Here is a 55,104-nt window from a genome sequence, read left to right as displayed (position 1 = left end):
GCCCTGCTCCCTGTCAACCGTCGGTGGCCACTGCCCTGGCCCGGATGTCTCCCGTATGACTGGCTGCGAACTAATTGTATGGCTTCTTTGTTGCATACTTTTGGACCAGCGTTACTACTACATGGTGTATGAAACACATATTGGACACCTGCAACAGTATCTTTTCCGAACTATCTTCCCTCACACCACACCGTCGCAGAAAAATAGCCTCCGGGAAGCTGTCTGGCTTAGGAATGAATTGGCCCAGCGGACACTTCATTGCCCATCATGCAACGTATACGACTTGTTGTGCTTTTGTATGTACGCAGGGGCGTAGCCAGAGCCTTGCCAAGGGGGAAAACAAGGTTGACGAAAGTCCATCTTATGGTGATCCCCCCAAATCCCTGGTCATAGCTTGCTTGTTAACAAGTGACACAGTTTTCTTCGCTTTAGTGCTATTTTGCCTTGTAACCAGAACAGAAACCAGGAGCTACCGTGAGCTCAATTCTGTTTGTATTTGAGGCCAATAATCTGCATAATTGAGGCGTTGAACGACTGCATGAAATAAATCACCGGCGACCTTAATTTACAATGGTTAGTTGACTTTCTAAACCGATAGAATTCAGAACCTTTGTCAAAATTTGTATCTGGGTTCTACAGACATTGAGGACATCGCGAAGGGAGATTTACACCGATATGTTTGATCCAAATTTGAAGATGTTGAAGATGTTGTTGATGATGTTGAAGATGTTGTTGTTGAAGATGTTGAAAAAGTTGACTGCAGATCGAGTGGTCAACAATGTGTATTAACATGGCCAGGCCTTGTTTGCCTGAAAATGTTCACCATCCAGTCAGAATCGATTAGTGATACAATTTCTGTAACGTGTTTTTTTACATGCGCGCTCGCAAATCTTAGCAACAAAAACCTCAACACCAGGCGTTGCAGTCTCCAAATCCGCGGAGCGTTAGCCCGTAGCTAATATTTAGCCGTGTTCCACCGGTGGACGAAAATGATGACCCTTCTGAAGTGATCACCTTTAAACGCTTTAACCGATTAGTAAGACAAGTTATGTGGCGTAATTTTGAGCGTGCGCACTCGAAAATTTTTGAAACACAAAGCCTCGACCCCAGGCGTTGCAGTCTCCGTAGGCCGCGCAGCGTCGGCCTAGTAGCTAATATTAAGTTGTGGCCAAAGGGTGGACAAAAATGACCACGCTTCTGAAAAAGTATCCTTGGACGCTTCATGACATTAGATCTTACATTTAGAAGGCAGTCTGAGCGCATATTTCACTAGTGCAATTTTTAGACGGATTAAAGAACAGATTGGCCCTTAAAACACCGCGAAGTGGGGCTGAAATCTGGTGGTTGAACTGGAAGAGTGAAGGCAAAATATCCATTTTTCGTGTTTTCGCAGCTATTTATATATCCAGAAGACAGATTAATACGGCGCCAGCCGTCTGGTGGCACTTGCAGTGGCTGAAGCGGTTCGGTTTCACGGAAGCTGTAGCCCAAGCCATCATTGTCCTTGCCCTCGAGGTTCCGGGCGGGCATGTTTAAACCTTTTAATGTAATTTGTTTCACTAATCCATTCTGAAAAAAATGAACGTTCTCAGGCAAACATGGCATGACCTTGCTGATTTATTAAATTCATTTCGACCCAACCTATTCAACAATAATGAGACCCCCACTCTACACTCAACAATAATAAGACCCCTATTTCCTTCCGGGCAAGGGGCCGTTTGAGTAGAACGCCAAGGGTACATTACCGATCCCGGTCAAGGGCCGAAAGGCCATTTCGTCCCATCGTGAAGTGTCTTCTGGCTATCATTCTGGTGGCACGGGGCGGGATCTCCTGGTCGATCCGGAGGCCATTAGCAGGGTATATCACATATCACATATCACATATCATATCACATTATTCCCATCCCTGACACAGGAGGTTTTCTGACCCGCGCAGTAAGCCCCGGATCAGCACAGGAATCCTCACTGACGCGACAACATCCCTGATCACCGCAGGTTGTCCGATAGTTGTCACATGGGTTCCAGTTCCGTGTTCTTCTGTGTTCTTCAGAGGCATTGAGTTCTCCCTGACAGTAGATTGGAGATTGAATGGGGTTCCTTGTGTTAACATGGCTAACCTATGCTCGTCTTAAAATGCCCAAGATCCTGTCAGCGCTGATTACTGATAAGAAAACTACGTAATATGGTGCTGAACATGCGTGCTCGCAAGTCATAGCAATAACAGCCTCGACGCCCGGCGTTGCAGTCTCCAGGCCGTGCGGTTGTAATACTAAGCAATGGCCAATGAACAAATGAAAAAGATAAAGCATCTTAAGAGAGATGGCTGGTGAACTATGTAATTGGCATGCAGTTTAATGCAGTGCAAAAGCAAGCCAAATGCAACCTTAATCTGAAAAGTGTGTGTGTGTGTGGGGGGCGGCAGTTAACATTGCTGCCCCCCCCCCCCCCACCTTGAAAAGTGGGGGGGCATGCCCCTCCCCCCCCCCTGTTCCTACGCCCATGCGGCACGCGGCTGAAAGAACTGTTTGAGGCACCAGGACATACCAATATTGGTAGCTCATTGATGCGCTAGGTACTGTGCCTATTAGCGGTTGTGGGGTTTGTTAGTTCACATTGCATAAATGTGTTTGTCAATGGGGCTGGGACTCGCTCGTGCAAATTTGCCCTCCCCCCGTCGCAAACCCTGGCTACGCTTCTGTCATTCATCCCCTTCGCCCGAGTGGCATAGATGCTGTGCCATTTGTGTGGTAGTCAGGCCCTACTTTATAAACAAGATTATTGTGGAAAGTCTCGTTTGAATCTCGTATTGGTAGTCTACAAACTGCACAGAGGGCCTAAGATTGGTGCATGCATTGGACTGTGAATCGGGATGAAAGATTTCGCATAAAATAGATCGTAATTTTCCTTTTAAGCGCACGCATAACTTACCTCGGCGTGTCTGCGATGTCCAGTTGCACGGAAGGAACTGTACCTGGTCGAAGGCATGGTTTAACATTGGGTGTGGGACTAGTCTTATTCAGATGGCCAGGATCAGACCTGATCTTGAAAATGATCAGATCAGATTACCGCATCCTCCACATTTATAGTTAGTCCAAGAGCAACGGTGTACTCATGTTTTCGGGACAGTTGGATCGTGTTTTTTTAGAAATGTAAAAAACTGACGTGCCTCCATTGCGCTGTTTAGCATTCTTACAAGAGGCCGCCTCACAGGATGGCATCTTGCTGCCAAAAAACCGCCTTTGATGCTCACTCTTGCCCAATGCTCTCACACCACTTTTAATTTCTCCAGCCCGCGATATAATAGCGCGCACCGAGGCCACATAGCGTTGCAAACTTGATGCCACGCTGCACGATAATAGAAAAGACCCAGCGCAGCATTTCTGTGTGACTACTGCTTTCCAAGCGAGGCAGTCGACGTTGCCATGCAACGCCGCCGCTCAAGCCAGTGAGACTTTGTGACGTCACCGCCCAACGTTCGGGACTCGCCCGCCCGACCAATCTCTCAAGCTGTAATGATGGCCCCCTGATTTGGAGCAAGGCCATGTAATAAGGTATGATCATCCGGGGATTTGGAGTATGCATACTCGGAGCATGGCAGCGGGCGGAGCCGATTGTGGTACGGTAAGTTCCTGTATGTTGAATGTCCCACATACCAGGAGTGACACATAACACAAATTTTCGTCAGCTGAGTGTATGCTGACGTTGATCAGCGGAAAATCCACCAAGTGAATTGGTCTATGCAGGTAGGTATTATTCAAAAGCAGCGTCAGGGCTCGTGGTTCGGGCCCGCGACAGGTCCATACCCTTGATGATATTGGGCCCATGACAGGTCGATACCCTTGATGATATCGGGCCCATGACCTGCTCAGCGCTCTTGACTATGTTGATATTCTTGCGGACGTCGATGACCATATTTAACACTTAGTGATATCTGGATATATGATAATATGAGGCCGATGGCTTTGCTGTATTCCTCATTGTGTCGTAGACCCTGATAACGCATGTATCGTAATTATTATGTCCCTGGCCGTGTCGAAGGCCCCTAAGCGTGACACGTCTTGTCGTTGGAGTCGCCGATCGCAGCAAATTCATGGCCTTGGCGATTGTCGCTTGTTGCGGCTTTTGACCGTGTCTGGGCCCCGTCCATATTGATGCCCCTGACACTGCTGATGCTGTGGCCATGAGGGTCCATGCTGGGCCATTGGCCATGTTGGGCCATTGGCAATGATTTCGAGCCTCTGACCGCGTCAGGCGAACCAGTGACACTGATGGCCAGTATCGGTATCGGAGCCTGGGTCGTTTTGGGCCGCTGAACAGGTCTTCCCGGTTGAGTCGGACCCTTCGACGTGTCGAAGCCCTGATTATGTTGGGGTTCTGTGGCTGTGACAGGGTCTTTGACTGTGCTGGGTCCTGACCGTCATGGGGCATAACTGTGTCGGAACGCCTGGCATTGCTGACCTCTCAACGTGACGGGCTGTTGGTCTTTAATGATTTAACTGTTTTCAGAGCCCCTGGCCACGTTGAATACGTGGATGTATCAGGCCTCCTGACTGTATAGAGCCCCTGAACGTGTCCTAGGCTTCTGCCTGTGCCATGGCACTGACAACGGTGGTCTGAGCCGAACCCTATAGCGTTGTCGAGGCTCCTGATCATGTTGGGCCGATGGTTGTTCCAGTCCCTGATCGTGTTGAAAGGTAGGCAATTTCGGGCCCTTGGCCATGTCTGTTTTTTTTTAGGCCACGAGGCATTTGCCATGTCGGGTGTGTTTCGTTCTCCTGTGCCACAACAGTCACTGCCCACACCTGCCATTCTCGACTCGCGGGAAAGTTTCCGGTTGTGGCGCGGAAGTACGAAGGTGCCCCACAATAACGGTCTGCTGCATCAGAGCGCGAGACAGCGTTAAATGGCGGGAAGGCAACAATAGGCCAATCGCGCAGGTGTCTTTAAACCCATATCGAGGTCGATCAGTCTACAAGATGTCAACGCGTCGGACAACCGCATTTTCGGGACAGCACGGTTGCTTTTGAAGGCAGCGCTGCTTATGTTAGTGTGACAGTGATCGTGCAACTTAACAGTAGCAGGGAGGGAAGCACACACATCAAGCGTTCTAGAAATCATACAGACGAAGACTAGAAATCGTTTGCTTTGCGATGCGCTTGGAGTCCGTGGGGAATTCCATGGGACGAGCATCACTTACTGCAGTTGTTCATCCAGTCCGAAATCAGATTTTGGCGCATAGACCATGACCTTATCTGGATACAAACATGTGCTTAAAGTTACTTGCAAAACGATGGCATTTCAGAAAGTTAGCATTTTTGCGTTATTTGTTGCCTGATAAGAATGCAGCGCTGTTCCGTCCTTGAAGGAAACACCTAAACTGTTAAGCTGACGAGCCATTGATTGTCTGTACGAAGCTACCTACTTCACTGTTAATTCCAAGATAAACATCTTATGTAAATATTACACCGCTGTACTTCTAAAGTTCATGTGGCCTTACGCAGCTAGGGTATGAGAACGCCTTTGGCAATTACTTTTTATAACTACGCAATCATTTTTATAAATGAGCGGTCTGGTGGGGTTCTTGCCTAAAATGTTTTGGGGGGCGCACACACACAGTGCGATATCTGGTAAATTCTAATAAAATTGTCATTTACGTAAGCGTCGCAGCTCTTCCACAACATATTTCGGAATTTAACTGCCGCACCAAACTCTCAAGCCCGGTGCAAAGAAACCGCGAACAGGCAACACGTCACGGAGTTCAGTGCGCGCAAAGTGTTATGCGCGTGCCGCTTTGTCAGGGTCTTCCAGGTAGAAGATTATTTCCCAACGGAAATTCTCCAGTGGGCCTTCAATGTGAAACTGTCCATACATGAGCCCCCAAGGAAAATTTCTCTCCAAACTCGAAACCCGCTGCACTGCTTCTGACAGACATAGGATCTGTCATGATAGTCTCCTTTCAGGTAAAAGTTGTAGAGATGTATCAGCGTTTGCTTGCCGCCAATGACCATTTCTGAAAATTGCAACATGCCTCACTACCAGCTCAGCTCGATTCCATCCTCAGAACGCGAGCACTCCGTCTTTGCAGTATATCGGAAACAAGGCCTAAAAGCAGCATCCTTCGGGTCATACCGGTCTATGTGCTCTCGTCTATCACGTTTCAAAGTTAGCACCGCTCCACTGAACAGCTCAAGTGCCGCCCCCCAAAACAGCTTGGGTACGGCCCCCAGGACAGCTTGAGCGCCTCACCCCGGACAGCTTGAGCACCGCTCCGCCGGACAGCTTACACACCGCTCCCCCGAACAGCTTGAGCAGCGCCTCGCCGGACAGCTTAAAAACCGCTCCCCGGACAGCTTGAGCACCCCTCCGCCGGACAGCTTGAGCACCGCTCCGCCGGACAGCTTAAGCACCGCTCCCCGGACAGCTTGAGCACCGCTCCGCCGGACAGCTTGAGCACCGCTCCGCCGGACAGCTTGAGCAACACTCCGCCGGACAGCTCGGGTGGCGGTTGCTGCTTTTTGTCGGCGGCCAGCTCAGCTGCTGCGCACGGAACGGTCCGAAACGGCGGCGGCTGCGGCGGCGGCGGCGGCGGTGGAGGTGTAGGTGGAGCGGGCGACGCGACGCGTGCTCCGGCTGCGCCACGCGTCCCAGTCTCCGGCCGGTGCTAGTCGCCGCTACGCGTCGAGCTTTCCTGGACCGCGATCGCTCGGTGTGGCGCCGAGTTGCTTGGGCTGGGAGGAGCGCGGCGGGGGACGTCGAACAGTTTGAAGTGCGTGCTGCGATGCTGCTTGCCTCGAACTGAATTGCCTTGCTCACGATGGCGAACATATCGGGAAAGGTAAGCCTATCATCAGTTGGAGTGCACATAAATGTTTGCATGACAGTCTTACCTCTTAAAGTTCTTTATCTATCATGTCTATATTTGCATGCCTTCACTCAAAATCCATACGCCCTATGCCAGCTAGCTATGAGATTCAAGGTGGCTTATTTGTATATTGGGAACTGTTTTTGGAGTTGTGTGGGCTGGTGGTTAAGCTGTTGAGTTTCATCCTTTGCACACAGATGTACAGCAATAAGTACAGATGCGTTGAGAAGAGCATCATTCCGGATCACACGGCATGCTTCACGTGTTATGAGATGTGACAATCGTACTAACCTTATTCTCCAGAGAAGGACCAGAAGAATGGAGATATAGATGCGTTGATGTTTCAACAACATGTCCTTATCAAAACGATTAACACAATTTGCTATTCGCTTCGATAAAGGCATGCCACCAAAACATCGACGCATCTATATCTCCATTCTCCTCGTTTTTCTACGAGGAACAAGACTATTACTACTGTCTTATTTATGACCGGAATGTGTCTCGCAAATGTACTTAACAATTATGTTATGCGATGTGTTGAAAATAATGCATCTTCACTAAATGAGGAGATACTCGTGATCACTAGCACCGCCTTGAAGCATAAAGCTGTGCAATGTTATATATATATATATATATATATATATATATATATATATATATATATATATACCCACAAGACAACTTCACATAATAAAAACGTATACTCTTAATGACACTCTTTAAATAGCATTTCCTGGCATAATGATGTCCTGCCATTTTGAACATGCGAATTCATGATGCAGGGGTTCAGGAGTTTAATTAAGGCTCTTCTCACCTACGTCAATCGCATTCTTTACGTTTGCAATTTACTCCTATTACCACAGACTTTGCGCACACAATCGCTGGCCCCAATTGTTTCCTCTATATCTCCTGGGGCTCCACTCGCTCATCTTTGGGTCGCGCTTACGTCTTTTCGGCCACTAAGACATAAAACGTTTTTGACCAGATGTAAAAACAGCATGTAATAACGGCCTGTGTTATTAGTTTCAGAGAATGTTCATTTGAGAGATGGGGATGGTAACACTAACCGCACAACACGAGCAAAACAAAAACGGTAGCTTGTACAAGTGTCCTTGCTATAATTTTCGCTAGTTTGGAGGCCACAGAGCGTTAGGTTTCAACAGTGTAGTTCGACACAGGCCTTAAAATTGCAGGCACTTAGTTCATACGACCGTAGTTAACAATGGTGTGCGAAATGCAGTGTGTTCGAGACAGGCAACCTTCCTAGGGAGTAGCCTGGTCAGCTATGCAGAAATCAACGTTGGCTGATCGTCGCTGGCGATATCACCTGCCCTGGCAGAAACATTTTCGTCCAGCCGGTCTTGTCTGGTCATTGGTCAATGATGGGACGGAGGATGACGTGAACCCTGAATGATATAATTCATGTGACACGGTAAGCGTCACCATACCACGACCTGCACGGAAGCGTCACCATACCACGGCCTGCACGGAAGCGTCACCATACCACGACCTGCACGGAGGCGTCACCCCACCACGACCTGCACGGAAGCGTCACCACACCATGACCTGCACGGAAGCGTCACCACACCGCGGCCTGCACGGAAGCATCACCCCACCACGACCTGCACGGAAGCGTCACCACACCATGACCTGCACGGAAGCGTCACCACACCGCGACCTGCACGAAAGCGTCACAACACCACGACCTGCACGGAAGCGTCACCATACCACGGCCTGCACGGAAGCGTCACCAAACAACCACCTGCGCGGAGGCGTCACCCCACCACGACCTGCACGGAAGCGTCACCACACCATGACCTGCACGGAAGCGTCACCACACCGCGGCCTGCACGGAAGCATCACCCCACCACGACCTGCACGGAAGCGTCACCACACCATGACCTGCACGGAAGCGTCACCACACCACGACCTGCACGGAAGCGTCACCACACCACGACCTGCACGGAAGCGTCACCACACCACGACCTGCACGGAAGCGTCACCACACCACGACCTGCACGGAAGCGTCACAACACCACGACCTGCGCGGAAGCGTCACCACACCATGACCTGCACGAAAGCGTCACCACACCACGAACCTGCGCGGAAGCTTCACCACACCACGACCTGCTCGGAAGCGTCACCACACCACGACCTGCACGGAAGCTCATTGCAGGCAGCGAACCGCTAGCGTTGGCGCAGCCTGCTATTCACGTGTTGATTGATTTGAGAGAATCGTGTCGGCCCGTGAAGCTGCATTAGGAAATTGCATGCAGTACCGTCATGTGGAAAACAGAGCCGGGGGGTTGAAAAACTTCTGATTTACCGGATATGATCGATGACAAAATCTGACGGTTTTGCGAACCACTTGGTGAAAAATTGCAAAACTGCAAACACATTTCAAGAGACAAGACCATATTACAACACATAATCCCAGATTGACGAAACTCAAAGCTCATGTCGTGAGAAGCTGACTGGCTAGAAGGACGTAACCAAACGGCAGTTTTAAAGTAATAGCGTTAAAAGGCCCTGCCAATCTAGCATTGTTGTTTGTGGACACCTGAGCTGTAGCTTCAAGGGAAACGGGGTCATTGGAGCGACACTTATCATAGATTCATCCTGGGTTTTCTGCTACTGAATGGTACAGCGGCTTTGATGTAAGAGGCCGAGTATCGCTGGTGTAGGACTCTCACATTGAGCTCTGCATCTCAGACTTAGCACACTGATCGGCGGACAGGCGTGAAATAAAACGCTTTTAGTTGTCACCATATTGCATGTAAAGCTAAATGAAGGTGCTAGAGGTGTTCAAAAATATCGTTTGCATCTGTTGATACCAATTTTGTATGGGGTTTGCTCTAAATAATTGGGATCATGTTAGGAAGTACGAGTTCTGCACTGGCAGTGATCATGCCAAGATAATGAAGGTCGCTGAAGCTCTCAACGGTTTGTACGATGACACCACGAAAACAAAAGTGATGTTGTTTCAGGTGCTTGTAGAACCATATTATCTGCAAATGTAGGGCCACAGGGAGGCAGTTTTGCAAAATGCGTAGGATTTAGGAATGAAAGGAGAAGGGGAAGGGTGAAGGAAAAAATTACTGGGCCTGCCTCCGAAATTTAAAAGTTTTTCTCCAGATCTGACGCAACTTTTCGCATCTGGCAGGAGGGGTGCAGTTCCTCAGAATTAGCTTTTGGGGCTGAACCCCCAAATTATAATAAATAGAAAACATGGATTAACGTTATAACGTAAATAGAAAACTGCATCCCCACGGTTGGGAGGCACAATCCTGTCCCCTCCTTCCAAATAAATAGGAAACTACACACTTTTAGGCTGGTTCACGGGTGTCGCTTTGCATCCTTTTGAGTAAGCCGCTGTCCCACCCCCCCCCCCCCCCCCCACATGCAATCTAGCCCCCTACGGCGAGTATGGCCCCCTCAGCCTTCTGGGGCTCAAGTTCATGTAGGACATTACGCAAAGGAGCTCGAAATTATCTAAAATTTTACAGGTAAAAAGAACCAAAGAAGATGAAATCTACGATATCACGTCCAGTTTAGTGCACCTGGCAAAGTAAGCCACACTTTAAAGCTTCGCGGTCGTTCCGTGTTTACTTAGGTTTTTCTCGTTTTTTTCCTGTATACTGCATGCTTTTATCTACACAATTTATATATATATATATATATATATATATATATATATATATATATATATATATATATGGTCGACTATGGCCTAGTTTTCTGTTATTGTGGGAGTGCTTTATTTAGCGATGTTAAAGTTATACAGTCCGTAACAAATTGCATTGTTTTGCTACGACGCGTTATTGGAAAATGAAAACAAAACGTTCTAAAATTATTAGCAGTCTTCGTTCATAGGAAACCTTTAAAGGCGTCGACCACCAGCTCAGCATAAATATCTCATGAAGCAATTGGAAATACCTGACGACAGACACCACTAAATCGCTAGCAGCAATCGTCCGACCATGACCTGCAACACAAGCCGTGTCAAACATGCCTAATGGGAGTGATGCACCTGCACCTTGCTTTGTGGCAATCAGCCGGGATTTCCGTGACAGACATTATAAGTCACACAAATCAACTTACACTCTTTGTTCCCGAAGCCGTACACGTCCTACAACGCCCGAAGCCTTGTAACATCGACTATGCGTCGATAACCGAAACCTGGTTTCAACGATCGACGCCAAACAATATTAAAATGATTTCCAACAACATCTTTCGCCGGGACATAGCAAGAAAACGTATTAAAGGGAATGTTCCACATTGGAAGATGTTGAGGTAGGCATCAGATGTGATCGGAAAAGTTTACTTGTAACTATTGGTGAGCTTCCAAGGCTCAAAACGATGCTAGGTAGCAAAATTTCAAAGTTTGTAAAAATGCGCCCCATTACGTCATTGCTTGATGGCGTCATGGAATGGTTTTGTGACGACAGCAACACCTGGCAGTATCAGACAGCCAAATCTAAAGAATACCTCAAAACACACGAAAGCTGACGCCAACCGACCATTCTCGTCGCGGTGTCTGTGTCGGCTGGGGGATTAGTGGGTGGTTTGTTAGTGGATTTTTTTGTCTTGGTGCTGGCCGTGAGAAAAGCTTTGGTAGACTGTTGGACATACGCAACATAGTGATCGCCAGCTTTTATGGTAGATTATTAATATCAAAACACGATATGCTGTGCTGCTGCTGTTGCTGCAATTGCTGTTGATTCTGTCAATGCTTTATCGTTGACCCATCGTTGCCTGCACTGCTGTAGTCGTGACACTGATATCATGTGCTTTGCACAGAAGTTACTTTCGTTATTATTTCTGACTGGAAATGCGGTGTCGCGCGAAAATTAATAGATTTGTAACGTTACTATGAATTGATTGCCAAAAAACGGCTCTTGCTATGGTAAATGTTGTAAGGTTGGGCTACCACTGTTTAGGATTATTTATGCAATTAATAGTTAACCCTGATATAAACATTGTGGTACAATAACATTCTTGCTGTTGATAGTCATTTGGCATTGTTAAATCAGTTGTTACCAGTCATTCATAAGTTATAAGCTGCTGTCTCATAGGCTTCAAACAGAGAAGTCAACCAACGTGGTGCACTGTGTATGGTACGGCTTAACAGTTTCATTGTGGCACTACTTCAGTGCTGTACTGCGGCACGACATAATGAAGAACGATATGGTTTTTGTACTGCAATCCGTGCTGTTTTCATAATAAATTGCATTATGAAAAGATGGGTCAAATGTGTTCTCTTGTATTAACTCCCCATCTGGGATATGACCGACCAAAAACACATTATACAATACACAAATCGCTTTCAGCAAAGCAACCAATAAGTGGCATCACTTGCTCAACCTGCTTCGGGATTCCAGAAAGCGCAGGTGAGAAAGATGCAACCACATCTTTCACTTCCACAGTCATGCAACATGGTGCAGCCATCAGGCTGATTTACAAAAAAATAACAGGAAAATTTTACATGTGGTGAAATGACACTGCCAACACGCTTACCTTGCACAAGGCTGGAGATATGACAAGTGCGTGTGGTTATGGTTGGATGGGCAAAATACAAGAAAGTGATAAAACTGCCAATGCACACAAGGCTCATGATAAAAATATTATTAAGTGCTACCCAAGACACCAACAGCAACAATTTTCCACCTCTCCTAGCACCCAGCATCTCACGCAAGTTGCAACGACTATGGCATTGATGACTCACGAGGAATGCTAGCCTGCATACCAAATTTATGAAGACAGCACAATGTGCGTTAGTAATAATACAGCTCTGTATTTTCAGAATTCTTTAGGGAAAGACAATTTTGTAAAGCCGTATGATGTAAGCCTGTACCGACCATGTCCATAAATCAGATGCAAGTACCAGCCCCTACTGCCAAAATGAATTGTTGATATAATGACAAGCAATGGATCAATGACGTGCTGTAATACCTCAATAGGTTTAAAATGCTCGCAATATCATAGTGAAGTACCAGCTTGCCTTTTACACCCTTCCAACATAAGCGCTAGCGCTCCTTTAGTTTGCCAGTATTTCTTTGTCATGGTCAAACACAAACATGAAGGTAGAGGCAGGTATCGATATATCACATTTATTGGGAGTCAGTAGACTTAAAGAACACAAAAACAATGTTCTCTCTCAGAAGTACAAGCCTCGCACGCACACTCCCCATCTCATCAAGATCAATACAAATCACTGGCAAACACCACCAGCGATCACACACATTTCAGGCCCACTATTTATACTCTTGTCAAATAAGCGTGATCTCACACTTGCACAGATCGCGGGACTATCAAATTGCAGGTTTTCTCGCAATTTCCGCGCAGATGTTCAGTCATAACATCGCATTTCACCGCGACCTCCCTTCAAAACAAAGTCCCAACGGGGGTTCATGGTAATGCGGCTCAAGAGGTTGTACTTGTGGAACACAATGTTTTGTTCAAGATTTTAATTTGTCCCACGATATGTTTGAAATATTTAGCGAATATTTATGTGTGAAATATTTAGTCTTCTTTTTTATAACTTTCGTAAGAGTGCCCGTATTTTTTTGGGTGCCGCACGTTTTTGCACACAGTGACGTTCTCGTTTTATAACACGGACCTGTGGCCTAAAAATAAGGAAAAATGTCTCGTTGACGAGTGCCGCACAACCCGAAAGCGCTCACGCTTTCGTTCGCGACAAGCATTCAGCAGCGAAATTTTCCTAACGGCCAATCGTCTTCCGCTCATTGTATCATACGTACCACATCATCGGTTTTGCGAATGTACCGGTGGCCATGCCGTTTTGACCATAATCAGAAAACAGCCTGTAGTATGGCCGTGATCGCATGACATTTCTATGACGTCGTTAATGCCGAGGCAACTTTGAAATAGGTTCCCAATAAACCTTTCGCACCTTGGCGGGCGTGTCACCCAGGAACCAGAGCGTTTTGTGTCTTCAAAGGGACATGACCGTGAATTGCATCAAAAGGTCCTCAAGATGGCTATTTCAGTTCAAAACCTCATACAAATGTGGAACATTTCCTTAAACCTAGGTCTTCATCTTTCGTTTCTGTTTGGGGAGGACTCTAACTCCATAACGTCACTGAGAGGACATTGGGTCAGATCCGGGAGGTAGCCTATTTTTCAGTGTATTTGGCACTATTTTTTCCCCGATCGTCCCACCGATGCTATTTTGCGAAACTCGCTACTATGGCAGTGTCTTAACGCCCCTGACACGCGAAAGATTCGTCACAGGATTATACTTCGGGGTCAGGTCTGGGACTCAAGGCCCATTTCTCAAGCAAAGACAGGGTCGAGATCCACGATTTGCATTGGTCGGTGCCTTTAAGCCAATGTGACTCCTGCGTCAGTCAGGGGACCACGGTGCTTGCAAATGGTCCGGTATTAACAAGGAGCTCAGAGTCGGCCTTGGACAGTGTTCGTGGGGCCCGCAGAGGAGCCGAAGGGTCCCTCGGTACCGATGATCAGGTGCCCGGTTGGAGGGACGAAGGTGGGGCCGGGCCATCAAATGTCAGTCAGAAGGCATCTCGCACCGATTGGGGATACCCTGGGATAATGCGGGTCCCTATTACGGTCATAGACCACAACACCGAACAGTCGGCCCCGTGTCGCTCTGAGCACAGGGGGGAGGGGGCATTTCCTAAGCAGGGACATGATGGAAACCCGCTATTTGCATTGCTCGGGACGCTTGAAGCAATGAGGACTTCTTTGTTAGTCAGAGACGCACAGTGCCTAAAAGAGGGCCCAATGTTTCCAAGGGGGTCTCGAGTGGCCTGGGCAACATCTGTTGGGCGAGACAGGCACGGGACCCGGAAAGTCAGGGGCTCCTTTCGTTGGTCGAAACCCCCTGCCAATGAAATTGGGTATAAAGGTTAACGATGTGAGTCCACAACGTGATAACGGAGGGCCCTTTGTTAGGCGGGGCCCCGGCACCGAATGGAGGGCTCTCCGCCCCACTTCACCCAGTAGCCCGTTACGCCGAGCTGTAGTCTCCATGCCAATTACTTGACATCTGCGACGATAAACGATCTTTTGCCGTCAATGAGGGCCCTGTGTCTATTTGGGAACAAATGGCCGGATCAGGGCCCCCGGCGTCAAGGAAGCGACCAATGTATGATATATCCCTCTAAAGGTTTCCGTATCGACTAGGGGATCCCGCCCCTCTGTCACCGGCACGACAGCCGGTAGGCACCCCACGATGTGACCGAATGGCCTGAAGCCACTGACCGGGAAATATAATGTGTCCCCTATTGGTCCACCCACTGGTTCTCCTGCCAATCAAAGGAAAGGGGCTTCCTTAGTGTTCAACAGGACGAATCACAATGAGGTCAAAATGAAAAGGCAAACACGAACGAGGCGTCCATCCTTGTTCACGATCATCATCTGAAGCGAATTGCATGAAACATTTTTGGGCCTGCGTGCTCAGAATCTTAGGAGCAAGAACACAAATGGTTAGGGTTGCAGTCCCATGAAACCGAGCGGCGTTGTTTACTGCAGCTAACACGTAGTGGTTGGTGCCTGACGCCAGAGAACAACCATGGTGAAAAAAATGCTGCCAAAAGTCTTTTCAAATAAACTTGCACCGCTCAGAAACTGGAATCCCGCGTATATTCAAGTTGGAAAATTTTGGGCTTATCCTCTGAAGAGATTAACAGCGACAGCAACGCGACAATGTAGATTCTACCTTTACTTGTCTGGTTCTATCATCAAATTCTTGCAGGGGTTCGCGGTGCTATGAATGCTAATGCTTTTATAATATAAATCTAGAAATTGCTCAAGTGAAGCGCACTTTCGGAACACATTCCAAGCGCTCATATTGACATCCTAAGGCGCTCAAAAGTACTTCCTTTAGAAACTTTGTCGTTTTCGTCCGCCCGTTCACCACCATTTGGTGTAAAATGCGGAACTGAAGCCGCCCGGCCTCCAGAGACTGCAACGCCGGCCGTCGGTTTCTTTGGTTGGACTAGCGAACGCGCATGGACAGAACTGGGTTACGTCATTCTTCCCCTACTCGATTCTGGACAAAGTCGAGTATTCTGAGACAAAAACATATCGCTGTACATGCAAATTTACGATCTTATTTCGATATCAGATTTACGTTCGTGATAATATATATATATATATATATATATATATATATATATATATATATATATATGTGTGTGTGTGTGTGTGTGTGTGTGTGTGTGTGTGTGTGTGTGTGTGTGTGTGTGTGTGTGTGTGTGTGTGTGTGTGTGTGTGTGTGTGTGTGTGTGTGTGTGTGTGTGTGTGTGTGTGTGTGTGTGTGTGTGTGTGTGTGCGTGGACGTGCGTGTGTGCGTTTGCGTGCGAGATAACCAGAACAGTAGGCACAAAGTCCGAAAAGGCCCTGTCCCTTTCTGACGACTTCCACGGATCTGCCCACCCCCCCCCACAACCCTTGTCAGAAATCGGCATCCAGGGGCTGGTTATGTTAAGTGTACCTTTTTCTGATAATTCTGTTAGGAAGGTCTCAACCTTCATTCAGTGGTTGATGGCCAGTCAATGAAACTTTAGTGCAAATGGACCCCCGGAACACATATATTTCATGGTTATGCCGCGTTGCATTTAATTTTTCTTTGCTTTTTATGGTTTATCGCATTTGAAGATATATTTCAACGGCTTCTGAAAGATTTGACCGCCGGTGAAAATTCATGACGGTTCTAAATTTCATCGATGACAGAAAATGCACTTTTTCACCGCTGGACAGCCCCACAGCCTCTAACAACGTTGAGAGGCCATTCGAGACCAGATGCGCGGCGACGCGTCTGGGCAGCAGCTGCCAGCGTCAACTGGCCCGGTAGTGTGCCGTAGCCGCCGCTCCGTGTCACGCTGCTGGGCACCGTCACCGAAGCGGGGCGTCTTCTACGTGCCGGGCCGCTCACAGACCCAGACCGCGCGAGTGACGGCTTCGGGCCACCCCTGCTGTCGGCCCTACCGCTGAACAAACCGGTCTGAGCACACACACGGCTCGAGCACACAGCGCGCCCCCGCATGTCAGTGACCTGATGCAAACTGAGGCAGTGACGGCGGCGCCGGCGTTGTGCGCCGCGTACTGCGCAGCCCCCCCCCCCCCCCCTCCCCCCATTGCCAAATAGGCTGCGGCCTAGCCATTTGGAACTAGAGTGAAAACGCATCTAGTGGCCTCGGCCGTTTTGATTTCACCATCAAGTAATGCCTGTGACGTTTGTGGTCGAGCCGTACAATCTGTATTGCAGTCGTTTCCAGGACAGATAGCCTAACACAACTTGTTGTTTCAAACTAGTCTTTCCTTTTGGTTTCACGGAAGCGATTCCTTCGAGTTGCATTGCGCTGGGTTGGTTTCGACTCTTGCTCCAAGCAGCACAACGCAGGCTCTGGCCAACTGTGATTCCCACTCACGGAAGTGTAATCGCCGGAATTGTTAAACTATTTTCGGGTTCTCACTAGCGGCATTCTCACGAAAACTACTTCCACATTGCGGACTGATATATTACATCCACATATACCCACCTGAACCACTACACTCCTCTTCCATCCACAACATACATGCTACTAGTCTACTTTGCTGCTACTCAGCTGATTATCTTTCGTAATGCATCATACAAAATATCTCGTGTCCTCACACTCATCCACACAAATCTTCACGCTCCCTATCTTCTAACGTATAGTTTGAACGTCACAGGGGGAGCATCATCAGATCAACACGTGTTCCACTTTGCATTATATCTTTCCAGAGAACCGTTCCTTATTCTCAAGTTGTGCTTTTGACAGGTGACAGGTATACACGAAATGATTATACGAGATATAAAACTGCCAAATAGAACTGCTGGGAGGGTTGTCTTTCCGCCCATCACAGAACTTTTCGATACCATTAAGTGAACTTTCCCGATAGCTTTTGCACCTCTTACACAGTTCTGGTTTCGCAAATCCCCACCATCTGCAAACTTAAGTTTGGGAGGTAACTTTGGGTGTTTGTTTATAATACACCATGTGGAGCTCTTCAGACAGTGTAGCTTTTTCCAGCGTTGCGTACACGGTATGCAAAAATAAAATCACAACATCCTGTTTCCCAATCATATTCCCGCGGATTTCTACTATCTCTGTGTTTAAAGTAAAGTATGCAATCGTAAAAGCACTAAGCTCCATAGTCTTTTTTAGAGTGTATGCTACATATCGCTGAATGATGAGTTATGTCCTACCCTGTATACCGGACGTTTCGAGTGAGGTATCAAGTTTAAAAAGGCTGTGTTATGTATTAAAAATAGCTGTCAGCACATTCCTTTACATTACATATTTCAATGATTGGACACCCTTGCTTTTGTAGTTGCCGCTGAATTGCCCAGCAACGCCTTCCACAACAGCTCTCTGAACAGGACGCATTTCGCCAAATTTCGTGATGACCAGCGCCTGCCGGTGCCTTGTGACTGACTTGTTGACCCGCTGACGGCGCGGAGGCACGGAGACGCGCATCTTCAGCTCCCATAAGATTAAACCGTTATTCAGCATTGCAAAGAACGCTACGAACTTCCGCTTCCTTCAGAACCTTTCGCATAATACGACAAGAAGGCTGCTCGTTTTGAGGCGTGGTCGGCAATGACGTTGTGAAGCAGTGGTCGGTGGATTGATGAAAACCTCCTGAACGCCCCTGCAAAGCATATCAGCTTCTAAAATTCAAAGAAGTCTCCCATTAAACAATCGCGAAACCCAAGGGCATCGAACCCAGTCATGCTAGACCAATGAGCCGCACAGCTCTTGCAGCTAGTCTTCTCTGGAGAGGCTGCGCGCAGCGCTGCTCGGGCTGTTCGGCCGCCGCCAGCACTCTCCGGGATTCTCCATCATGAATGGGTCACTCACTCGGCGCCAGCCCAGGGAAGCGGACGCGGCGGCGGCGGTCGACCGACCGCTCGCTCGCGCCTATGCAGATGGGCCTCCGAGACGCCGCCTGACCCAGGTGTAAACGACCTCTACTGGCCTTGAATTCTCCGAACGCTGTTTGCACCGCCGACTGGAGACAGGTTTACGGAAAAACGGCCGGGTCTGTGTACACGCCGCTGGCTGGCGAAACGGTCGAGAAGCTCCTGCATACATGCGGAGGCGGTGCCTCACTGGGGGCGGACATGACTGGCCATCTTGTCGCTTGCCCCTCCCCCCCCCCCCCCCACTCCGCATCCAGACCTACCTAATTATTCGAAGTGGTCGAATCGCGGTATTCTATCAATCCCGAAAATCACAGTGGCCTTAATCCACGTATAGCCCCATAGTGCGAGCACGCCCCATGCAACCCACGCCAAACGGTTGCGGCCGTTTGGTTGGCCTGTCTTGCCGTGTCCAGCGCTCCCGCGCCGTTGTGACGTCGGGCCTCGATCCTGCCGTGTCCAGCGCTCCCGCGCCGCTGTGACGTCGGGCCCCGACTCTGCCGTGCCCAGCGCCCCCGCGCCGCTGTGACGTCGGGCTTCGACCTTACCGTGTCCAGCGCTCCCGCGTCGCTGTGACGTCGGGCCTTGACCCTGCCGCGTCCAGCGCTCCGGCGTCGCTGTGACGTCGGGCCTCGACCCTACCGTGTCCAGCGCTCCCGCGCCTCTGTGACGTCGGACCCGGCGCACAGCTTCGAGCGCCTCGATGCCGACCAAGCGGATGCCGCGTGGGCGCACCGTTACCGGCGGCGCGCGCCGCAGACGAGGGGCGAGCGCCGCGATCGGCCGCGACGCGCCGCAATCAGCGCCCATTGTGCGCGGCTGACCGGCGGCGCCGGCGGCGCGGTGCCGCTGCGGACGGCCGCCTGTGGGCCACGGCCCCCGCGTGCGGACGCGCTGGTGAGCCGCGCCGCGTCTGCTGCCGAATTACGGAGCGGACGCATGGTCGCCAGGTGTGGTGTGGCAGGCTGAGTTCGCTCGGTTATCACGCTGCGCACCGTGCCTGTTCTCCGTCCTTTGTGTGTGTTACGCGGCGCTCCGCGGAGGCGGGACGGACACGCTCCGATTATGGCCCCAACTTGTCATGCCATCATTTTAAGACATGTCTGATCCAAGCACTGCACACTAAATTGATGACTTGCTTCGCATAGCGAGGTGCAAGTCCGAGCCCACCATTATCCTTTAACCTAGTCACGTGACTTCGCCCCAGTCACGCAGCAGATGGGTCACATCACACCTTGCTGTCGTCACTGAGATTATCACACCGACACCCCGTCTCCGAGCTGTGGACAATCTGGCTGGCTGCCCACATGCCTAGGTCAGTGACCCCACCCATACCCATGTCATCCCACGCCTAAGTGCCCAGGCTGATCACTGCACGCCTTATCCACCTGCATGAGGCGGTCGCATTCACGCACGGAGGATGATCAGAAAAGTTGGTGTGGCTAGGCGCCCGGGGCGAGTATCCTTCAGCGCATAAATATGAATTAATATAATATAAATATAAATATGAATTTTATGGTGATATGGTCCTATGGCCATTTTATTGAAAGCTGAAGCTGATGTGACACCCACAACATCATAGTTACCTCACCAATAACCACGTGGCTCCATAAGTACGTCCCTGCAGGCTGATCACATGATTCCTCGGCCATGTCCCTGCGTCCGTCACGCTCCCCTCTTCTGACGTACCTTGGTCGGTCTGCTACACTCTGTACCGTCCAATTATTTGAGTTGCTCGTAGCTCAATCATATGGCGCCTTAACCTCCGCCTACGCCCCGGGGAAGGTCACGGTGACCTATGCCCGGGCCTCTGAGCTTGTCACAAGGCCCTCTTGCACCGTCCTTTAAGTCTGAGCTCGTCGCATTTCATCTTGTTTCCAAGCCTCTGAGCAGGTCGCGGCACGCTCTGTCTGTGTTTCTGAGATGGTCGCTGTATCCTCATCACGAAAGCAGGCAGCTGGGGCTGGCGACACGCTCGCTCGAGGCGTAAAAACCCATGATTGCCGGCACGACGGCACCTTCTGCGGTGGCGTGACACGTATTTGCCAGGCATGCGGTGTAGCCACTTAAAGGTGCTGAAAATATTGTCATTGTGCTGTTCATGTGCAGCCCCAGCGACAAGGCGAATAATCCGTCTTATTTTTACATGCTGCGAAAGCAAAGTGAAGCATTGCTGCACTCACGTTAACATAATTGGGTCGCGTCGTAGGACACCTGGAGGAAAAATGCGGATATATTTTGCCAGCTGTCGTATTCACTCGCACAATTACATATATGTACATTCTAAGCATATTATATTCATGTATGGGGCAATTCGCCTGGCTGTAAGGAATGAAGTACAGCGATGTGGCATCCCGAAGATCCCGGTCAGGTGATCCAGCGAATGTGTCACAGTTCATCAGTCACGATCACAGAATTCATCTCATACGAGCCAGTGCTGCAGTCTGCCTTGTTCCTATTCGCCGTCGAAATCTAGGAAATACCTGAGCAAAGCGTGTGAGGCCCAGAACGCGTGAGGCCCGGAGCGTGTGAGGTCCGGAGCGTGTGAGGTCCGGGGTGTGTGGGCCCCGGAGCGTGTAAGGCCCCGAGCGCGTAAGGCCCGGATCGTGTGAGGCCCAGAGCGTGTGAGGCCCCGAGCGCGTAAGGCCCGGATCGTGTGAGGCCCAGAGCGTGTGAGGCCCAGAGCGTGTGAGGCCCGGAGCGTGTGAGGCCCAGAGCGTGTGAGGTCCAGAGCGTGTGAGGCCCAGAGCGTGTGAGGCCCGGAGCGTGTGAGGCCCAGAGCGTGTGAGGCCCAGAGCGTGTGAGGCCCGGAACGTGTGAGGCCCAGGGCGTGTGAGGCCCAGAGCATGTGAGGCCCGGATCGCATGAGGCACGCAGCGCGCGTCGACCAATGCAATGCACAATGCAATGCAATGCAACGCTGGACGCGACCGCGGAGCTATTGACGCACCACCGCGGAGCTATCGACGCACCACCGCGGAGCTATCGACGCATCACCGCGGGGCTATCGACGCACCACCGCGGAGCTATCGACGCACCACCGCGGAGCTATCGACGCACCACCGCGGAGCTACCGGTCAGCCGGGAGCCCTGCGCCGCCGCCGGCGCGCCAGCCGGCGCCGACCCTGGCCGCCAGCTCTCCGACAAACGGACCGGACCACGCTCGGCCGGCGCCGTTTAAACAATAGTTTATTTCACTTGCGGTCCGGGCCTGACACAATGGCCGGTCGGAGCGGACCGCCGCCGCCGCTATTATGTCGTGACACGGGTGGCCGGGGCGCCGCCTGTCTCGCGCCCAGGCGGCCGCCGGACGCACCGCGCTCCGCGGCCCCGTAGCCGCCGCCGGCGCATTGTGCCACTCGCGACACGGCTGAAGACTCTGGGGCGGACAATACGCGTGAGATGGACCGACCGGCGGCACGGCGATGGCGTTGTGTAACGTGTCGTAACGTGTCGCTCACCTAAACTGAGGCGTCAGTTCACCCGTGTGAAGGTGATTGATGGTGTCAAAACACGCCACAGAGCGTGCGGTCTCGACTGCTTGGTGTTGCCTGCTTCATAACGCTGTGTGCAGAATATCAATTTGACAGGTGATGGGGGATTATCCTTTTTTACTTGCATGCGGTGTTGTGAAGAACATGTTTGGTACTAGACCTCTTCCAGTGTATTTGTGCTCAAAATGAATGACGAGTGAGGGCCACGCGTGCAGAGTGGCAGCCTCATCTTTACTTTAGGCAAGCTAGTAGCTTGAATAGACATGATGAGGCTCTTAAGGTTGTGCAGTATTACCGCGCACTGATAATATATAACTACTTTCATCCGAAATCTGGAACGCCGTTATTGCTAAGGCATATTAGAGATAGATGTATTTTCTACCATGCGTCCATCTCTCAATTCTCCAGGTTATCCTACGAGGAAGAATCCTATAAGTACTGTCTTATTTAGTTGTATGATGTTTCTCACGAACGCACTCATCAACTAACGTAACTCTGTTATTGCAAGAAAACCAGCAAAGCCTGCTAATGTAAGATTAAACGAGAATATATTTATTAGATTTGATCAAGTTTTAAGAAATTCTAAATTTTAAATTTTAATTAGATTTAAAGAATTTGACCAATCGAAAACAGATTATCGGTGCGTCACGTTAAGAGTTATGGGATCTCCTCCTGATTCTTTAAGTCTTTTTCTTCTTACTAACCACTCGATCATTACGCTGCAATTGCTTTTTGGTACGTTATGTCCGAAATGTATTTACGTTGCCTTTGGCGACGCGGTATTAATACTGGGGCTTAGACATACAGTGGGCCCACACTGCATGGAGAACAACGCGTTACCTGTCTGCAGTCTTCACTGGATGAAGTTGGAAAGCCGATATATTTAACAGGACATATTTTGGTTGCTCATGGAATCATCCAATTTGAAAATGCTGCTAGGCACAATTTGACGGAGAAAACTCGGATGTAAGCCAACCATCTCAGGTACATTCCATTCGTAAATGTTTCGTCAGAAGTTCCACGGAGGTCGACTCGGAAAAAGGAGCTGGGGGGGGGGGGGGGCATCGTTGTTCTTCCTGTAATTAACACTTGACGCATGATGTATGGGATGTCGTCTTGAGGAGGACATAACCTAACATCTTGTAAAAACCATAAAACAAGCTCGATCTTAATACATATTGTAGAAAACCAGGATCCCTTGATCCGGCTCTGTGCTGCCCCCCCCCCCCCCCCCCCCTCCCCTGAGGCTTGCGGGAGGGATGACAGGCATCGCCCGGCAAGTTGACTAGACATGTGCGCTTTGGAACCGAGGAACGAAATAAGAGATTTCACGTAATGATCGTGGAAGTCCCTCTCGCTTAACTCTGGCCATCATTCATAGCGTTTCCACTTACCAGTAATATATAACACTGATCATCCTTTTCCAAGCATTAGGGATGTTCTCAAAATCTGCAAAGACATCGAGGTCAACAGACATGTCACAACAGAAACAGAGCTTTCTTCCGCGAGCCGCCAGCATGCGTTCTTGCATTGAATCTTGGTTCCATAAATGTTTATTAGGTTGTGAGTCAACTTTTTCCGCCGCTTTGCTTCGCCGCGAGACTCGCATACCCTAAAATTCGCGCATGCTGAGACCCGTTTTGGCGCAAATGGCTTCCATTGTCCCATAAAATGAATATATCTGCAGACATAAGTATGATTGTTTAGATATCATGGATAAGGGCAAATGAAACGGGGTCCTTAGTATGCTGCGTTGAGAGTTACGGAATGTTCTCCTGGATCTTCCCTGCCTCGCCTCGCTTTGTTAGGACCGAAAACAAAGTGCAAAAGTGCCCTTGTGGTGTGTTTTGGGCCTGATTGCGGATAATAAGATGCGTTCTGGACTAGAGATTTCCTGTTCGTCCTGGTATAAGCAAAATTAGATAACAACTGTCAGGTCTTCCAAGATACCATGTAATGGGCGCTGCATGACCTTTAGCAGTCGATGCGCCCTAAAACCCCAAATCATCACCATCATCATCAAGATACCATGTAAAGGAGCAATAAGTATAGGCAGATATTTCACGATTCATCCGTCCACCTTGATCGATGATTTTGTGCGAGGAAGGTTCTCCTCCCTTCTGATGGCCGGCACCGTTCCGAACACGGTTTATCATCGGAGGCGACCTTACAAGAACGAACAGTATGTGCCCTTCACTAGCAGAACCTTCTGAAAAAGGTTAAAGCTTTTGATGATTCACAATGAACGTCACGCGCCTTTTCAGTGCTCGCGCAGAAATATAGCTATTTGTCCCCGTGAAGTGCCCACAATAGTGAAGAGCTCTTTCAAACAATTCTCAGCATACTAACGTAAGCATTTGAATGCCACCTAATTTTCTGAAACTGTTACAGTGCATGACAAAAATGCCGCCTCGCGGTAGGTTTATTGTTACCAGAAATATAACATCAAAACACGTTCACATACTTCTCGACCGTAAGATATTAACACGCGCACGAAGCTCGGTCCCTTTGATGTATCAGGCACGTACTGAGCCCAAAATATATGCCGTAGTGTTATTTATCACGTTCACGTCTGCACTGAGCGGCACTGTTCTGTGCAGTGGAAGATTAACTGTTGACATTGGTTTTAACACCGCACCTTTCACTTGCGTCACACAGCCACGCGATTTTAAAGCTCAGAGGTGGATTGTAGCACGAGTGAAGCGGCATCGGGTGGGGTGGTGCGAGTCTGCCGACGCCTGGCGCCCCGCGTGACTGGAGCGCCGTCGCACGCGACGGACGCCATCGGACATTACGGACGCCGTGACACGCCGCGGACGCATGCGTGACGAGCTGTCGCCCGAGCCCGGGCGGGGCGGGGCGGTATCGGTCGGTGGCGCTGGAGCGTGCAGTTACGACCGGCGGCCGTCCGGAAGGTTCCCGGTGGGCGGAACGGAAGCGGTGCCGGCCGGACTGCCGCAAGCTCTGCCGACAAAGCGGGCATTCACCCACTGTGGCTGCCACTGGTCGACAGCAGCAGGCCGATCACACGGCAGGCGCCACCAGCTGGGAGCTCTTGCTAGATGGGGCGCATACTGCCACGTGGAGCACGGTTTGCGCGGTGGAAGGTTCACGGGCACCGTTCTGTGCATATCTTTGTACAACTAAGCTAGACAGCCAAACAGATCACTGAAAAGTGACGACACAACAGTGTGCAGCCAGCAGATGCCGACGTCAAGGGCCAAGTGAACAGGTTGCTCGGATGCTGAGCCGTCGATGCGTTGCTTCTCTGAGCGTTGGTTCTCGGAATGAACTGATAAACTGCACCTTAATTGTTGTTAATTGGAGTTTTAGGGCGCGTCGACTACTGTGGTCATTTTGCGCCCAAGCTGCACCTTAGGTACTTTTTTAAAGGGAGTGTCTCACCTTCGGGGCACATGTCAAAACATATTGTACTGAATCCTCAGGACCAGTTATGTTTAATAAAAGTACGAGATAGTGCCGCTGCAGCACCATCAAGGCATGTTAAGGACATCAAATCTCATTATTTTCGAGTCCAAATTACGCTGTCAACGCTTAGTAACAGCACTACGCTTCTTCCCTACCGCCGTGACTGCCATCGTCATGAAAACCGCCGAAGCACCTCCACTGGCGCGAATGAAAGAACATTTGTAATGACTCAGCTGGTGGCAAGAGGCTGTTATCAAGAAGCACATTGGTTTACGCCATGCATCAGTGCATCACTTTAGACCATGTCATACTTCCATTCCCAAAGCCTAAGTGCACGTCGGAAAGAGTTATTGAAGTAAACACCATAGGAGAAAAATAAAAGTCGCAGCATAACGTTTCGTATAATTTTCGGAATCATGGCTTCATGTTCGTTTATTTTTTGTATAAGATTATGTTTCAGGCTTTCATAGCATTTATTGCATAAGCACTTTGTCAAGCTTGTGTGATGCAAGCATTACATAACATACGCGCTGGGAAAAGCAAGGTAAATAAAATGTATGAAATTCATGGTGATGCGCAGGAAATCCAATCAGGTTTCTCCCCCAGGAATGGCTGCTTAAAATAGAAAGTCTGAGCTGTTCGGAGGGATTTCAAGAAAACTGTTATCAGTGGTCAAATTGTACGCATCTTATCTAGCAATCAGTAAAAAGTACAAAAAGTGGCATGCTGCATTTAAAATGAGGATATGCTTTTTGCTTTTTCATCTCGATAAAACAGTGGTATCAGCCTTATTCCTCGGAGAAAACCCAGAGGAATAAAAGTATGTGTTGACATTTTGGCAACATGCCGTTATCAAACGAATAGCAGAAGAATAATAGCACTTCTGGCATTTGTTTTGATACAGCCATATTGTCGAAATATCAACGCATCTATATCTCCACTTCTCTGATTTTTTCTTCGAGGAAGAAGGCTATTACTGCTGTCTTATCTCTGTTAATAATGTTCCTCGCTAATGCACTTAACAACTGACGCAGCTTTTCATCTCGCCTTCTCTGTGCGTTGCTGTCATTAATCAAAGGATGTTAAAAATGTCAAAGGATGTTAGGATCTGACCAACAAACACTCCCGTCGCGCTACAATCCTCGCTACACGACTTAAAGCCTCTGAGCTGTGAGGCGGCTCAAAAAGTACCTGCTTGTGCTGTGGGGATGGGGTCGCATGCCTACAGAGCAGCCACCGGCAACTAAAAGGTCGTGCACGCGTGGGAACAAGCAGTTTGAAAGTTCTCCTGAGTGACATAGACCATTATTTACATGTATCGACGTAGGATTGTTGTCAACCAAAAGGAAAAGGCATGACCTTCCCCATGGCACACCTGTCCCTACATCCATGTGCCAGTGGGCTGCAGCCTGCTGTGTTCCAGGTCGTGCTGCTGCTGACGGCCTGCTGTGTTCCAGGTTGCTCTGCTGCCGACGACCTGCCGTATTCCAGGTCGAGCTGGAGCTGACAGACTTGCTGTGTCCCAGGTCGAGCTGGTGCTGACGGCCTGCCGTGCTCCAGGTCGTGCTGCTGGTGACGGCCTGCTGTGTTCCAGGTCGAGCTGGTGCTGACAGCCTGCCGTGTTCCAGGTCGAGCTGGTACTGACAGACTTGCTGTGTTCCAGGTCGAGCTGGCGCTGACGGCCTGCCGTGTTCCAGGTCGTGCTGCTGCTGACGGCCTGCCGTGTTCCAGGTCAAGTTGGTGCTGACGGCCCGCCGTGTTCCAGGTTATTCTGCTGCTGACAGTGACCGCGGCCGCCGCCGAACTCGGGCGGCCGTGCCTGCGAGACAGCAACTGTGCAGACGTGGCCAACAGTCGCTGCTGGCGGCGCCGCTGCGTCTGCGAAAGATTCTACGTGCAGTTGAACAACACAGCCTGCCTGCCGCGTACGTTGCGAACCGTAGCTGGGCGTGCAGGGAGAGGCGTCTTGCGGCAGTGGCCAACAGCAGTGGCCCTGGTTTGTCATGCTTACGTCTCTTAGCGTGTGCCAATATATGTCGGGTTCCAATCGGTCGCCAGCGTGGGAAGTCGCTTTAGAAAGCAAAACGGCGTCACTTATTAGCTCCAGCAAAAATCGTAAAATTTTGATGTTATCCTAAGGCACAATAAATTTCCGTTTTATGGGGCACAGGCTGAGACGAAGGCTGAATAACCAAAAGCTGAATAACCAAAAGCTGAATAACCAAAAGCTGAATAACCCAAAGCTGTTAAGTGCGCATCCGCAAGACCAACTCATCAGAAAAATATCGAAATGTCCTGCTCATTTTAAGGCAATGGATAATCTGACTCTGGCTACATTCATTTGGGAGAAGTAGAGAACAACGAGTTGGGCAAAGAACACCCAGAGTTGGCTGGTTGCACAGGCTGATGCATAAGGAACGTTGGGGGAAAGAATTTGAAAGTAAGGTCTCAACACGTTCGGGTTGCATTCAACACACGGTTATGCGCATGTTATATTGTTTCGATCAAGTACATTTCGCAGATACGTGTCACGGAGACCTTTTGCCGGATCTGGACTTGACTGACTGCTTGACGTGTTAACCAAAGCTCATAGCGTATCGGACTTGCTTACTGTGCCGACTTCGTCGTAAGGTCACGACATGGCCAGCCGGCCGTTAGCTGGGCCTTAACCGTACGTGTACTCCCACAGCGTCTCTGCTGGGCTTCCCCTGCGTGGAGGACGCCCAGTGCCGGTCGCGTGTCAAGAACACCGCCTGCATCCGCGGCGCCTGCCGCTGCAGTCTGGGCTTCTCCACATACAAACGGCACGCCTGCCTCGCACGTACGTTACACCTGCCATGACCCTGCTTCGGTCAGACAGGGCCGTCTTCTGTGGCCATGGGAACGTCAGAGCGTAGAGCCCATTGGTTGGCCATTTTCAATGTTTCTGGATGTTTCCAAACCTTAACTTAGGTTAACGCTTGTGTCGTGTTTTTTTTTTTTGACTGCTTAGAAGGGAATGCATCAATGGTAATCAGACGTCCTGAAATAAAGCTAAAAGCTAAAGCTTTTCGGCCCAAAATGACGCTTTTTGGTCCTGGTGATTGATATTTTTGGTGATGACATCGAAAACTTGCAGCTGGCGTGTCATTCATCCATAGCATATCACAGACCACCATAAACACATCTTGTAATTGTCGTGCGAAGAATGTTGGTGACGATCTACGCCATTATTCACACTGGCGTTGCGGCTACCTTGTTAGCCTGCTAAATGGTGCCTTCGTCACTGTCAACCAAGACTGCCGCCGGCTGAGTTTGCCGACGCCAGCCGCAGAGCTCGCGACTTGAAACAGATGTGCTCACTGTTGTCTTCATCGAGCTGGAATATTGAGGGAGACGTGTTCACTGTTGTCTTCATCGAGCTGGGAATATTGGGGAGACATGCTCACTCTTGTCTTCATCGAGCTGGAAATATTGGGGGAGACGTGCGCACTGTTCTCTTTATCGAGCTGGAAATATTGGGGAAACGCGCTCACTGTTGTCTTCATCTCGCTGGAAATATCGGGGAGACGTGCGCACCGTTCTCTTTATCGAGCTAGAAATATTGGGAGAAACGCACGCAACGCTGTTTTAATCCAGCTGGAACTAGGTGTTTTCATCGGGCTGGAAATATTGGGAGGGGGCCAACTGTTGTCTTTATCGGGTTGGAAATATTGGAAGAGACGCGCGCACTGCTGTCTTCATCGAACTGGAAATGTTGGGGAGGCTCGCTCACACTTATCTTCATCGAGCTGGAAACGTTCAGGTAGTCTTTGAAATACCATACTGTATACCTCATGAAGCCCCTCGTGCAGGAGACATATGGGGACTGCGAACTGCACTGAGTGACCTTCAATATCGCCATTTCAGCTCAAAGCTCCATACAATTGTGTATGAATCTCCATGCCTTTTAGCGGCGCATACGATATAAACCGTTCTTATTTCTCATGCTTTTTAAGAAGTCAACTATTACTTGAAAACACGATAGACTGTCGGAGGCCAAATTTCACATGACGGGAGCCAACCAAACATTGGGGAGGGCAGTTTGACAATGGGGCGCCTGTGACCCCGCAAAGACATGTAATCGGAACAATCGCCGGAACCATGACCCTGCGGAACTACCGCCGGGAAGCGTAGGAATGGCGTTGAACACCGGGACGTCTACCGCAGATTTTGGCGTTTGCAGTGCGAGGAGCGACATTTTGAGATGACTTACACATAATGCGCAAATCATCATGGCTCGCTATTTCCGCGGCGTACCAATAGTTGTGTCGCATAATATGTTAGGTTCGCTATTCCCGCGGCGTAGTCGTGTCACATAATATGTTCTGCTCGCTATTTCCGCGGCGTACCAATAGTCGTGTCACATGGTGTGTTCGGCTCGCTATTTCCGCGGCGTACCAATAGTCATGTCACATAGTGTGTTCGGCTCGTTATTTCCGCGGCATACCAACAGTCGTGTCAACTACGTTTAGCGTCCTGTGTGAGATCCTGTGCACTAAGTCGCTTCACGAGAACACGCTTACATGCGTTCGACTATTTCGGGCACCTGAAACTGTGAGGAACAGTCTCCCTCGCTCTGAAAGTCGTGTGGGACGCGTCCACCACGCCTCCCACGGTGTCGCTGCCCTAGGCTGCAGGCGTCGGTCAACAGACGGATAGCCTCTAGGCCCAGATCATTTGCACATGTGATGCATGCATTTGACTGGAACATATATCTGTTAGCTATCAGACAATAAGGAACAATGAGGCCGTGCAATTAAGCGCTGCGATCTGTATTCTTCACACGTGTTCAGATCAATATGTTCCTATGCCACTAGGGAAAGACACCCTTCGAGTCAAATAATTCATTCTTGTTTCAGCGGCAAAACTGAACGAGACCTGCCACACGCAGGACCAGTGCCATCTTGGGACAAAAGGAAGCCATTGCAAGTTCATCATCCCACGAGTTATTGGCAGATGTCAGTGTCCGAACGGCGCTAGCCTAGTGGGAGCAAAATGCTTGAGATCTGCTGCAAGTAAGTGGCTGCTCTTGTTTGACTAACACTCTCGCTCATGCGCTGGTCAAGGAATATGTATAAACGTGCTCGCTATTTCATCATCTTGGCTAGCTGAATGGCGATTCTGATCGCCCGTACCCAAAGGCCACAGTGATGGTCTGAGGGTTCAACGTTAAGTACGTCGCACAGGGTTCTCTTGCCGTGAAAAATTTATTACACCCAAAATAAACCACCGTACAAGCGTTGGATATGAAGCATGGAATACACTTAGCAATCGATCGTGACACTAAGAGTACCCGACTTTGCTACAGCAAAGCGAATATTTCCTCTGATTTTTAACATTCATATGCTTAGCTTGCCACAAAAGACTTGAATGAAAATGACAGTACGTGCAAGCGATGTATCCATCGCGGTTCATCATTTCATGCCGATGATTTATGCGGTATAGTGCGTTCTTCTCTTGCAACGAAGCGGTGCTTCGGCTGCGAGGCTTATCTGTTTTTGGATACATGACCATTACACGATTGCATGTTTGCTAACCGCTGAGCTGAAGGCCACACGACTGACGACATCCACCGACAGCGAGCCTTCAAAGAACTCGAACACGCGACTGTCATCCCTCACGACCAACGCAGCCTCGTCCCCAGAGCTTTCTATTCCATTTGCCCGAAAACTTTGCCCTAATTTGTTCAGAGCCTGTACGTTGTCCGCTGGGCACATGTCGGTCCGTGCCACACCAGGCGGACGTGTTTCGTTGCCGACGATCTGACGGTCTGTCCAGACGGTCTGGACGGTCTGGTCTGGTGTGGACGGTCTGGACTATCAGTGTTCGACTCTCTCCACAAGTATAGCACGATTGTGAGTGGTCGTCGCGTGTGACTGACAGAGCTAGGCAGCCGCTGCCAGCTGCCCACCGAGTGCGGCTTGATCGCGCACGCCCAGTGCGCCCAGCACCCGGACAAGCCCAGCACGTGCCGCTGCGCACCCGGCTTCACCGAGTCCAACGACCTCACCTTCTGCCGGCCGCTGTACAAAGGTAACCGGCCGTACCAAACAAACCTCGGTGAATTATACAGAGAACAGGCTGCTGGGAGCCAGTGGAGAATGGTTTAGGGGGAGGATTCGTGTTACCCAATACTTTAGGGTGAACAACCAACTTTCTGCTGGGAATGAACACAACTAACCGACCGGTTTCCTGGCGGGGTTCGCGGAAGAATAGTCCAAATTCTGCCGAAAGCAAGAGATGCGCGGCTAGACAACTAGATACGTTCTAAGCAACCGGCATAGCTAAGCAAGCTACCGAGGCAAGCTAGGCGACTAAGCATAGCTACTGTTCAAAGTTAAACAGCCAGTGGCTAAGCACTACGCAGATGAACCTATGTGCTGTAAAAGGACAAGGTTGGTCTCCGGCTAGACGACTAGGTGGTTAGGCACCAATCGGTGGGTTAGCAGCCGGAAACGGCTGGATGGTCCGGCTAGCTGGCCGAGAGGCTACCAGATACTTTTAAAAGATGTAACTCCAAGGATTAGAGCCGTGGAATTGGAATGCATAAAGCCACTTGGTTTATCATTCAGTCAAAATAACAGATCCCTGCATGCTTTAACTTAGACAGCATTGTGTTGTATTTGAAACCACAAGTACATACTTCACAACCGCTTTTGATACAGCATACTTTGATTCATAGTGGTTGGTTGTGGTGGATTCTCCTTAGTTGCTTAATCGTGTAATGTAACGTACGTACATCTACCGGACTTCAACAGTCGAGCGATCCTACATAATCTGTAATCAGTATACTGACCGTGCATACAGGTCCTTTATCGTAGTTTATGTGGGGCCCTTGAAGACAATGCCACATGTGCCCAAAGTTTAATAGATATAAAACAAGATTAAGTAAAAGTACTCCACTCAGCACATTTTTTTTATCAACATGGCCTCGGGTGGGGCGTTCAAATTGACCCTCCCGAAGGTTTTTTCAAAATGATTTCCGAGCGGTGCGGCGTAGCCGCGCCGCTCGGAAAATTGAATAGCAAATTGATATGAATTAATTTAAAAAATATGAATAGCAAATAAAAAATAATAATAAATATGAATAGCAAGTATAAAATTGAATAGCAAATTGTTCGGCATCAAATATTTAAATGTACTCTGTAAGGTCGCTGACCTATGACAGGTCAGAGTCAGACCATGGTTTCAGCGAAGGCAATTCCTAGGAAATCCTTCAATATTATCCAACAAATGAGTGTTAGACGAAGCCATACATCTCTGAGGTGCTTTCTTAGGCAACACAACAGTTGAATGAGCAAATTACATTGACCTAAGGTCAGGTATAAAGGTCACACCAAGGTCAAAACCAACCTGTTTTGTTACTCCAGGGCTTGCTGTATGGGATAGATCCTGGTGCTCATTTCGAGTTCATTAAAGGCAGGAATCGCATTATATATATTTCATCGATTTCTTAGAGGTCAGAATAGGTCATTAATCTAAGATGACCCTGGTCAACATTTTGTTTAAGGAGCATACTCTCTAGCGTAACTTTTGTCGCTTAGTCATACGCAAAACTTAAAGCAATCTTGTATTATTTTGGTAACTTTGACCTTCAAAAGGTCAAAAAAGGTCACTGAACTTGAGTGATAATTCGACCTTTTACTTAGAAACGGTTATCTAGGTTCCGGGGGGCATTTTGGAGACCAGCCTGGAACTTGACCTTGTTTGACCTTTTTTGACCCGAAGATCATGGCCTAGAAGCTGAAACTTTGGCCTGAGTGAGTTCACGTACAGATCAACACACCTTGTAAATTGGGTGTTTCTAGCTTTCTTAGTTCCCGAGATCTCAGGGGAGTCAAATTGATCCCCACCCGAGCGAAGGGTATCTAGGAGGCCACCCGAGCGCGTGTTTATTTTGCAGACTTTGACAAACTTTGTTCTGGCTTGTAAATTTTCAGAAATACCTGAAAAAATGGCTTTGTTCTTGGTGGAATAGGAATGATTAACTTGCGATTTTCAGATCGAGCTGGGTAAATCAGCTAGCCCGTGGGTTGCCAGGTAGATTTAAAATGATCTCAGTTGCTAAAAAGTTGGTGGATGCAGTCTCCACTTAGCACTTATCAGTAAAACTGCTTGTGATATCTAGAATTGGTCATTGATCATAAAGGCCTAGTTTCATGAAAGGAAATGTGAACCTAAGCGCACCAAGTCGATACGAGCCGATCTGGCATGAATGGACGTGTCGGTGATACTGCGCTGTTTTTCGCTATAGCCTTTGCGTTTTATTTTTCAGTATGTTCAATTCGCATAGTTAAGTACATACATTCCATGTGGCGCCAATCAGAGACTGTAATTTAATCTGATGAAACTAGACTTTGGTAACAAATTGGGCCAACCAGAGGGCAGCTGGCACCGGACGGAAAAACCACCGATCCGAACACTGCACCTTCCTAATATTCGCCGCCAGCCTTATCACAAAGTCTGAACATGAATGCACAAAGCCGAGACAAACGCATGATTCCAACAGCGTACGTTTCCAGCAAACAAATTTTTCACGAGCATATTTAGCTGTCCGTTAGTAGCTCGGCATTCATAAGAAAGTTTTCACTGAGCTGGGCGACGGCTGCCAATGTCTAATTCATTTGCAGGGTGCAACTGGGGCCATTTTAATTTCAGGCTCCCGCTGAAGACAGCCTTCATTTTCCTTGCAATCGCGACGACATTTCAAATTTCATGCAAGAGCTCACTTCTGCGTGTAGGTCCAGCGCAGATCTTACGTCACTCACGCGGGTGTTTATTCGAGCACAAGGCGGCGCGTAGGTGTGTTCCTGGGTCCGTAGACGTGGGTGTATTTATTAATCGTAAACTGCAAGCAAGTAAACCACTTGCATTTCTCCACTCCACTTCAACAGCTACACAATTGAGTGAAAGAGCGAACTAGGAATCCAGTTCCTACGAAGTAGGTCACACGCAAGGTACCTTGCGTAATGAAGCGCCCTGTGCAGAGCTTCACGCGTTAGGTAATACATCGTTCCTAAACATAGGTGCCGATATCTTTAGTGAAGACGCAGGCGTTTATCATCACAAGCCTGGAATGAAACCTGAGAACATTACTGTATTTTTGTTCCAATAACTTCTCTCATTCCGACTCGTTCAGCTGAAGTTCAGGCCGGCGTTCTGCGCCTTCTGACAGCTCGGTCACCACGACTCGCCGCTGAGTGACGGCAGGACGTCAGAAGCTCGTCTGTTCTGTCCACGGGAATGCTAAAAACTTCCCTAACGTCATTCACTAAGATAGTGATAACATTCCTAGCTGGCTGCTTGTTTGTGCTCGACTTTGGAAGTGAATATTCTCGCGAGCACTCCGTGCACAAGAAGGGATTAGGCGTCACAAGATTGACACTGAGCAGATAATTCCGTGTTTACGTTCGTGCTGACGCAACTCACGTATCCGTAAGCAGTGTTTGACCTCCAAAACGCATTGGCGCAGTGTGGTCTGCTTGAAGCGCGCCGCCCACGTGGACAAATATTACATTATCAGCTGTCTGGACGCTACTGCGCATTTAAGCTGCTTCTCAGTAGCCGAATTCTGAAAAATGTGCAGTGATTTCGAAATTCACAGTTTTGATTTCAATCTTGAATTGTAGTGATTTCGAAATTTACAGCACTCATCTGCGACTGATATCCATCGCTTTTAACAACGGGCCGCCTTAGATAGGACAGTACATCAGCCTCATTCCTCGAATAACAGCCAGGAGAATGGAGATATAGTTGGGTAGATGTTTCGGCCACATGCCTTTATCGAAACGATAGCAGAAGCACTAGGTCACGTTTCGATAAAGGCATATTGGCGAAATATCAACCCAATTACATCTCCATTCTCCTGCTTTTTATCCGAGGAATGAGACTAATAGGTACTACTGCCTTATCTATGTGAATAATGTTCCTCGCTAATGCACTGAACAACTAACGAACATCCATGATAAAGACGCGCTCTGTTTCCAATCTAGGGAGCGTCTAACAAATGATGTACAAATGAATGCTAGCTATGAAGCAGCGCCGCCGCAATGATGTCCAGCTGGGCGTGACCTCGTCGCCGCCACCCCTTGTGACTTTCCTTTGATCTAAAACTTATCATGTCGGTCGCCAGAGGCGCCAGCGCTGCCGGCGGCGCTCGGTCAACCGTGCGTGGCGTCAGCCGCGTGTAGGGCGGCCGACCCAAACTCGCACTGCGAGGCCGGCCGGTGCCAGTGCGACCAGCCGTCGACCGAATGCAGCGCCGACAACATCGGCTGCTTCAACCACACCTTCCAGGTCAGTGACGCGCACAGGTGCCGCTTGGCCACTACTCTGAATAGAGTGACGCTCAGCTTGGCTGACAATCGCTGGAGCATTCCCACAAACAGGCCCACGACAATGACAACTGGCCTGCCCAGGAGAGGCCTCTAATATAGCCTGCTACGTCTCTAATCATGGCTCTCCGCTTCAGCTGACGCGCGGTCTAAAGTTTAGCGTGATGGCATCGATTTTAAACGGCTATTAATCTACGACAAAGAGCATGTCAAACTCTGGACGCCATCATATTTCAGCAATGACTTCTGTGAGCAGAATTCAAGCATTCATATCCAGTGCGAAAGTCTGTCAGCCTAATGTTCTGAGATGGGATGACACCGCAGCTGGCCACGGCACTTATCGCCTTTCAGTGCCGCGCCACCGGTCGCTGCATCAGCTGGTACTTCGTCTGCGACGGCCGCGACGACTGCGGCGACGGCTCTGACGAGCTGCTGTGCCGCCCGCCGCACGGGTGTCCGACGCTGACGCACGCCTGCGCCAGCGGCCAGTGCGTCAGCCGAGCGCGACTCTGCGACGGCGTGCGCCACTGCGACGACGGCAGCGACGAGCTGGGATGCCGCCGCCCGGCCCGAGGGCTGGCCGATCTGCTGGCGCCACACAGTAATCGTCGGCGGCCTGGGCTGGCCAGGAGGGCGGGGCGACCGACGGGTGCCGCAGGATAATTGTCAAGGGCGCATGGGGTTCATTCGGGTTCGTCTGGCTGCTGTCAGACGGGCCGGCATCAGAGGGCGTCTCGCATGGGCTGCCGGCACGCGGAGCGAGCACCCGCTGGCCATGGCTTCCCCGTATGGCAGCCCTTGTACTTATACTGCTTGAGGGTCGGGGGTAGTCTAATGACGATCTCTTGCAGGCTTTACGGATGATTTATAAGTATTTGATGCTGTCGTATTGTTTTTGTTGCTGTGTCGCGACGTTTGCCAATATTCCTCAGTGGTTCATAACCACAGAAGCCACACTTTCCATAGAGGTCTGGCTCTATTTCCCAACATGTGTGCATTTTCAGTATGGTTATTTAACCGAGGCAAGTGACCACTTAAGACGCGGGCTTCCTCGTCGTCTATGACCCCCATCAATATTTTGGTGGCAACGTTTGTCGACGAAACACGCAAGTGTCGGCGTCTGACACTGCGGTGTCTGTACCGTGCCCTGTCCACCCCCTACCCCGCCCGCACGAGTCCTTCTCTGCCTGCTCGCCTCCGGTTAAACCATGCCGTGCTTGCCCCCGCCCGTGCCCCGTCTTATAATGTCTGCGCGCGCCCGCAGCCTGCCCAGCCGGCAGCCTGCAGTGCCGCTCCGGCGCCTGCCGGCCGGCCGCCACCTTCTGCAACGCCGTGCTCGACTGCGACGACGGCTCCGACGAGCCGCACGCCGCCTGCGTGCTGGGCAGCGTGCGCGACGGCGTGCCCTGCCCGTTCCGCTGCGACAGCGGACGCTGCCGCTCCACTGCCATCCTGTGCACAGGCACCGACGGCTGCGGCGACGCCTCTGACGAGGCGCGCTGCCGCACCTGCAGTGAGTGACGCCACGCCCGCCCGCGTTACGCCTCATCTGTGACGTCACGCCTCACATGTGATGTCACGCATCGCCTATGGCGTCACTCCTGAACTGTGGCTTCACGCCTCACCTGTGGCCGACCTGCCCGTCTAGCACGGCCGGGGCGGGGCAAAGCAAATTGACGTGAAGAAAGTGCACGTACACGGCAGGCGAAGGGTGGCGCAATAGCTCACACGCATGGTCCTGTGGCCCCCCGTTATTGGAGGGAGCTGGAGGGGTCGGGAGATGGTCGGGGGACCCGATTTCATTCCATCTTGTGTTCCCCATCGTGGTGATAGGGGGTTCCAAACGTTCTGCTGCACTTCCAGCTGGGTCGCTCTCCTTAACACCTATCCTTAAGGTATGTGTCTCTTAGTCAGCAGCGTGCGATGGAACTTAGTGATTACGAAAAGTGGTTAGAAATGGTGAAATGGTATCAAATTTTTCCTAGTACCGTAGAAAGCATAGTCGTTCAAAGTTGTTACACAAGAGTCGAGCGAGTATGGGAGACGCTTCTGGTGTCAATTTCGGGATAAGCTGATATATTTACTTTCTATGTTCGATGCACCGATGTCACTGCATCCGTCTACAAGCGATATTAAAGTTGTGTCTGTCGCAGTATCCCGTACACTTATATTGTCATACCTGGTTACAGAGTGCCCAAGCTTCAAAGCAAGAGCTCGGAGCAGCAAACCATACAAGTTCTATGGATGAAAGCTAGTTTCGTCGTGGTGAACAGTGCGATGTGCAGATGCTTGTGCGAACATTTGCGGTGATTTGTGGAGTGCGAGACCCTGATCGGTCCTGATCAGGTGGCTAATCTGCGCAGTGTCACAAGGATCCCGGCCACATTGTCACGTGGGATCGCGTGCAAACTGGCTGCTACTAGACACACACATATGCACACACACATCCGTCAGATGGCGACAAACGCATGCCGGCGTTGTTTGTTTATGCCATTAATGACATCAGGCATTAGTGGACAGTGTTCAGCGAAGGCGAGCTGCTGCTGGCGTGAAAAGGAACCGGGTGTCTTCTGGAACCTGGCGCAGCCTTCGTCGTTGTCCTTATTTTCCCGCCGTCCCGTAATAATCCTAGTCGATGCCGAATAGGTAGGGAGAGTTAATGTGATATGTCAATGCGTTTGACTATGGTGTTCAGCATGCTGAGGGCAATCACTGCACAGATGTCAACGATCGTTGTTTTAGCTGGGTTCGAACGCGCTTCGACGCTGTGTCCTTGAAAGCGTGACAGAGATAATTAGCAATTGCATTCATGCTCGAAATCTGACACTTTTTGTAATGTTTTTGCGATAGTTGTCGTCACATGACCGTAGTGAATACAAGCTCTGTGTCGTGTCATCTGACCTACCGACCGGAAAAAGCGGGTGACATAACAAGTGCAAATGCAAGTGCAAATGCATTGCAAGTGGTGGGTAGGGTAAATACACTACAGGGTCACAACTTAAGTTTGGCACAAGGCGAGAGGCCTGCGGCTCCCTGCCTGATTGGCTCGTAAACATAGACGGCATCTCAGAAGAACCAGCACGGCCTCTGCTGTTTACATGAGAGTCGAGGTAGGGGAGGGAGAAGAGCCAGGTGGGCCTCATCAGCTACGCAGTGGACGTCTGTCTTCACGTGGTCAATCAGCTTCTAACGCTTCTCCGCAAAACTTCCTGCAACTTTTTGGTACTTTTGCACCCGAAGTCAGCGTTCTCTCGGTGCTCTCCATCCCTTTTCCTACACACTAGCCCTCAAGCTTTTCCAGAGTTCCTCGGTGGGACGGCGCCGTGGCCCCGAGGGTGGGTTATCCTCACGGCAACCCGTGTGCTGAGCTTCAGCAGCTCTCCTAGGGCGAACTTTGAATGTGTCTTTGCCGAGTCATGGCCAGAAAACGGCTTTGTTGCTTTGGCGCGAGTCTAAAAACCTGCTTGGACGAAGCAGGCATGTTTCTTGTATTTTTATCTACCAAGTTATCTCCTGAAGACTGCAAAGCCTTCATCAACCGCCGTTACATTCACAGACTCTCGATACGGCCGCCCACACCGTGACTTCATAAGAAGTCTCCGAAAAAAATTCGGAACGCATATTTTTGTCCTTTTAAACGCAGTAGTCATGATTAAACTGCACTTTCGGGCAATCAGATGCAAATAGCTCTTATCATTCATTGCGGAACCCTTTTCTTGATGGGCTGCCGGAAGCCTCGTTCTCAGCTTTCAGTATGTGGTTTTCCGTTTTTGTGACACCAGACACCATCTCACGACGTCACCACCAGAGTGGCATCTTTGATTGGAGTGCTGTGGCGATGAATTGTATGTATTGCTGATGTATGGAGACATATTGCTGATTCACTTGAAACTTCACGGCTACAAGAGCCGATGAGCGGTCGTTTTTCGATGTCACGTGCGTCTTAAGAGTATTTACGTAATGCACCATCTTTTTAAGCCAACAGATGATGTCTGAGCCTTCAATTAAATTACTGGGGACATTGCCCAAACTTTACCATTTCATTGGTAGCTGATCTACGGGGCATATTCATCGCAGAAATGGGACTTGCCGAGCCAAACTTCCGTCGATGTAGTTTTTTCTGTAAAATTAGTCAGCAATTAGTGCCATACTTTTTAAGTATTTCTCACAAAACCAACACCTTGAAATGATTGATCTAAAAATCGTATAGCATGGAACTAGGGAAATCAACACGCGTACAAATTTCAATTAATTTGAAGCTTTAATGTCAAATACAGCAAAGAATGGCATTTGCGCAAGATAGGTTGTGCACCTGTATTCTAACCAATGCGCATAATCTCATCATTGTCATTGTAAATGTACGCCTTGTTGGCATCTTCGCATCATGAGAGTTTGCGTCATTATACTCATATCTACGCCACTCATGGCGTTATGATATGGGAATTACGGTATCTGGAAATCCGAATTGTATCACTTATCTAGACGCTGTAGAAATGCACCGAGGATGACCCAAAGGGTCATGCCCCTCTCCCCGTGATTTCATCCGCCCCCACAGAAACCATAGGCTCTGGCGCTTTTGAGGGCGTCCTACAAAATAGGTATGCACGGTTGGTTACCTCTTCAGGCATCTCAGAAAAAGTTATAGTCTATACGTTGAAGCTCATTGTTTAAGCGGTATGGTGCACCCTTACCTGCTCTGGCGTGCACATAAACCTACGTAAGCTTGATAAACGTAGCAAACTTCGTTGCCTGCATTACCTGCTACAAACCACACATAAAGACGTAAAGGCATAAGGACATCTGGGCAACAAAGAGCCACAAGGGCGCCTCAAGGCTGGTCTCCTTCAGGCTCTGTACACATCCTCGAAACACATATTTCCACCCGACATGCATGCATTTAGCTACAAATGAGATCTTTAGACCGACTGAACTTGTCCAAACAGTTTTTTAAATGTTGCTAGAGAGGGATTTGCTATAACTCCCCTTGTCAGCGCGTACCGATGGTTTACTACTTTTTGACCAAATAACGTCTGCCTGTTCTTAGTGCTATCTTTTATTGAATGAAACTGGTTTTCGCTGTCTCGGCCTAATTTCTAGTGCTCCATGTAGTGTTCCACCTTGTCTATCCCCTTCATAATCTTAAATACCTCTATCAGACCTCATGGAAGTCTGCAATATTTCAGTGGATACAAATCCAAGGCCCTAAGCCTAAGCATATATTCTAAGTCGTCAATCCCATTTATCATCCTAGCTGCTCTTCGTTTTATTCTTTTCAGTCTGTCTACATCTGTTTGGGAGCATAGGGACCAAGCCGGTTCATAATACTCTTGGTGCGGTCTGACGTGAGCTAAGTACAACTTTTTGATAACATTCCTTCTCTTGAAATAGTTTTTTCTATTGTAAATTTGCAGCATCCAAAGCGCCATGCTCCCAGCAGCCCAATATTGCTTTTCACTGTTTAAATCAGAAATAATGACCCACAAGTCCTGTTCATTCTCAATCTGGTCTAACTCCTGGCCTCCCATTTTATAGCTCGTGCTCTCAGTGCCAAAACTAACTAAACGCATCGTCTTACACTTGTCATAATTGAATGACACCTGCCACAGGGAAGCCTAGTTCACTAAATTACTTAAGTCAGCTTGAATTTGCGTCACGTGTTTGGTATTTTTCTTCACATCTACCAATTTATTATCGTCAGCACACTTAAGCTCCTTACTCCCTAAATCTATCCCAATATTTCTAACTATCCAACTATCTAACCAATTCTAACTCAATGTTATTAAAATAGCTCCCGGTGAGATATCGTGCCATTGAACATTACTCATTGTTTCCTATCTAGCAGCCATGTCCTTACCCAGCCAAAAAATCCCCAGTGCCATGCAATTTTAACTGATATAGCAGACGTTGCTGTCCCAACGGTCAACGGTTGCTGTACCGGAGGTCCCAACGGGGCTTCATGGCAATGCGGGTCAAGAGGTTGTACTTGTACAATATAATTTTTGTGCGCAAGATTTAAATTTGTCGTACAACATGTGTCAAATATTGAGTGAAATACATTTCCAAAATTACTGTAATGTTTCCCTAATTTCATAATGCCTTGGTAACCCATAGACCCGTGCAAGGTTCTGTGCTCCGGTGCACAAGGCGCCAGCTGAGCTGTCTGCCAGAAATACGTCAGTGGAAGAAAAATAACGCCAGCAGGAAAAAAGACAGATTTGCCGTCGCGTCTTCTTTTTATAGCTTTCGGGAGAGCTCCCGTTTTTTGGGTGCCGTACTTTTTTGCAGACAGTGGTGTTTTTTATAACATTGACCTATGGCCTGGAAATAAGGAAAAATTACCCGTTCAAGACAAGTGCCGCACAACCCCAAAATGCTCACGCTCACGTTCCCGGCACGCATTCAGCAGAGAAATCTTGCTAACAGCCAATCATCTTCCGCGCGCTGTATCATACGTGACGCGTCATCGCTTTTGCGAATGTCCCAGCGGCCATGCTGTTTTGACCATAAGAGAAAATGGTCTGTAGGATGAACGCGATCGCATGACGTTTCTGTGGCGTCATTAATAGCGAGGCGACTTAAAATAAGCTCCCAATAAATCTTGTCGCACTTTTGCTGGCGTGTAAGTCAGGAACCAGAACGTTCTGTGTCTTAAAAAGGACATGGCCGTGAACTGCATCATAAGGTCGTCAAGATGGTCATCTCTGTTCGAAAAGCCGCCACACAAGTCTGGAACATTCCCAGGGAGTTAGGTGAGAAGTGGGAAAGAACCGCTTGAATGGTTTTCTCCTGTCGTGATTTCAAAACAGATAGTTGGTCTGGATGAGTAGAGTTTAGCAGTTGGGTGCCGTCGGAACAGGATACTAGATATCCGTAAAGAAGGTAAGACGGAGGTTCAAAAGACAGTACTACTACAGTTCTAAGTAGACAGTACTACTACAGGAGATAACAGTACTAGCTTCAATTAAGGTACCGAATTGTATTCAGAATACAGTTTACATAGGCATGAACGTAGGTAGCCCAAGTTCTGGTTTGCCGATTTCATTTGCCGATTTGTACTGTCGATCTCGGTTCCAAAAAACTTTTTTGAGTGAGGACCTAACGAACTCTTTCAGGCATTTCTCTATGTTACTTGCCGCGTTATTCAACGTTCGATCATCGTGGTTTCCCAGCCCACGGGGACGTTACTTAAATCAAGCCTATTTTTCCAAAGATGACTTCAAATAAGATCATTCGAATATATTAGGGCAAGGGTTTGACATTTCTTAGCATTTCGTTTTGAATGTTCGGTTCTGTTACACATGCTAATTACAGGACCCTAGGTCCACCGGAAGTGTCTTGACTTGACCTCTGAGATCGAGGACATACTTGTCGCATCGGAACTCTGGGCGAGGGTGCGTTACTGCATGAGGAGGCAGAATCACCGCATTGGGTTACGCTTCTAAGACCTGGGGTGCGTATGTTAAACACTGTCACAAAAGTTGCATCAGTAATGGATTCTGACAGATCGTTGAACATCCCCGGACGAACATGGGTCAGCCAAGATAAAAAATTGATAAACCCATTTCCATCTACACTCAACGTGCACGGGGTCGTGAATATCTCTGCAGAGCCCAGGAAAACCCTTGAAAATACTCTAAGGTCCATCGCTTTGGAAAGAACCAGCTTAAAAATTTAAAAGGAATTGCACCGGTGCGTTATTTTTTATGTCATTCATCCAATGCTATATATTTGATGTCATCTATCATATTCTCTGTATATCATATTCTATATGGTAGCTTAGCCGTCCCGGGATGAACAGCTTCGCTGCCATATGGCCATTTTTATCGATCTTGATCTTTGAAAGCTCTTCGCTGAATGGTCAGATTTAGTTTCAGCTGCCAGGAGGTTGATGGAAGCTGCGTATGCACGAGGGTTAAATAGCAAAAACATCACGTTTAGGCTGACGCCCGCTATCACTTTGTTGCTATTGGTATTGTTGTGGTGTGTCGTAGTCTTGCTTAAGCTGTAGCTGAGAACACAAAATCGACATGGTTTTCCCAGAAAGCAGGCAAGGTATTTTATGATAAGTACTTCAAAGCGATGACAAAACGCTGCACAGCTTGACCCAAGAGCGCCACGTTACCAGCAATGCGGATGCACGAAAACTAGAAAAAAAAACTACAGCTAGCCAGCTTTGGTGCCAATCTGGCAACATTTTCAATGCCCTATGTAAACAGGGCCACTATCGCCCTTATCTGTCTGGCTAGCAATGTGCTTCATAAATTCTAGAAGATTTGTTGTACAGGCCCTGCCAGAAAAAATATGCCCATTTCTGTTATCAACTGATGCATATATAGGTGCTATGCATGACATCTATGCATATCTAGGTAAATACTAGCCTTAATGAATTCATTATCTTCCTTCATCTTCCTTAATGAAGATATCGTTTACTAGTGGGACTAGACTGACAGGTCTGTAGTTACTGACACCTTTTTGATACCCTTCTTAAAATCGATGCTGCACTGGCATTGCGCTGGTCCTTGGGCACTTCTGAGAAACTCAATGATTTTGTAAACATTGAAAATAACCTTAAGTGCTAACACAATCATTGAACACCCTACCATATATCTAATCAGATTCGGCCGCCTTATTAACCTTGATTTCCTTCAAGCTATCCCTTATCATAGACCCTCGGTCACCGTCAAACCTACAAGACTGCATTCAGCCAGATTGTGTGTATTTTCAGCGAGATCAAACATAGTCTCCTTTGTAGAAACTGAAAAAGTCGCCTACCAAGAGCATCTACAATGTCCATGTCGCCCACTTAAGACTTTCCATCTTCCTCGAGAGGACCGACATCGCATCCATTGTATTTAAATTGGAAGCAGCTAAAAAAAACTATTGGCGTCGCCAAAGCACGTGTCGGTTAGCCGTATTTCTAATAATTCTTTGGCTGTCCTGATCCTCTGTTGTTTTTTTTGCTACAGTCCTATACGCAGACTTGTTGCTTTCTGTGTCTTGCACTTTTGTCCGTCATCAGCCTCCTGCCTCACCGCAATCAAATAGCGTACTGTGTGTGGCAGTCATGCCTTTACAGAACTATTTCTCGCATTTTCCTAAAAATCTTGGCTGTCGTTCTAAGCTATCATTGAATGCTTCCCAAATCTGATGTGCGGCGAGACCAGTTAGAGCATCTTCCCACCGGATGTTATCAAGAATGACTGCAACTCTTTTCTCAAATTTACACCTACAAAATTTGGAATAAGAGTACGATTAGCCTTACCTAAATAACCTAGACGCTTGAAAACCTTACAATAGTGTGGTATCTATTCCCAGCGTCTCACCTACTGCCAAAGCATACACCAACCCCTCCTCATTTGTCACAAGATCCAAAACTTCACGTGGGCTCACACACGTGGGTTTACACACCACGTGCAGAAGAAAATTTCATTCAAACCAAGCAAAGATATTTGTACGACTATTCGAAACTAGCTAAATCTGCGCTCCAGTCTGGGATGTTGAAATCTCTCGGCACCATACATTTCCATTCACACCTCGGCCAATTTCTTTACATATTCCTATGCCGGGATGCTGACAACTATTCGGCCCATGGAAGTTCCAGTGCGTAATTTGACAACCAAATCTACCCAGAAGAATTATATACTATCGCCATTCTTCATACCGTCTACAATCTCACATCTTATATTCTATTTGGCACACGCTAATATCCCACCTCCTTTTGCTTTTCTAAGAACGGTAAACATATTGTAACCAGATGCTTCAAATTCATGAAACTATCCCCCAAAATCTGCTCACTGATGCAAGATTCAGTAATAGTTACCAGCTCTTATCTTATTCAAGGGCATGAGCATGGAGCTCGCCAGGCCTGATTCTGACGCTTTTTGCATTTGCATAGAAGTACCTAATGTTTCCCCACACTTCTTTTTGGCTCACTGCTCAGCAATTTTGAGTTCGCATTACATAAGTGTTGTGTTCATCCTCCCATACCCTAGAAGCCGGTTTCCCCGAAGGATACGTCCGTACACCCTGCTCAGGAGGTGGACACCATTCTCAGGTGATACAGGTCTCTACAATTGAAAACCTGTCGCACTCGTCTACAAACGTGAAGGATAGCTTTTCGACACACCTCGACGCCCGTCCAACTCTCCCGGCGCACGGGGGTCCGGGTCGCAGATCGCGTGCCAGGCGGCCGACACGCCGCGAACCAATCACCGGCCGGGTCACAGCGCCCCGGGCGCCGCGACCTCTGACCGCTGAGCGGACAGGATGCGCCATGTGGCCGGGAGCGGAGCGGCCAACACAAGTAAGACTGATACACATACCTCACAAACCACCATTAGTATCCGTGATAAATGAAATGGATGAGGAACTGTGAGCCTTTCACTGTCCAAGCTCCTATCACATGTCAATACAGCCTTCAGTTACTGGTGTATCAAACGCGCAACAGTTGTCAAAACTGAGGAGGTGGTGGCGTAGAGTTTATCTGTCTGTCTGTAAGCGTGATCAAGATGGAAGTCGATGGACGCCTGGTGGTTGTATTATGCACCTCCGCAGTCGCCAGCCCCGCTGCACGCTGACGCCTCGCACGCCCACGGCCGCCCAGCTCCGCTAGAGCAATCCTCTCCCCACGGCCGCCCAGCTCCGCTGGAGCAATCCTCTCCCCACGGCCGCCCAGCTCCGCTAGAGCAATCCTCTCCCCGCGGCCCGGCGACCCGGCCCAGACACGCGGCCACGGGCCAATCATTGGCCACCACGCCGGGCTGCGTCCCGGCGCGTCACACCGGTCAAGGTGACCCGAGCCCGGGAGGCACTCTCTGAAGGTCAAACCAGACCGAACCGGACCGGCTAGGCCACCTCTGCCACCCCTGTGCGAAGCTGCACGCGGGCAGCTGCACACAGACCTCCAAAATGCCTGAAAAGCTGCAAATTTACTATCTCGACCACAGGGCATATACATCTAATACTTTCCTCTTTTAGTGCAATTACTATTATTTTGTAACATAGGGTTGGGGTTAGGGTTGTATTCTTAGGGTTTCTTATTAGGGTCTCTTCTATTCACTTAGAGTTGTATTCTCTCTGATCTGTAAACGTCTTCTAATGTCTATCTAATATCTTTGTGCGGTTCTGCGCGAAAAAATAAGCTCAGCATATCACGCCAGTTAATCATTCAATGAGGATCGAAACTCACAGCCAGCGGGCTGTTTCAAATGCAGAAAGGGTTCCTGAAAATTTGTCATGTTGTTGCCATCAAATCTTTTCTACAGAATGTAGCGACAAAACACTTTCTGTGGGGTGCCGGCAGTGTAGTGATAGGCGCGTCTGCGTTACAGGGAATGTTCCACATTTGAAAATACTGAGGTAGGTATCAGACATGATGTAAAAAGCTTATTTGTAAGTACTGGTAAGCTTTCAAGGTTCAAAAACGACGCTAAGTAGCGAAATTCCAAAGTTTGCAAAAATGCGCCCCATTACGTCATTGTTTGATGGCGTCATGGAATAGTTCTGTGACGATAGCAATGCCTGGCAGCATCCGGCAGCCAGACCTAAAGAATACCTTGAAACACACGAAAGCTGACGCCAACTGGCCATTCTCGTCGCGGGGGGCTGCGTCGAGTGGGTGGTTTGTTTGTGGATTTTTTGTATTGGTGCTGGCCGTGAGAAAAGCTTTGGTGGACTGTTTGACATACGCAACGTAGCGATCGTCAGCTTTTATGGCAGATTATTAATATCAAAGCACGATATGCTGTGCTCCTGTCGTTGCTCCTGTGCTCTTGATGATTTTGTAAATACTTTATTGTGGACCCACCGTTGCCTGCAATGCTGTAGTCCTGGCATTATCATGTGATGTGCACAATGGTTGCTTTCTTCATTGTTTGTATCTCAATATGCGGTGCCATGCGAACATTAACAAATGTGTAATGCTGCTATGGATTGATTGCCAAAGCACTGTTATTGCTCTGTTCTAGGACATTGGTTATTGCTGGGGTAAAGATGGGAGGGTTGGGCTAATAGAATTTTCTCTTTTTCGCTGAGAATTACTTATGCAATTAATAGTTAACCCTAATATAACTATTGTGGTGCAATGACATTCTTGCTGTTGATAGTCCCTTGGCATTGTTAAATCAGTTGTTACCAGTCATTCATAAACTATAAGCTGCTGTCTCATAGGTTTTACATAGAGTAGTAACCGGCAATGTGGTACATTGTGTAATGACATGGATTAACAGCTTCATCGTGCACTACCTCAGTACTGTACTGTGGCACGACATGATCAACAACAATATGGTTTTTGTACTACAGTCCATGCCGCTTTCATATTGAATTCCATCATGAAAAAATGGGCCAAGAGTGCTCTCTTGCATTGATTCCTCATCTGAGATACGACTGACCAAAAACGCATCATACAACATACAACTCACTTGCAGCAAAGCAGACAACCAATAAGTGGCATCACTTGGTCAGCCTGTTTTGGGAATCCACAAAACATAGGCGAGAAAGATGCAAACGCACTTTCCACTTCCACAGTTATGCAACACACTGCAGCCATCAGGCTGCTTTACAAAAAAGATAACAGAACAATTTAAATGTGGTGAAATGACACTGCAAACATATTGACCTTGCACAGGGTTGGGGACGACAAGTGCACTTGGTTATGCTTGGATGGGCAAAATGCAAGGAAGTGATGAAGCTGCCAGTGCACACAAAGCTCACGATAATACAATGTGCAACAGTAATAATACAGCTCTGAATTTTCAGCATTCTTTAGTGAAAGACAATTTTGCAAAACCATTTAATGTGAGCCTATACTGATCATGTCCATTAATGAGCTGCACACACCAGCCCCTACTGTCAAAATTAATTGCCGACACAATTACATGCAATGGCTTAATTACATGCTGTAGTACCTCAATAGGTTCAAAATCTTGGCAAGATCGTAATGAAGTACCAGCTTGCCTTTGCGTACCCTTGCAACATAAGTACTAGTGTTCTTCTTAGTTTGCCGGCATTACTTTGCCATGTTCGAACACAAACATAAAGGTGGAGGAAGGTATCAATATACCACATTTTATTGGGAGTCAGTAGACTTAAAGAATACCAAAACAATGTTCTCTATGAGAACAAACCTCGCACGCACACTCCCCATCACATCAAGAGCAATGCAAGTCACTGGCACACGCCACCAGTGATCTCACACATTTCAGGCCCCTGATTCACACTCTTATCAAATAAGTGTGATCTCACACTTGTACAACTCGCGGGACTATCAAGTTACAGGTTTTCTGACAATTTCCGCACAGATTTTCAGTCACCGCATTTCGCCGGACCTCCCTTCTGAACAAAGTCCCAGCGGGGTTCATGGTAATGCGGCTCAAGAGACTGTACTTGTACAACATAATTTTTGTGTGCAAGACTTGAAGGACCCGTGCAAGGTTTTGTGCTCCGGTACACAAGACGCCAACCGAGCCGTCTGTAAGAAATACGTCAGTAGAAGAAAAAAACGTCAGCCGGAAAAAAAGACAGATTTGCCGTCACGTCTTCTTTTTTTGTAACTTTCCGGAGGGTGCCCGTCTTTTGGGTGCCGTACTTTTTTGCAGACAGTGGCGTTTTTTTATAGCATTGACATGTGACCTAGAAATAAGGAAAAATAATCCGTTCACGACGATGGCCGCACAACTCGAAAGTGCTCACGCTTACGTTCGCGACACGCATTCAGCAGCGAAATCTTGCCAACAGCCAATGATCTTTTGCGCATTGTATCATACGCGCCACATCATCGCTTTTGCGAATGTACCAGCGGCCATGCTATTTTGGCCATAAGCAGAAAACAGCCTGCAGTATGACCGCGATCACATAACGTTTCTATGACGTCATTGATGCCGAGGCAACTTTGAAATAAGCTCCGAATAAACCTTTTCGCACTTTTGCGGGCGTGTAACTCAGGAACCAGATCGTTTTGCGTCTTAAAAAAGAGATAACTGCGAACTGCATCAAAAGGTCCTCAAGATGGCTAGTTCAGTTCAAAACGCCATACAACTGTGGAACATTTTCCCTGAAATGACTGCGCGTCAGGGAAACCAGAGGTACGGGGTTTGATTCCCCGTGCCCACCCTTCCTGCCAGGGTGAGAGGCAGGCGACGCCATATGGCCTCAGCAGTTGAGTGCGTCGTAAATCCCCGATGACATGACACACAATACATCTTTGTTGTGAGATTTCTTAAGTTTAATCATATCAATAAATTGCTATTTTTGCTTGCAGGCAATATCACACAACGGGTGCGGCGATGACTAATGGGTGGAACATGGGTAGAGGTACGAAAGAAATGTGCATCATATAAAACCTACCATGCGGGTTGTATTGGGCGTCGTTGTACGATGTATCTACTTCAAGGGAATGCTCTGCATTTGAAGATGTTGAAGCAAGCATCAAATATGAGATCTCACTTACAACTATTGGTATGTCTTAAAGTGGAAGAATACAGCAGACAACACAATCTCTCGATGTAGTAAAAATGCTTCTCAATATATTATTGTTTGATGGCGTTACGGAATGTTTCTGTGTACTCATCTGTAGTTTTTTCCATCTCCAGAGAGGTAGGGCACGGGCTGGAAGTGTTTGCTGGGCCAAATATTGCTATGCATTCGGGTTCTGGCCCTTTCTCGTTCTGTTCTTGCATATTTAACCGTGAGTGTAAGATGTTTACTTGCATTCGTATGCTCGGTTATAGTGCTAGTCGATTATAACTTAACTTGTCGAATAACTTAAGTCATTGGATTGCAAGACTTCTTTCCGTAATAACTGAGAAGAATGTGTTACTACTTGAATTAGTAATTCGTGTAAGAATCTTGTATACCTTGCAGAACATTGGTTGAGTGTCAATTGATGGCCGTGATATATACAAATCGTGCTCACAAGAGCCGTACTGAAAATTATGGCGCTTAAAACACACAAACGCACACACACGCACACACACACACACACACACACACACCACACACACACACACACACACACACACACACACACACACACACACACACACACACACACACACACACACACACCACACACACACACACACACACACACACACACACACACACACACACACACACACACACCACACACACACACACCACACACACACACACACACCACACACACACACACACACACACACACACACACACACACACACACACACACACACACACACACACACACACACACACACACACACACACACACACACACACACACACACCACACACACACACACACACACACACACACACACACACACACACACACAACACACACACACACACACACACCACACGCACGTACGTACGCACGCACGCACGCACGACACACACATGTATGTATGCATACAAAAAACAACAAACGCAAACCTATACCATTGTACTTAAAGTTGAGCCAGGAACACGCCTGTTTAAGGTTCACGTGGCCACAAGGCGTGATCTCGTCGTTACGATGTTATAAAGCTAAAGGTTGCGATTTTCTGGATTGATTTCGTTGAGACCAATCCACTGGTGCTTTCCATTAAGCTCTGTCTTTATTATTTGGAAACACCATGGGGCCATATCGACCACCCCTATTAGCCCGCATTATGAAAAGCGGCGAATCATGGCGAAGGTTGATGAGCAGCTGCTAGATGCGCCTCTGGCGAGCGAAATAATCGAACGTTTTTCTGAGGCCAGAATCTACAGACTCAAGCACGGGGGCGGCAGCCTGTACATCGGATCCAATTCTTACGAAAGCACTGCATGCATCTGTACAATATTTTATTGCGCATGCTTCGACGATTCGCCAACCTGGAAAAGCTTGGCAGATAACCCTCCCATATTGTCAGAGTGCGGACACAGGTACATAATTTACTACGAACTGTCACCAGTGTTTCTCTTGTGAGGGAGTGTGTTGAATACTTTAACTGGCATTGGGCCATCCAATTAGTTGAAGTGGATCCGTAGGGCTCGATGCGAGCAACACAGGTTTTATCAGAGAAGCTCTCCATCCCTGCATGAGAGTTGTGGTCATGGAACGAGCGAAGAAAAATGCGGCATGGAGGAGTGGGTAAAATAAAGCATGCGTTATAGAAGCTACTGCTAACCTCAACAGATTTGTTTCCGCCTTGAGTTCAGCCGATAGACTCTAGCTCTAACTCATAAAAGTATAAATAAGTCGGGTCGCCTGTTGCAGATTTTCTATCGGCATATTGCTTCCCGGGGGACAGTTGCAAGGAAGACCAACAGCCGAGTCTCCGTCCAAACCGCAGAATTGGTTCGCAACAAAAGAAACGCATTCTCTCAGCGCACCATTTTTTTTTATAGAAAACAACAAAAACGAGGAAAAAATATTTCGTGGCAAATAAAAAACAAACAAAAAAAACACGAAAATTCTCATTACAATTAATACGAGCGGAAAAGTAGTCAGCTAAAGCTTAAAGCGATTTAGAACAGGAGAACGGTAAAGAAGAGCAAGACAAGCAATCTGTGCCGGCAAGATAAAATGCCACACGGGACCGGTCAAACAATTTTCCGGAACCGAGATCAATGTTGCAGGTTCTGTCCGAGGACGAAGGCTGGAAGCAGAAATTCCACAGCGACCAATGTCTTGGAAAATTACTGCGGCCCAAGTACGATGTGTTTTTACCAAATGGTAGGTGGAGGAGCACGGAGGGAAATTAGGTCATTATTCCTCCCATACTTAGGTCATGACATCGAAGAAGAAAACCACGCGGAGACAAAGGGTTGATTTAGTTTTGTCGTAGTAAGGAACATATATCTACGACAAGCATCGTTATCAACACATCACGTTAGCGAAAACACGCCATTCTGCAACAAATGCCATATATCATTAGGCGCCACGCCCAGTGGATGCAAAGCGTCCAAAACAACTGCAATACAAAACAACATCTACAAAATCTAGTCGCGTTTTTGTTTACTGTTAGCTGCTTAACTGTTTACACGTGCATTGGTAAAACGTGTCGACCCGAGGAAAAAATACTTTCTGAGATCGGAAAGCACTGAAAAGCAATGTTTTGACATTTGCCGAATTCAGCAAATACATTCACATGTAGCGGGCGGTAGTCGCCTTGAGTGCGGTAGTCAACCGGTTGCCACATAGTGGTTCGATTGTTCGTAGCACATATTTTTGGCCTCAAATATGCTAACTATTCATGGTACCTGTTAATAACAACGCATTTCTTAAGAAATGCAGAACAAAATCATAGAAAGGGAAAACTGAAAAGCACAACCTTGCTCAGCCCAAACTTCTCCGCTTCGAATTGAAATTCTCCCAGGGACAGGTTGAAAAATGGTACTTGATGATAGGACGTTCTTGGCATTCAGCTAACAAATTCATCTGACTGCAACTTAGATAAAGTGGTGTATCGTACAGCATATCTTAACATGCGCCCGGGTGGCCGGTTGGACACCCTCCGCTTGGGTGGTTGGTAGGGGGCCAATTTGACCCCCTGAGATATCAGAAGCTAAGAGGGTTAGATATACCAAGGTCACAGGGTGTGCTGGCCTGTTGGTCAATTCAGGTAAAAATTTTGAGGTTCTAGGTCATGACCTTCAGGCCAAATAAGGTTTATTGCATGTCTTTGAATTTCAATAAAAGACAAAAAATTACGCTAGCCAGTGTGTTCCTCAAAAATAAAATGCTTACCTGAGTCATGTCAGGTCAGTAGCCTATTCTGACCGATAAGAAGTCCATGGAAGATGTCTAATACGGTTCCTGTCGTCAATAAATTCGAAATGAGCACCAGAACCTACCCTACCTACCAGCAAGCACTTGATTAACAAAAACAGATTGGCTTTGACCTTGATCTGACCTTCATATCTGACCATAGGTCAATGGAATTTGGTCATTCAACTGTTGTGCTGCCTAAGAAAGTATCTCAGAGGTGTATGGCTTCGTCTAACACTCCGTTGTTGGATCAGATTGACCGATTCCCTAGACATTGCCTTCGCTAAAACCATGGCCTGGCGTTGACCTGCCATAGGTCAGTGGCCTTACAAGGCACATGAAAAAAATGTTTGATCTCAGACGATCCGCTATTCAAATGTCTAAAGCTATGCAAAATTTGGCGTGGCTGCGCCGCGCCGTTCGGAAGCCATTCCGGAACAGCCTTCGGGGGGGGGGGGGCAGGTCAATTTGACCCCCCGCTCGAGCGCGTGTTAGTGACAAGAATCGCAAGAGACATATTCCATGGACTTTTTAAGGTCAGGGTAGATCACTGACCAAAATGATCCGAATCAACACTTTGTTTACATAGGAAAGCACCGCCTAGCGTAATTCTTGGCACTTATTTGAATGACGAAACATCTCGTAGGTTTTTAGTCACCTTGGCTTTCTAACGGTAAAACAAGGTCACTTACCTTAAATGAACACCAAAAGCATAGATAAGACAGTAGTATTAGCCTCATTCCTCGGAGAAAAACCGGAAGAATGGAGATATAGTTCGGCTGATATTTCGTCAACATGCCTTTATCAAAACAATAGCAATATCGTTTCTGCCAGTGTTTCCATAAAGGCATGTTGCCAAAATATCAGCCCAATTATATCTACATTCTCCTGGTTTTCTGCGAGGATTAAGGCTAATACTACCATATTATCTATGCGAATAATGTTCCTCGCTAACGCACTGAACAACTTATGAAAATCATAAGCATTTTGATTGGCACAGGTATCTGGGTTCATGGCGATCGCATAAGAAGATCTGGGTTCACGGCTATTGCATACGGAGATCTGGATTCACGACGATTGCATAAAGAGATCTGGGTTCACGGTGATTACATAAAGGGATCTGGGTTCACGGCGATTGTATAAGGAGGTCTGGGTTCACTTGAGACACCAATGGGGTGGGAAGGCTGGCCTTGTTTGACCTTATGTGACGGTAAGGTCATGACCTTGGAGCATCTGATTCTGACAGAAGTGGGTTCACATGTAGATAAACTCACCCTGTGAATTCTGTGTATCTAGCTTTCTTTGTGTTTGAGATC

At 48.3% G+C, this 55,104-nt stretch overlaps 1 protein-coding gene across 1 annotated transcript; it reads left to right on the top strand.

The window, feature by feature from the left end:
* Positions 1–6,666: 6,666 nt before the first annotated feature.
* LOC119092930 (very low-density lipoprotein receptor) lies at positions 6,667–37,280 on the top strand. Its single transcript, XM_037215827.1, has 8 exons — positions 6,667–6,835; positions 27,486–27,645; positions 28,410–28,541; positions 30,601–30,756; positions 31,625–31,774; positions 35,874–36,037; positions 36,427–36,676; positions 37,252–37,280. The coding sequence occupies exons 1-8, from the start codon at positions 6,815–6,817 to the stop codon at positions 37,278–37,280; spliced, it is 1,062 nt and encodes a 353-aa protein (XP_037071722.1). The 5' UTR covers positions 6,667–6,814.
* Positions 37,281–55,104: the final 17,824 nt, after the last annotated feature.

Source organism: Pollicipes pollicipes, unplaced genomic scaffold (assembly GCF_011947565.3).
Source record: "Pollicipes pollicipes isolate AB1234 unplaced genomic scaffold, Ppol_2.1 Scaffold_3694;HRSCAF=4334_pilon_pilon_pilon, whole genome shotgun sequence".
NCBI classification, from domain to species: Eukaryota; Metazoa; Arthropoda; class Thecostraca; order Pollicipedomorpha; family Pollicipedidae; genus Pollicipes; species Pollicipes pollicipes.
Note: the sequence above shows the minus strand (reverse complement) of the source record. Positions and strands in the feature narration are given on the sequence as shown.

Excerpts from the sequence above, each read along its gene's own strand:
- LOC119092930 (XM_037215827.1), top strand. The coding sequence starts at position 6,815 with ATGGCGAACATATCGGGAAAG. Across the intron at positions 28,542-30,600 it reads ACGGCACGCCTGCCTCGCAC|CGGCAAAACTGAACGAGACC; the intron begins GTACGTTACACC and ends TTCTTGTTTCAG. Across the intron at positions 36,038-36,426 it reads GCTTCAACCACACCTTCCAG|TGCCGCGCCACCGGTCGCTG; the intron begins GTCAGTGACGCG and ends ATCGCCTTTCAG.